Source organism: Strix aluco, chromosome 11 (assembly GCF_031877795.1).
Source record: "Strix aluco isolate bStrAlu1 chromosome 11, bStrAlu1.hap1, whole genome shotgun sequence".
NCBI classification, from domain to species: domain Eukaryota; kingdom Metazoa; phylum Chordata; class Aves; order Strigiformes; family Strigidae; genus Strix; species Strix aluco.
The window spans coordinates 23,780,846-23,850,858 of NC_133941.1; the positions used below are offsets into that span (position 1 = coordinate 23,780,846).

Here is a 70,013-nt window from a genome sequence, read left to right on the forward strand (position 1 = left end):
GGTCCCGCACTGCGCCAAAGGGTGGGAGCGTGGCCCCAGGCACCAGCACTGGGGGAGATGGAGAACTTGCCCCAGGTGTGTGGAGGCGCTGCCTGGTCGGCACAGCAGCAGTGGTGATTTCTGTGCCGCTTGCGCTGCTGCTGTGCTGTGTCTGGATGGGGGAGGGAGGCCATGGCTGTCGGCTGCCACTGCCGCCGCCTCCTCCTGGTGGCCCTGCACGCCGGGGCTGCCCGGGCTGCTCCGTGGCGACCGCGGGGAGCAGGTAAGCCAGCGGCCACTGGCGCAGCCTTTCACGGGCCAGCGGGCTCTTCTCCCCGAGAAGCGTGGATGGTGGCTTTTCCCCTCCAGTGCTTCAGCGAGGGCTTTGTCTCCGTGTGCGAGAGCTCTCCCTGTACGAAAGCCCCCAGGAGCCGTACGTTGGTCCATCTGCTCCTCGAGGGACGTTGCACATGGCCCGGAAGGAGTTTGTGGAGAGCTGCCGGGTGCCAGCCAAGAGCTCACCAGGCCCCTCTGCGGCTTTGACAGCCTCCACCTTTGTCTGCCCCCGACGTGGTTACGCGAGCCCCTTGCCGTGCCTGCAGTTGCCTAAGGCAGAAGTGGATCCCAGCATGCAGGGGCAATGATTCTCATCTCTGCTTGCTTCTAGATGAGGCTGGGGGCAGCGGTTATCCAGCTTCTCGGCTGGATGTTGGTTTGGAGCCCTTGGGGCATCCCAGAGGTAAGTTCTCAATGTCCCTTTCCTTGAAAGAGTAAACGCTGACAAGGTGGCAAGAGCTTATTCAGGTGCAATTTCCCTTCAAATCCTCTTGTTGTCGAAGGTTTCCCGACATCTTCATCTGTTCCTGTCCCGGAGCCTGAGAGCAGTCCCACAGGTAAGTCAGTGGGAGGAGGGAGCATCTACCTTTTCGTCGTCTTTCCGTGTGCAGTGCAAGTTGCTCCTTCTGTGGCCGATGCGCGCAGACGTGCAGAAGAGCGGAGGAGGAGAGGGCTGGGCTCAGTGATGTGCCGCAGGGCTATGCTGTCACTACTACAGCTTGCTAACTGTCTAGAGATGAAATCTATTGAGACCCGAGCAATTCATAGAATTCTGAACTTGAGGCATCATCTGCTTTTAAGTAACATTTTTGGATGACTGTGGAGAGTACGGGGAATGCTCTGCCAGCCCCATGCCTGGCTCCTGCCTGGTGACGCCACGGACGGACACCGTGGGCATCCACGGCTGCGCCCGGGCCTGGAGCTCAGCCGGTGCTGGCGCCTCGGGGGGTTTGCCGTTGGTACCACCGCGACACTTGTGCGACGGCTCTGTCCCTCTTTATCTGAGGACAAAGGGCTGAACCCCGAAGCTGTTGGTGGCGGGATTCTGTCACCAAACCACCGACCCCTGCCCTGGCGGGGCCACCTTCAGTCCCTGTCAGAGGGCCAGATCAGCGGGGGTGGGGGCCGGGGGCTGCTGGGTGGGGTGCTGAAGCGCTAAGGCTTGGACAACCGGCCCAAGCCAGAGTTGACCTATAGGTGGGTACTAAGTTATAACCACCTACCTATTCTGATGTAAAGAGTGGAAGTATTGAAGCCTGAACAACAGGCCCTGAGCCAAATGGATAAAGTAACAGGGCCTTGGGCACCATTGTCTGGCACTGTGGCCTGATGTGAGACCTTGCGCTTCATCCAGTTAGATAAGCAGAGAGGCTCCCTTAGCTTCTCCCTTGAGCCCTGGCCAGGCTCTGGGGGAATCTAATGTGAGATTGAAACCAGATATTTCTGCTTAAAACAAAGGTGCCAGTTATTCTGGCTTGCTGATTTTTGGGTATATAAGGCTGGACCCGCTCACAGCGACTTTGGGTGCCTCAGCTACGGGTGGACGCACCGCGTAGGATTTCCCACTTGCCGGGAAAGGCTCAACAAATCCTCGATGCAACCGGGGCTGCCCAGCGCCTGCGGGTCTGGATGATGGGAACGTACGCAAGTGGTGATGGATCTTTCTTAATCACTATTCTCTCAGGTAGTAATGATTTGATGCATCACCCTGTATGTTCCTATTTGTTTGAGTGCACTGTTCTGTCTTTTCTTACTGTATGTTTTCCGTATTATTCTGTTATATTATTGAGTTATGTCTAGTAAAATACGCCTGCTCTTTTCACTCTGGTGTGAAAACTACTTTAATTAGTATCCCTAATCGCCAAAACAGGTGCGCAGTGTCACAGCAGCTCGGGAATGGTGGACGGGGCACGGGAATGGCGGGGACAGTGGGGTGCTGGGTGGGTTGTGCAGTGTCATGGCAGCCGGGGACAGGTTGGGGGTGCAGTGGGGACAGTGGGGAGGGTGGGCGCGCTGGGCTTCCCGGCATCTGCATTGGGTGTTGGTCCCAGCTCAGGGGTACCAGGGCGGCTGGTCCGGCTGTGGCAGGTGCAAGGGGGGGCCGCCGGTTTCGAGCCACTGTCCGGAGTCTGCCGCGGTGCGCCTGTGGAGAGAGGAGGCGGCTGAGGCCCTCGGCTGGAGGAGGCACAGGGGAACTCTCTTCCCCAGCGCGGCCCACAAGCAGCTATCCAAGAAGCAGCGGGGTGAGGGGTGAAAATCAACTCACCCTTCTCTCCTCCACCACTGCCGCACCTGGGTACAGCACAGCACCAGTGCAAATGTCACAGAACCCGCTAGTGCACTGAGGATGCAGACCGTCTGCACACCCAAGCGAAGGAAAAAACCTGTGATGCTCTGGAGAAGGGAATCCGTTCTCTCCCCGACCACACCTGGAGGAGCAATTCAGGACGTTAGTCCCTCCGGTGCACCACCAGTAAGCTTGCGGCACCCTCCCGCCCTTTGGGACAGGTTGTCCCTCTAAACAAAACTCCGGCAGCCAGGAGGAGAGCACGGGCGGGGGAGCGCAGCTGCCTGGCCAGTCACTGCTTCAAGGGACACGGACAAAAACCATCCCTGCAGCGGGTAGAGCCACCCACCCCCGACTCTCCCTGCCCTGGGGCCAGCTCCAACCCCCCGAGGGGACAGAGTCGGGCCTTTTCAAGAGACACTCGAGCCTTGCTCTCCCCTTTGATCTCTGCCCCAGCACGGGCACCGCCCGCAGCCACTGTCAGGTTTCAGGACACGTCTCCCACTTGGGGACCCCAGCGGGAATCTCAGTACCTGAGTCTGCTCTTCTTGTCTTTTCTCGTCTGGGCTTTGAGATCACTGCCAAAAAGAAGAGATGAGAGGTAAAGCCTGGCTGAGGCACAGAGGAGCAACTTGCATTGCACACGGAAAGACGACGAAAAGGTACATGCTCCCTCCTCCCACTGACTTACCTGTGGGACTGCTCTCAGGCTCCGGGACAGGAAGAGTTGAAGATGTCGGGAAACCGTCGACCTTGAGAGGATCTGATGGGAAATTGCACCTGAATAAGCTCTTGCCACCTTGTCAGTGTTTACTCTTTCAAGGAAAGGGACATTGAGAACTTACCTCTGGGATGCCCCAAGGGCTCCAAACCAACATCCAGCCGAGAAGCTGGATAACCGCTGCCCCCAGCCTCATCTAGAAGCAAGCAGAGATGAGAATCATTGCCCCTGCATGCTGGGATCCACTTCTGCCTTAGGCAAATGCAGGCACGGCAAGGGGCTCGCGTAACCACGTGGGGGGCAGACAAAGGTGGAGGCTGTCAAAGCCGCAGAGGGGCCTGGTGAGCTCTTGGCTGGCACCCGGCAGCTCTCCACAAACTCCTTCCGGGCCATGTGCAACGTCCCTCGAGGAGCAGATGGACCAATGTACGGCTCCTGGGGGCTTTTGTACAGGGAGAGCTCTCGCACACAGAGACAAAGCCCTCGCTGAAGCACTGGAGGGAAAAAGCCACCATCCACGCTTCTCGGGGAGAAGAGCCCGCTGGCCCGTGAAAGGCTGCGCCAGTGGCCGCTGGCTTACCTGCTCCCCGCGGTCGCCACGGAGCAGCCCGGGCAGCCCTGGCGTGCAGGGCCACCAGGAGGAGGAGGATGAGGAGGAGGTGGCGGGTGAGGGCCATGGCTCCCTGCACTCGTACCATACTGCTGCTGCTGTCGCTGCAGTGGGGGCAGGGACTGAGCGGTCAGTATTTATAGCCAGCGTGCCCCCACGGGGCTCTGTGACCTCACAGCCCTGCTCTGATGTCACGGCCCCACTGTGACCTCACGGCCGGGCGAGGCTGCGTGGGGATGGCTCTCGGGGTGCTCGAGGAGAGCCGCCGGAGCGATGCCGGGGGAGCTGCCCCCCAGGGAGGGGAGCTCGTCCCCTCGGGCAGCTCTGTCCTGTTTTCCGGGCACTGTCACGGGGCGGCGAGGAGCTCACAGCCCCCCAGAGCAGCAGGACAGCACAGCCAAGGGCTGCCTGACCTCCTCGGGTGCCCCATCTGCAGAGCGGGCGGGCAGGGGGGGCAAGTGCCGGGCGTCAAACGGCCTCGGGGGGGTCCCAGGGCGAGGAGGGCCTAGTCCCGGGAGGGGTGGGGGGTGTCCCAGTCCCGGGGGAAGGGCCCCGGCCGGGGAATCCCGCGCCCGCCCCTGGCCCGGGCGACGCGGGCGCCAGACCCTGGCGGGGCGTGTCCTGGGTGACCGGGCGGGGCCCGCAGCGGCCGCTCCTGCGGTTGGACGGGGCGTCCGGGGGCGGTGGCGTGGCCTGCCCGTAGCCGGGGCCCCGGCGGGGTCGAGGTCTCGCAGAGGAGCGGCGCCGGGCCTCGTCGGGGGCGGGGCCAGCGCTGGCCGCTCCTGCGCTCTTCTGCCCCGCCCCGGCCCCGTTTTCCCGCGCCGGGGCAAAGAGGGGCTGGGAGACCCCGGCGGGGCGCGGGGCGTGACACCAGGTAGTAACGAAGCGGCTTTATTGCCGCGGGGCGGTGAGCACAGTGCCTGCCGGGGGGGGGACGACACCCACGCATTTGGGGGGCCCCCGGAGCTGGGCAGGGGGACTGTGCCTCCCCTGAGGTGACACGGGGGGGATTGCGGGGAGCGGCGGGACACGGCGAGAAGACTGGGGGAGACCGGGAGAAACCTGGGGGGCCCCGAGGGGATGAAGCTGGAGCGGGGGACCCCCAGCAAGATTTTGGGGACCCCAAGGGGACCCAGCAGCACTGGAGGAAGATGGGGGCACCCCAGCAGGGACTCAGGGGGACCTCCAGGGACTTTGGGGACCCCAGGGGGACTCCAAGGGACAGTAGGGAGCCCGAAGGGGAACACGTGGGATCAGGGGGACGCTGGGTCCCAGCGGGGCAGCACATGGGGGACCCCAGGGGGGCCCCGCGACACATTGGGGACCCCGGGGTGACTGGTGGGGACCCCGAGAGGAATGGGCAGGACCAGGGAGACCACAGGGCACAGCAGGGTGACCCGGGGGAAGCCAGCAGGACACTCTGGGGGTGACCCAGGGGGATACTGGGAACCCCGGAGGTGCCAGAGAGCATTTGGGGGACCCTGGGCTGACCCGAGAGGACATGTGGGGGGATCCAGGGCTGACGCAGGGGGACACTGGGGATCACGGGGGCACAGGGGACAACGGGACAGGTTGGGGGGGCTTTGTTAGCCCTAACGAGGCCGGGGGAGGGGCTTGAGGGGCATCCCTGTCACCGCTGCCACCCCCATCTCCCCCGCACGCACTGCATGGTGGCCCGCTTGGATGCCGTCCCCTGCCGCCTGGCTGCCGACCCTGTGAAGAATATGGTGGTGATTCGTGTTAAAATACGATGACTTTGTTAAGAGTTTACCATGTACATAAGTTAAAGGAGATTGGTCCTAGTTTTATGGTTAAAAGGGGTTTGGAGGTTTTTTTCCTCAGTGACAGATGCTAAGCAGGTGGAAAATTGCTGGCGGGACCCCTGTCAGAAGACCCCAGCAACACCGGATTGCGCAGGTGAAATATGATTGGAGGAATCCCTGCCAGGAGCCCCGGCAACACCAGAAAGCCCGGGAAAGTTTGAGGGACCCCGCTGCGCATGTGAAGATGGGACTATGAAAGAGAGTGACGCAGCACCACCCGGTGCTCGTCGGTGTGGAGCGGGAAGCCCCCCGTGCCCCCCGGCGTGTCAGATTTTTTTTACTTGTTCTTATTGCAAATAAATTTATAAAAGATATTTTCGGCTCTGCCTCGGCATTTATAACACACACAAACCCCCCCCCCCCCCTTCACGTGTTCTCCATCCCCAGGTTCCTCCGCGAGGCTCCCCAAGCTCCCACGTCCCCTCCCCGCCACCGGACAGGCTGCACCCACTTCCATCGTATCCCGCCGGACGCCTGAGTCCCTTGGGGGGGGCAGGTGGTCCCCGAGTCCCCTCGCAGGCACCTGCTATTGGCTGTGCGTGCTGGCTCAGGCCTCGAGGCCCAAGAAGAATTGAGGGGGGGCCCGGACACACCCTCCCCCCCCAACAATAAAAGGCTCCGATGAATTTCCACTTGAGCCAGCAGAACACGATGATCCCGTTCACGTGTTTCTTCTTGCGGGGTTGTCTCTGTCTCCCCGTGCCCGCTGTCCCCGCGGTGTCCCCCCCATCCCACGGCCACCCTGGGGGTCACGGGGCTGCCATTGGCCGCTGCCCCCTGCGGTGCCACTGCTGGGACCTGCAAGGACACTCGTGTCCCCTGGGGGGGGTGGGTGCGTGTGGCATTGGGAGGGGGTAACGCTGGGGGGGGGGTGACGGTCCCCACCCGCGGGCTGACAGAGGCGTCTGCAAAGCGGGCTGGGGGGGGCGCAGACACACTGTCTGGCACCCGCGGGGCGGCGTGGCCTGCGCGTAGCACTGCCCTTCCTACACCAGCACTCGGGGAGAAAGCGACAGCACCAATAGCTCAGAGACACAAAAACCCGTCCTCGTCCTCCCTTCCACGGGCCGGCAGAGCCAGTGCCACAGACGGGGCTCAGTCACCGCTTTTTAGACCCATCTGTCTTTGAAAACGGCATCTCCTCTTTGAATTCTCCCACCGGCTCCCCATTTCACTGCGTCCCCCTCGAGCCCCTCATTCACACGCTCCCCAATGTTTTTTTTACAAAGCCCCATCTGCCTTCTGGTCTGCTCTTCAGTCTCACAATGCCATTTCAGTAACTCCTCCTGATACCGTAAAAGTCGGTCAGAGAAGAACTCTCTAAAACTCCGAAGTCAGAGTGTTAGAAAGCAGGCATTCTTTATTTCAGTGCTGGGTGCATGGGGGATCTCTCCACCAAACATGCACACCTTAAGCCAGTGAAACCCCGACTTAAATGCAGGTATCTCATACATATCCACGGGGTCTTACAATACAAACATACATATTCATAATGATGTGTAAATAGTCCTAGAATTTTCTGTATTAACAGTCTCTTCCGTCTTGTCTGAGACGTGATGTGTATCCTTGAGATTGATGTCATCCGCTTACCAACATTGTCATGCTTTCCTCCATCTTATCGAAACGTGATCTGATGCGCATCCTTGAGCGGTGCCATCTTCCTTGGTTCTCGGTTTGATGTGTGATGCATATCCTTGAATGGGGAGTCATCCTTTGGGTTGCGAATCACAGGTGCCCCTCGTCTGCAGGGGGGGCTGCAGATGTCCTCCATCTCCGGGTATGCAGATGTCCTCCATCTCCAGGTGTCAGAGGCCCCAGTCCTTTGTCCTTGTTTTACAATTCAGAAATGCCTTGCTTTTACAGCTCAGAGATGCCTTGCTTTTACAGCTTAAAGGAATTTTAGTTTAAAGTACAATTTAAGTTTACTATAGCTAACTATTTTACAGTTATGCTTCACTTTCTTAATATACCTATATCACTCCCGTTCCACCAGCAAAGCCATCGCCCACTGCGTCCCACACAGACGCGGGTCTTCAGCATTCGGGCGCGAAAACCACTTCCTGAGCAAAGGCACAAATCAGAGTTCCCTCCCTCCCTCCCATAGAACATCTCCTCGGTGAGTGGCCCAACTCTGAGCTGTTAATAAAGCCCGCCTAGAGATACCCACAGGCTGGTGAAGTTCTTTAACACCACCATGCTGCAAAAGTAGCAGCAGCTTACAAGGCAAGAAAAAACCCAACATTTCTAAACAAATTCCACCTAGTTCATAAGAAATCTGAAGCAGCCAGGAAGGTACAAGCGACTCCTTTGGGATGATCCTAACAGACTAACACCATCCCTGGACGTTTGACAGAAGACCAGAGAGCTGCATCTTGATTCCCATAGTAGGCTGTGAATTTGCAGATCGTCAGGAGAGGCTTAGGATACACGAGATAAAACGGCTTAGCAGGAAGAGAGCAAGACCATGTTTTGATCCTTACTGCGAGTCTAACATAGCCCTGGCCTAACTGGCTCTTTGTCTTTTGTTCACCTAGGTACAACACGAGTTTTGAGTGCCAAAGCTTTTCCCACGTCTTCCACGTCTGTTAACGTTCACGAAGTAGATGCAGAAACGTGCTACGATCTATTACGGGCTGTGGGCTTGCAAATTCGAACCGCTGTTCTCTGCAAAGAACACGCGGTACAGGCACTCTGCCATCCCCAGTACTCCCAGTAACACACGTGCAGAGCACAAACATTCCCGTAGAAGACCTTGCGCCCAGCGTCCTCGCTAGGTAAGTGGCCTTGCTGGGAGGCCCGTAAGAGCTGGTGGAAAAAGCTGCCACCTCACTACTCTTTCATCTTCACCCAAAGGGATCTTGTGTTGGAACAGTTCCCCGCTCTCCAAGTAGGTGCCTTATTCTTGGAGGGAAAGACACGCAGACATCACCTGGAGACGCTCGTGTCCCGCTCAGCGCCGTCAAGCCTCTACTCTGCTCCCGCCCGGCTGATCCGCAGGGGATCCCACTTCCCACAAGTGCTGCCGTCTCTCACGTGACTCCACTGATGCGCTGACCCTGGCAAAGCCGCAGCCCAGCTTTATTCCCAGCTCCCCCGGTGAAAGGCCTCGCGACATACCGGAGGCTCTTCCATTCTCCGTGCGTGAGGAGCAAGTAGGCTACATGTCGCCCGAAAAAAACACGCAGAGCCCAACACTTTACAGCGTTTCTTTCTCGTGCTTGCCCAGATCCCCCTGGATGGCGTCCCGTCCCTCAGGCGTGTCAACGACACCACTCGGCTTGGTGTCATCTTAAATCGCTTAGCGCAGGTGACTACGCTGGAAAGACCGCAGCAAGTTTGAAGTCGCGCTGTAGATAACGCCTTGGGTAAGTTCAGGCTGTTTAACGCCCGAGCGTTGCTGTGAACGGAACGTGTCACACGTGACAACAGGAGCCACGCCGGTAAGTAACTGCTCTGGTGAACCCCCCCGGCAGCTGGGGATGCTGATACCTGCTCGGAGAACCAAGGAAGAGGAAGCGCTGTTCCCTAAATACTGTTTAATTAAGCTAAAGAAACAGTATTGTTTTTGAAGGTTCATCTTAATTTGCTTGAAAATTCGATCACGGATAAAAATGGACCGATTTCTCTGATGAAGCACCATATGTTTTTGTCGGAAGCCATTTCGAAGGGAGTTTGTGAGGGAGGGCGGTCACCCGTCTGTCATCCGCCGCGTCTCACGCCCATTGGGTGTGGGGCCGCACGGCACCGCCCCCCCGCGGGACTCTCTCTCCTCAGCGGGAAAATGGTGTCCGCCCCCTCGGGCATTTCTGCCGAGGCGCCGTCGGGCGCAGCCCCAAAATGGCGGCACGGGCGGGCGGCCCCAGTGCTGCCGGACACAGATCGGTCCCGCACTGCGCCAAAGGGTGGGAGCGTGGCCCCAGGCACCAGCACTGGGGGAGATGGAGAACTTGCCCCAGGTGTGTGGAGGCGCTGCCTGGTCGGCACAGCAGCAGTGGTGATTTCTGTGCCGCTTGCGCTGCTGCTGTGCTGTGTCTGGATGGGGGAGGGAGGCCATGGCTGTCGGCTGCCACTGCCGCCGCCTCCTCCTGGTGGCCCTGCACGCCGGGGCTGCCCGGGCTGCTCCGTGGCGACCGCGGGGAGCAGGTAAGCCAGCGGCCACTGGCGCAGCCTTTCACGGGCCAGCGGGCTCTTCTCCCCGAGAAGCGTGGATGGTGGCTTTTCCCCTCCAGTGCTTCAGCGAGGGCTTTGTCTCCGTGTGCGAGAGCTCTCCCTGTACGAAAGCCCCCAGGAGCCGTACGTTGGTCCATCTGCTCCTCGAGGGACGTTGCACATGGCCCGGAAGGAGTTTGTGGAGAGCTGCCGGGTGCCAGCCAAGAGCTCACCAGGCCCCTCTGCGGCTTTGACAGCCTCCACCTTTGTCTGCCCCCGACGTGGTTACGCGAGCCCCTTGCCGTGCCTGCAGTTGCCTAAGGCAGAAGTGGATCCCAGCATGCAGGGGCAATGATTCTCATCTCTGCTTGCTTCTAGATGAGGCTGGGGGCAGCGGTTATCCAGCTTCTCGGCTGGATGTTGGTTTGGAGCCCTTGGGGCATCCCAGAGGTAAGTTCTCAATGTCCCTTTCCTTGAAAGAGTAAACGCTGACAAGGTGGCAAGAGCTTATTCAGGTGCAATTTCCCTTCAAATCCTCTTGTTGTCGAAGGTTTCCCGACATCTTCATCTGTTCCTGTCCCGGAGCCTGAGAGCAGTCCCACAGGTAAGTCAGTGGGAGGAGGGAGCATCTACCTTTTCGTCGTCTTTCCGTGTGCAGTGCAAGTTGCTCCTTCTGTGGCCGATGCGCGCAGACGTGCAGAAGAGCGGAGGAGGAGAGGGCTGGGCTCAGTGATGTGCCGCAGGGCTATGCTGTCACTACTACAGCTTGCTAACTGTCTAGAGATGAAATCTATTGAGACTCGAGCAATTTGTAAAATTCTGAACTTGAGGCATCATCTGCTTTTAAGTAACATTTTTGGATGACTGTGGAGAGTACGGGGAATGCTCTGCCAGCCCCATGCCTGGCTCCTGCCTGGTGACGCCACGGACGGACACCGTGGGCATCCACGGCTGCGCCCGGGCCTGGAGCTCAGCCGGTGCTGGCGCCTCGGGGGGTTTGCCGTTGGTACCACCGCGACACTTGTGCGACGGCTCTGTCCCTCTTTATCTGAGGACAAAGGGCTGAACCCCGAAGCTGTTGGTGGCGGGATTCTGTCACCAAACCACCGACCCCTGCCCTGGCGGGGCCACCTTCAGTCCCTGTCAGAGGGCCAGATCAGCGGGGGTGGGGGCCGGGGGCTGCTGGGTGGGGTGCTGAAGCGCTAAGGCTTGGACAACCGGCCCAAGCCAGAGTTGACCTATAGGTGGGTACTAAGTTATAACCACCTACCTATTCTGATGTAAAGAGTGGAAGTATTGAAGCCTGAACAACAGGCCCTGAGCCAAATGGATAAAGTAACAGGGCCTTGGGCACCATTGTCTGGCACTGTGGCCTGATGTGAGACCTTGCGCTTCATCCAGTTAGATAAGCAGAGAGGCTCCCTTAGCTTCTCCCTTGAGCCCTGGCCAGGCTCTGGGGGAATCTAATGTGAGATTGAAACCAGATATTTCTGCTTAAAACAAAGGTGCCAGTTATTCTGGCTTGCTGATTTTTGGGTATATAAGGCTGGACCCGCTCACAGCGACTTTGGGTGCCTCAGCTACGGGTGGACGCACCGCGTAGGATTTCCCACTTGCCGGGAAAGGCTCAACAAATCCTCGATGCAACCGGGGCTGCCCAGCGCCTGCGGGTCTGGATGATGGGAACGTACGCAAGTGGTGATGGATCTTTCTTAATCACTATTCTCTCAGGTAGTAATGATTTGATGCATCACCCTGTATGTTCCTATTTGTTTGAGTGCACTGTTCTGTCTTTTCTTACTGTATGTTTTCCGTATTATTCTGTTATATTATTGAGTTATGTCTAGTAAAATACGCCTGCTCTTTTCACTCTGGTGTGAAAACTACTTTAATTAGTATCCCTAATCGCCAAAACAGGTGCGCAGTGTCACAGCAGCTCGGGAATGGTGGACGGGGCACGGGAATGGCGGGGACAGTGGGGTGCTGGGTGGGTTGTGCAGTGTCATGGCAGCCGGGGACAGGTTGGGGGTGCAGTGGGGACAGTGGGGAGGGTGGGCGCGCTGGGCTTCCCGGCATCTGCATTGGGTGTTGGTCCCAGCTCAGGGGTACCAGGGCGGCTGGTCCGGCTGTGGCAGGTGCAAGGGGGGGCCGCCGGTTTCGAGCCACTGTCCGGAGTCTGCCGCGGTGCGCCTGTGGAGAGAGGAGGCGGCTGAGGCCCTCGGCTGGAGGAGGCACAGGGGAACTCTCTTCCCCAGCGCGGCCCACAAGCAGCTATCCAAGAAGCAGCGGGGTGAGGGGTGAAAATCAACTCACCCTTTTCTCCTCCACCACTGCCGCACCTGGGTACAGCACAGCACCAGTGCAAATGTCACAGAACCCGCTAGTGCACTGAGGATGCAGACCGTCTGCACACCCAAGCGAAGGAAAAAACCTGTGATGCTCTGGAGAAGGGAATCCGTTCTCTCCCCGACCACACCTGGAGGAGCAATTCAGGACGTTAGTCCCTCCGGTGCACCACCAGTAAGCTTGCGGCACCCTCCCGCCCTTTGGGACAGGTTGTCCCTCTAAACAAAACTCCGGCAGCCAGGAGGAGAGCACGGGCGGGGGAGCGCAGCTGCCTGGCCAGTCACTGCTTCAAGGGACACGGACAAAAACCATCCCTGCAGCGGGTAGAGCCACCCACCCCCGACTCTCCCTGCCCTGGGGCCAGCTCCAACCCCCCGAGGGGACAGAGTCGGGCCTTTTCAAGAGACACTCGAGCCTTGCTCTCCCCTTTGATCTCTGCCCCAGCACGGGCACCGCCCGCAGCCACTGTCAGGTTTCAGGACACGTCTCCCACTTGGGGACCCCAGCGGGAATCTCAGTACCTGAGTCTGCTCTTCTTGTCTTTTCTCGTCTGGGCTTTGAGATCACTGCCAAAAAGAAGAGATGAGAGGTAAAGCCTGGCTGAGGCACAGAGGAGCAACTTGCATTGCACACGGAAAGACGACGAAAAGGTACATGCTCCCTCCTCCCACTGACTTACCTGTGGGACTGCTCTCAGGCTCCGGGACAGGAAGAGTTGAAGATGTCGGGAAACCGTCGACCTTGAGAGGATCTGATGGGAAATTGCACCTGAATAAGCTCTTGCCACCTTGTCAGTGTTTACTCTTTCAAGGAAAGGGACATTGAGAACTTACCTCTGGGATGCCCCAAGGGCTCCAAACCAACATCCAGCCGAGAAGCTGGATAACCGCTGCCCCCAGCCTCATCTAGAAGCAAGCAGAGATGAGAATCATTGCCCCTGCATGCTGGGATCCACTTCTGCCTTAGGCAAATGCAGGCACGGCAAGGGGCTCGCGTAACCACGTGGGGGGCAGACAAAGGTGGAGGCTGTCAAAGCCGCAGAGGGGCCTGGTGAGCTCTTGGCTGGCACCCGGCAGCTCTCCACAAACTCCTTCCGGGCCATGTGCAACGTCCCTCGAGGAGCAGATGGACCAATGTACGGCTCCTGGGGGCTTTTGTACAGGGAGAGCTCTCGCACACAGAGACAAAGCCCTCGCTGAAGCACTGGAGGGAAAAAGCCACCATCCACGCTTCTCGGGGAGAAGAGCCCGCTGGCCCGTGAAAGGCTGCGCCAGTGGCCGCTGGCTTACCTGCTCCCCGCGGTCGCCACGGAGCAGCCCGGGCAGCCCTGGCGTGCAGGGCCACCAGGAGGAGGAGGATGAGGAGGAGGTGGCGGGTGAGGGCCATGGCTCCCTGCACTCGTACCATACTGCTGCTGCTGTCGCTGCAGTGGGGGCAGGGACTGAGCGGTCAGTATTTATAGCCAGCGTGCCCCCACGGGGCTCTGTGACCTCACAGCCCTGCTCTGATGTCACGGCCCCACTGTGACCTCACGGCCGGGCGAGGCTGCGTGGGGATGGCTCTCGGGGTGCTCGAGGAGAGCCGCCGGAGCGATGCCGGGGGAGCTGCCCCCCAGGGAGGGGAGCTCGTCCCCTCGGGCAGCTCTGTCCTGTTTTCCGGGCACTGTCACGGGGCGGCGAGGAGCTCACAGCCCCCCAGAGCAGCAGGACAGCACAGCCAAGGGCTGCCTGACCTCCTCGGGTGCCCCATCTGCAGAGCGGGCGGGCAGGGGGGGCAAGTGCCGGGCGTCAAACGGCCTCGGGGGGGTCCCAGGGCGAGGAGGGCCTAGTCCCGGGAGGGGTGGGGGGTGTCCCAGTCCCGGGGGAAGGGCCCCGGCCGGGGAATCCCGCGCCCGCCCCTGGCCCGGGCGACGCGGGCGCCAGACCCTGGCGGGGCGTGTCCTGGGTGACCGGGCGGGGCCCGCAGCGGCCGCTCCTGCGGTTGGACGGGGCGTCCGGGGGCGGTGGCGTGGCCTGCCCGTAGCCGGGGCCCCGGCGGGGTCGAGGTCTCGCAGAGGAGCGGCGCCGGGCCTCGTCGGGGGCGGGGCCAGCGCTGGCCGCTCCTGCGCTCTTCTGCCCCGCCCCGGCCCCGTTTTCCCGCGCCGGGGCAAAGAGGGGCTGGGAGACCCCGGCGGGGCGCGGGGCGTGACACCAGGTAGTAACGAAGCGGCTTTATTGCCGCGGGGCGGTGAGCACAGTGCCTGCCGGGGGGGGGACGACACCCACGCATTTGGGGGGCCCCCGGAGCTGGGCAGGGGGACTGTGCCTCCCCTGAGGTGACACGGGGGGGATTGCGGGGAGCGGCGGGACACGGCGAGAAGACTGGGGGAGACCGGGAGAAACCTGGGGGGCCCCGAGGGGATGAAGCTGGAGCGGGGGACCCCCAGCAAGATTTTGGGGACCCCAAGGGGACCCAGCAGCACCGGAGGAAGATGGGGGCACCCCAGCAGGGACTCAGGGGGACCTCCAGGGACTTTGGGGACCCCAGGGGGACTCCAAGGGACAGTAGGGAGCCCGAAGGGGAACACGTGGGATCAGGGGGACGCTGGGTCCCAGCGGGGCAGCACATGGGGGACCCCAGGGGGGCCCCGCGACACATTGGGGACCCCGGGGTGACTGGTGGGGACCCCGAGAGGAATGGGCAGGACCAGGGAGACCACAGGGCACAGCAGGGTGACCCGGGGGAAGCCAGCAGGACACTCTGGGGGTGACCCAGGGGGATACTGGGAACCCCGGAGGTGCCAGAGAGCATTTGGGGGACCCTGGGCTGACCCGAGAGGACATGTGGGGGGATCCAGGGCTGACGCAGGGGGACACTGGGGATCACGGGGGCACAGGGGACAACGGGACAGGTTGGGGGGGCTTTGTTAGCCCTAACGAGGCCGGGGGAGGGGCTTGAGGGGCATCCCTGTCACCGCTGCCACCCCCATCTCCCCCGCACGCACTGCATGGTGGCCCGCTTGGATGCCGTCCCCTGCCGCCTGGCTGCCGACCCTGTGAAGAATATGGTGGTGATTCGTGTTAAAATACGATGACTTTGTTAAGAGTTTACCATGTACATAAGTTAAAGGAGATTGGTCCTAGTTTTATGGTTAAAAGGGGTTTGGAGGTTTTTTTCCTCAGTGACAGATGCTAAGCAGGTGGAAAATTGCTGGCGGGACCCCTGTCAGAAGACCCCAGCAACACCGGATTGCGCAGGTGAAATATGATTGGAGGAATCCCTGCCAGGAGCCCCGGCAACACCAGAAAGCCCGGGAAAGTTTGAGGGACCCCGCTGCGCATGTGAAGATGGGACTATGAAAGAGAGTGACGCAGCACCACCCGGTGCTCGTCGGTGCGGAGCGGGAAGCCCCCCGTGCCCCCCGGCGTGTCAGATTTTTTTTACTTGTTCTTATTGCAAATAAATTTATAAAAGATATTTTCGGCTCTGCCTCGGCATTTATAACACACACAAACCCCCCCCCCCCCCTTCACGTGTTCTCCATCCCCAGGTTCCTCCGCGAGGCTCCCCAAGCTCCCACGTCCCCTCCCCGCCACCGGACAGGCTGCACCCACTTCCATCGTATCCCGCCGGACGCCTGAGTCCCTTGGGGGGGGCAGGTGGTCCCCGAGTCCCCTCGCAGGCACCTGCTATTGGCTGTGCGTGCTGGCTCAGGCCTCGAGGCCCAAGAAGAATTGAGGGGGGGCCCGGACACACCCTCCCCCCCCAACAATAAAAGGCTCCGATGAATTTCCACTTGAGCCAGCAGAACACGATGATCCCGTTCACGTGTTTCTTCTTGCGGGGTTGTCTCTGTCTCCCCGTGCCCGCTGTCCCCGCGGTGTCCCCCCCATCCCACGGCCACCCTGGGGGTCACGGGGCTGCCATTGGCCGCTGCCCCCTGCGGTGCCACTGCTGGGACCTGCAAGGACACTCGTGTCCCCTGGGGGGGGTGGGTGCGTGTGGCATTGGGAGGGGGTAACGCTGGGGGGGGGGTGACGGTCCCCACCCGCGGGCTGACAGAGGCGTCTGCAAAGCGGGCTGGGGGGGGCGCAGACACACTGTCTGGCACCCGCGGGGCGGCGTGGCCTGCGCGTAGCACTGCCCTTCCTACACCAGCACTCGGGGAGAAAGCGACAGCACCAATAGCTCAGAGACACAAAAACCCGTCCTCGTCCTCCCTTCCACGGGCCGGCAGAGCCAGTGCCACAGACGGGGCTCAGTCACCGCTTTTTAGACCCATCTGTCTTTGAAAACGGCATCTCCTCTTTGAATTCTCCCACCGGCTCCCCATTTCACTGCGTCCCCCTCGAGCCCCTCATTCACACGCTCCCCAATGTTTTTTTTACAAAGCCCCATCTGCCTTCTGGTCTGCTCTTCAGTCTCACAATGCCATTTCAGTAACTCCTCCTGATACCGTAAAAGTCGGTCAGAGAAGAACTCTCTAAAACTCCGAAGTCAGAGTGTTAGAAAGCAGGCATTCTTTATTTCAGTGCTGGGTGCATGGGGGATCTCTCCACCAAACATGCACACCTTAAGCCAGTGAAACCCCGACTTAAATGCAGGTATCTCATACATATCCACGGGGTCTTACAATACAAACATACATATTCATAATGATGTGTAAATAGTCCTAGAATTTTCTGTATTAACAGTCTCTTCCGTCTTGTCTGAGACGTGATGTGTATCCTTGAGATTGATGTCATCCGCTTACCAACATTGTCATGCTTTCCTCCATCTTATCGAAACGTGATCTGATGCGCATCCTTGAGCGGTGCCATCTTCCTTGGTTCTCGGTTTGATGTGTGATGCATATCCTTGAATGGGGAGTCATCCTTTGGGTTGCGAATCACAGGTGCCCCTCGTCTGCAGGGGGGGCTGCAGATGTCCTCCATCTCCGGGTATGCAGATGTCCTCCATCTCCAGGTGTCAGAGGCCCCAGTCCTTTGTCCTTGTTTTACAATTCAGAAATGCCTTGCTTTTACAGCTCAGAGATGCCTTGCTTTTACAGCTTAAAGGAATTTTAGTTTAAAGTACAATTTAAGTTTACTATAGCTAACTATTTTACAGTTATGCTTCACTTTCTTAATATACCTATATCACTCCCGTTCCACCAGCAAAGCCATCGCCCACTGCGTCCCACACAGACGCGGGTCTTCAGCATTCGGGCGCGAAAACCACTTCCTGAGCAAAGGCACAAATCAGAGTTCCCTCCCTCCCTCCCATAGAACATCTCCTCGGTGAGTGCCCCAACTCTGAGCTGTTAATAAAGCCCGCCTAGAGATACCCACAGGCTGGTGAAGTTCTTTAACACCACCATGCTGCAAAAGTAGCAGCAGCTTACAAGGCAAGAAAAAACCCAACATTTCTAAACAAATTCCACCTAGTTCATAAGAAATCTGAAGCAGCCAGGAAGGTACAAGCGACTCCTTTGGGATGATCCTAACAGACTAACACCATCCCTGGACGTTTGACAGAAGACCAGAGAGCTGCATCTTGATTCCCATAGTAGGCTGTGAATTTGCAGATCGTCAGGAGAGGCTTAGGATACACGAGATAAAACGGCTTAGCAGGAAGAGAGCAAGACCATGTTTTGATCCTTACTGCGAGTCTAACATAGCCCTGGCCTAACTGGCTCTTTGTCTTTTGTTCACCTAGGTACAACACGAGTTTTGAGTGCCAAAGCTTTTCCCACGTCTTCCACGTCTGTTAACGTTCACGAAGTAGATGCAGAAACGTGCTACGATCTATTACGGGCTGTGGGCTTGCAAATTCGAACCGCTGTTCTCTGCAAAGAACACGCGGTACAGGCACTCTGCCATCCCCAGTACTCCCAGTAACACACGTGCAGAGCACAAACATTCCCGTAGAAGACCTTGCGCCCAGCGTCCTCGCTAGGTAAGTGGCCTTGCTGGGAGGCCCGTAAGAGCTGGTGGAAAAAGCTGCCACCTCACTACTCTTTCATCTTCACCCAAAGGGATCTTGTGTTGGAACAGTTCCCCGCTCTCCAAGTAGGTGCCTTATTCTTGGAGGGAAAGACACGCAGACATCACCTGGAGACGCTCGTGTCCCGCTCAGCGCCGTCAAGCCTCTACTCTGCTCCCGCCCGGCTGATCCGCAGGGGATCCCACTTCCCACAAGTGCTGCCGTCTCTCACGTGACTCCACTGATGCGCTGACCCTGGCAAAGCCGCAGCCCAGCTTTATTCCCAGCTCCCCCGGTGAAAGGCCTCGCGACATACCGGAGGCTCTTCCATTCTCCGTGCGTGAGGAGCAAGTAGGCTACATGTCGCCCGAAAAAAACACGCAGAGCCCAACACTTTACAGCGTTTCTTTCTCGTGCTTGCCCAGATCCCCCTGGATGGCGTCCCGTCCCTCAGGCGTGTCAACGACACCACTCGGCTTGGTGTCATCTTAAATCGCTTAGCGCAGGTGACTACGCTGGAAAGACCGCAGCAAGTTTGAAGTCGCGCTGTAGATAACGCCTTGGGTAAGTTCAGGCTGTTTAACGCCCGAGCGTTGCTGTGAACGGAACGTGTCACACGTGACAACAGGAGCCACGCCGGTAAGTAACTGCTCTGGTGAACCCCCCCGGCAGCTGGGGATGCTGATACCTGCTCGGAGAACCAAGGAAGAGGAAGCGCTGTTCCCTAAATACTGTTTAATTAAGCTAAAGAAACAGTATTGTTTTTGAAGGTTCATCTTAATTTGCTTGAAAATTCGATCACGGATAAAAATGGACCGATTTCTCTGATGAAGCACCATATGTTTTTGTCGGAAGCCATTTCGAAGGGAGTTTGTGAGGGAGGGCGGTCACCCGTCTGTCATCCGCCGCGTCTCACGCCCATTGGGTGTGGGGCCGCACGGCACCGCCCCCCCGCGGGACTCTCTCTCCTCAGCGGGAAAATGGTGTCCGCCCCCTCGGGCATTTCTGCCGAGGCGCCGTCGGGCGCAGCCCCAAAATGGCGGCACGGGCGGGCGGCCCCAGTGCTGCCGGACACAGATCGGTCCCGCACTGCGCCAAAGGGTGGGAGCGTGGCCCCAGGCACCAGCACTGGGGGAGATGGAGAACTTGCCCCAGGTGTGTGGAGGCGCTGCCTGGTCGGCACAGCAGCAGTGGTGATTTCTGTGCCGCTTGCGCTGCTGCTGTGCTGTGTCTGGATGGGGGAGGGAGGCCATGGCTGTCGGCTGCCACTGCCGCCGCCTCCTCCTGGTGGCCCTGCACGCCGGGGCTGCCCGGGCTGCTCCGTGGCGACCGCGGGGAGCAGGTAAGCCAGCGGCCACTGGCGCAGCCTTTCACAGGCCAGCGGGCTCTTCTCCCCGAGAAGCGTGGATGGTGGCTTTTCCCCTCCAGTGCTTCAGCGAGGGCTTTGTCTCCGTGTGCGAGAGCTCTCCCTGTACGAAAGCCCCCAGGAGCCGTACGTTGGTCCATCTGCTCCTCGAGGGACGTTGCACATGGCCCGGAAGGAGTTTGTGGAGAGCTGCCGGGTGCCAGCCAAGAGCTCACCAGGCCCCTCTGCGGCTTTGACAGCCTCCACCTTTGTCTGCCCCCGACGTGGTTACGCGAGCCCCTTGCCGTGCCTGCAGTTGCCTAAGGCAGAAGTGGATCCCAGCATGCAGGGGCAATGATTCTCATCTCTGCTTGCTTCTAGATGAGGCTGGGGGCAGCGGTTATCCAGCTTCTCGGCTGGATGTTGGTTTGGAGCCCTTGGGGCATCCCAGAGGTAAGTTCTCAATGTCCCTTTCCTTGAAAGAGTAAACGCTGACAAGGTGGCAAGAGCTTATTCAGGTGCAATTTCCCTTCAAATCCTCTTGTTGTCGAAGGTTTCCCGACATCTTCATCTGTTCCTGTCCCGGAGCCTGAGAGCAGTCCCACAGGTAAGTCAGTGGGAGGAGGGAGCATCTACCTTTTCGTCGTCTTTCCGTGTGCAGTGCAAGTTGCTCCTTCTGTGGCCGATGCGCGCAGACGTGCAGAAGAGCGGAGGAGGAGAGGGCTGGGCTCAGTGATGTGCCGCAGGGCTATGCTGTCACTACTACAGCTTGCTAACTGTCTAGAGATGAAATCTATTGAGACCCGAGCAATTCATAGAATTCTGAACTTGAGGCATCATCTGCTTTTAAGTAACATTTTTGGATGACTGTGGAGAGTACGGGGAATGCTCTGCCAGCCCCATGCCTGGCTCCTGCCTGGTGACGCCACGGACGGACACCGTGGGCATCCACGGCTGCGCCCGGGCCTGGAGCTCAGCCGGTGCTGGCGCCTCGGGGGGTTTGCCGTTGGTACCACCGCGACACTTGTGCGACGGCTCTGTCCCTCTTTATCTGAGGACAAAGGGCTGAACCCCGAAGCTGTTGGTGGCGGGATTCTGTCACCAAACCACCGACCCCTGCCCTGGCGGGGCCACCTTCAGTCCCTGTCAGAGGGCCAGATCAGCGGGGGTGGGGGCCGGGGGCTGCTGGGTGGGGTGCTGAAGCGCTAAGGCTTGGACAACCGGCCCAAGCCAGAGTTGACCTATAGGTGGGTACTAAGTTATAACCACCTACCTATTCTGATGTAAAGAGTGGAAGTATTGAAGCCTGAACAACAGGCCCTGAGCCAAATGGATAAAGTAACAGGGCCTTGGGCACCATTGTCTGGCACTGTGGCCTGATGTGAGACCTTGCGCTTCATCCAGTTAGATAAGCAGAGAGGCTCCCTTAGCTTCTCCCTTGAGCCCTGGCCAGGCTCTGGGGGAATCTAATGTGAGATTGAAACCAGATATTTCTGCTTAAAACAAAGGTGCCAGTTATTCTGGCTTGCTGATTTTTGGGTATATAAGGCTGGACCCGCTCACAGCGACTTTGGGTGCCTCAGCTACGGGTGGACGCACCGCGTAGGATTTCCCACTTGCCGGGAAAGGCTCAACAAATCCTCGATGCAACCGGGGCTGCCCAGCGCCTGCGGGTCTGGATGATGGGAACGTACGCAAGTGGTGATGGATCTTTCTTAATCACTATTCTCTCAGGTAGTAATGATTTGATGCATCACCCTGTATGTTCCTATTTGTTTGAGTGCACTGTTCTGTCTTTTCTTACTGTATGTTTTCCGTATTATTCTGTTATATTATTGAGTTATGTCTAGTAAAATACGCCTGCTCTTTTCACTCTGGTGTGAAAACTACTTTAATTAGTATCCCTAATCGCCAAAACAGGTGCGCAGTGTCACAGCAGCTCGGGAATGGTGGACGGGGCACGGGAATGGCGGGGACAGTGGGGTGCTGGGTGGGTTGTGCAGTGTCATGGCAGCCGGGGACAGGTTGGGGGTGCAGTGGGGACAGTGGGGAGGGTGGGCGCGCTGGGCTTCCCGGCATCTGCATTGGGTGTTGGTCCCAGCTCAGGGGTACCAGGGCGGCTGGTCCGGCTGTGGCAGGTGCAAGGGGGGGCCGCCGGTTTCGAGCCACTGTCCGGAGTCTGCCGCGGTGCGCCTGTGGAGAGAGGAGGCGGCTGAGGCCCTCGGCTGGAGGAGGCACAGGGGAACTCTCTTCCCCAGCGCGGCCCACAAGCAGCTATCCAAGAAGCAGCGGGGTGAGGGGTGAAAATCAACTCACCCTTTTCTCCTCCACCACTGCCGCACCTGGGTACAGCACAGCACCAGTGCAAATGTCACAGAACCCGCTAGTGCACTGAGGATGCAGACCGTCTGCACACCCAAGCGAAGGAAAAAACCTGTGATGCTCTGGAGAAGGGAATCCGTTCTCTCCCCGACCACACCTGGAGGAGCAATTCAGGACGTTAGTCCCTCCGGTGCACCACCAGTAAGCTTGCGGCACCCTCCCGCCCTTTGGGACAGGTTGTCCCTCTAAACAAAACTCCGGCAGCCAGGAGGAGAGCACGGGCGGGGGAGCGCAGCTGCCTGGCCAGTCACTGCTTCAAGGGACACGGACAAAAACCATCCCTGCAGCGGGTAGAGCCACCCACCCCCGACTCTCCCTGCCCTGGGGCCAGCTCCAACCCCCCGAGGGGACAGAGTCGGGCCTTTTCAAGAGACACTCGAGCCTTGCTCTCCCCTTTGATCTCTGCCCCAGCACGGGCACCGCCCGCAGCCACTGTCAGGTTTTAGGACACGTCTCCCACTTGGGGACCCCAGCGGGAATCTCAGTACCTGAGTCTGCTCTTCTTGTCTTTTCTCGTCTGGGCTTTGAGATCACTGCCAAAAAGAAGAGATGAGAGGTAAAGCCTGGCTGAGGCACAGAGGAGCAACTTGCATTGCACACGGAAAGACGACGAAAAGGTACATGCTCCCTCCTCCCACTGACTTACCTGTGGGACTGCTCTCAGGCTCCGGGACAGGAAGAGTTGAAGATGTCGGGAAACCGTCGACCTTGAGAGGATCTGATGGGAAATTGCACCTGAATAAGCTCTTGCCACCTTGTCAGTGTTTACTCTTTCAAGGAAAGGGACATTGAGAACTTACCTCTGGGATGCCCCAAGGGCTCCAAACCAACATCCAGCCGAGAAGCTGGATAACCGCTGCCCCCAGCCTCATCTAGAAGCAAGCAGAGATGAGAATCATTGCCCCTGCATGCTGGGATCCACTTCTGCCTTAGGCAAATGCAGGCACGGCAAGGGGCTCGCGTAACCACGTGGGGGGCAGACAAAGGTGGAGGCTGTCAAAGCCGCAGAGGGGCCTGGTGAGCTCTTGGCTGGCACCCGGCAGCTCTCCACAAACTCCTTCCGGGCCATGTGCAACGTCCCTCGAGGAGCAGATGGACCAATGTACGGCTCCTGGGGGCTTTTGTACAGGGAGAGCTCTCGCACACAGAGACAAAGCCCTCGCTGAAGCACTGGAGGGAAAAAGCCACCATCCACGCTTCTCGGGGAGAAGAGCCCGCTGGCCCGTGAAAGGCTGCGCCAGTGGCCGCTGGCTTACCTGCTCCCCGCGGTCGCCACGGAGCAGCCCGGGCAGCCCTGGCGTGCAGGGCCACCAGGAGGAGGAGGATGAGGAGGAGGTGGCGGGTGAGGGCCATGGCTCCCTGCACTCGTACCATACTGCTGCTGCTGTCGCTGCAGTGGGGGCAGGGACTGAGCGGTCAGTATTTATAGCCAGCGTGCCCCCACGGGGCTCTGTGACCTCACAGCCCTGCTCTGATGTCACGGCCCCACTGTGACCTCACGGCCGGGCGAGGCTGCGTGGGGATGGCTCTCGGGGTGCTCGAGGAGAGCCGCCGGAGCGATGCCGGGGGAGCTGCCCCCCAGGGAGGGGAGCTCGTCCCCTCGGGCAGCTCTGTCCTGTTTTCCGGGCACTGTCACGGGGCGGCGAGGAGCTCACAGCCCCCCAGAGCAGCAGGACAGCACAGCCAAGGGCTGCCTGACCTCCTCGGGTGCCCCATCTGCAGAGCGGGCGGGCAGGGGGGGCAAGTGCCGGGCGTCAAACGGCCTCGGGGGGGTCCCAGGGCGAGGAGGGCCTAGTCCCGGGAGGGGTGGGGGGTGTCCCAGTCCCGGGGGAAGGGCCCCGGCCGGGGAATCCCGCGCCCGCCCCTGGCCCGGGCGACGCGGGCGCCAGACCCTGGCGGGGCGTGTCCTGGGTGACCGGGCGGGGCCCGCAGCGGCCGCTCCTGCGGTTGGACGGGGCGTCCGGGGGCGGTGGCGTGGCCTGCCCGTAGCCGGGGCCCCGGCGGGGTCGAGGTCTCGCAGAGGAGCGGCGCCGGGCCTCGTCGGGGGCGGGGCCAGCGCTGGCCGCTCCTGCGCTCTTCTGCCCCGCCCCGGCCCCGTTTTCCCGCGCCGGGGCAAAGAGGGGCTGGGAGACCCCGGCGGGGCGCGGGGCGTGACACCAGGTAGTAACGAAGCGGCTTTATTGCCGCGGGGCGGTGAGCACAGTGCCTGCCGGGGGGGGGACGACACCCACGCATTTGGGGGGCCCCCGGAGCTGGGCAGGGGGACTGTGCCTCCCCTGAGGTGACACGGGGGGGATTGCGGGGAGCGGCGGGACACGGCGAGAAGACTGGGGGAGACCGGGAGAAACCTGGGGGGCCCCGAGGGGATGAAGCTGGAGCGGGGGACCCCCAGCAAGATTTTGGGGACCCCAAGGGGACCCAGCAGCACCGGAGGAAGATGGGGGCACCCCAGCAGGGACTCAGGGGGACCTCCAGGGACTTTGGGGACCCCAGGGGGACTCCAAGGGACAGTAGGGAGCCCGAAGGGGAACACGTGGGATCAGGGGGACGCTGGGTCCCAGCGGGGCAGCACATGGGGGACCCCAGGGGGGCCCCGCGACACATTGGGGACCCCGGGGTGACTGGTGGGGACCCCGAGAGGAATGGGCAGGACCAGGGAGACCACAGGGCACAGCAGGGTGACCCGGGGGAAGCCAGCAGGACACTCTGGGGGTGACCCAGGGGGATACTGGGAACCCCGGAGGTGCCAGAGAGCATTTGGGGGACCCTGGGCTGACCCGAGAGGACATGTGGGGGGATCCAGGGCTGACGCAGGGGGACACTGGGGATCACGGGGGCACAGGGGACAACGGGACAGGTTGGGGGGGCTTTGTTAGCCCTAACGAGGCCGGGGGAGGGGCTTGAGGGGCATCCCTGTCACCGCTGCCACCCCCATCTCCCCCGCACGCACTGCATGGTGGCCCGCTTGGATGCCGTCCCCTGCCGCCTGGCTGCCGACCCTGTGAAGAATATGGTGGTGATTCGTGTTAAAATACGATGACTTTGTTAAGAGTTTACCATGTACATAAGTTAAAGGAGATTGGTCCTAGTTTTATGGTTAAAAGGGGTTTGGAGGTTTTTTTCCTCAGTGACAGATGCTAAGCAGGTGGAAAATTGCTGGCGGGACCCCTGTCAGAAGACCCCAGCAACACCGGATTGCGCAGGTGAAATATGATTGGAGGAATCCCTGCCAGGAGCCCCGGCAACACCAGAAAGCCCGGGAAAGTTTGAGGGACCCCGCTGCGCATGTGAAGATGGGACTATGAAAGAGAGTGACGCAGCACCACCCGGTGCTCGTCGGTGTGGAGCGGGAAGCCCCCCGTGCCCCCCGGCGTGTCAGATTTTTTTTACTTGTTCTTATTGCAAATAAATTTATAAAAGATATTTTCGGCTCTGCCTCGGCATTTATAACACACACAAACCCCCCCCCCCCCCTTCACGTGTTCTCCATCCCCAGGTTCCTCCGCGAGGCTCCCCAAGCTCCCACGTCCCCTCCCCGCCACCGGACAGGCTGCACCCACTTCCATCGTATCCCGCCGGACGCCTGAGTCCCTTGGGGGGGGCAGGTGGTCCCCGAGTCCCCTCGCAGGCACCTGCTATTGGCTGTGCGTGCTGGCTCAGGCCTCGAGGCCCAAGAAGAATTGAGGGGGGGCCCGGACACACCCTCCCCCCCCAACAATAAAAGGCTCCGATGAATTTCCACTTGAGCCAGCAGAACACGATGATCCCGTTCACGTGTTTCTTCTTGCGGGGTTGTCTCTGTCTCCCCGTGCCCGCTGTCCCCGCGGTGTCCCCCCCATCCCACGGCCACCCTGGGGGTCACGGGGCTGCCATTGGCCGCTGCCCCCTGCGGTGCCACTGCTGGGACCTGCAAGGACACTCGTGTCCCCTGGGGGGGGTGGGTGCGTGTGGCATTGGGAGGGGGTAACGCTGGGGGGGGGGTGACGGTCCCCACCCGCGGGCTGACAGAGGCGTCTGCAAAGCGGGCTGGGGGGGGCGCAGACACACTGTCTGGCACCCGCGGGGCGGCGTGGCCTGCGCGTAGCACTGCCCTTCCTACACCAGCACTCGGGGAGAAAGCGACAGCACCAATAGCTCAGAGACACAAAAACCCGTCCTCGTCCTCCCTTCCACGGGCCGGCAGAGCCAGTGCCACAGACGGGGCTCAGTCACCGCTTTTTAGACCCATCTGTCTTTGAAAACGGCATCTCCTCTTTGAATTCTCCCACCGGCTCCCCATTTCACTGCGTCCCCCTCGAGCCCCTCATTCACACGCTCCCCAATGTTTTTTTTACAAAGCCCCATCTGCCTTCTGGTCTGCTCTTCAGTCTCACAATGCCATTTCAGTAACTCCTCCTGATACCGTAAAAGTCGGTCAGAGAAGAACTCTCTAAAACTCCGAAGTCAGAGTGTTAGAAAGCAGGCATTCTTTATTTCAGTGCTGGGTGCATGGGGGATCTCTCCACCAAACATGCACACCTTAAGCCAGTGAAACCCCGACTTAAATGCAGGTATCTCATACATATCCACGGGGTCTTACAATACAAACATACATATTCATAATGATGTGTAAATAGTCCTAGAATTTTCTGTATTAACAGTCTCTTCCGTCTTGTCTGAGACGTGATGTGTATCCTTGAGATTGATGTCATCCGCTTACCAACATTGTCATGCTTTCCTCCATCTTATCGAAACGTGATCTGATGCGCATCCTTGAGCGGTGCCATCTTCCTTGGTTCTCGGTTTGATGTGTGATGCATATCCTTGAATGGGGAGTCATCCTTTGGGTTGCGAATCACAGGTGCCCCTCGTCTGCAGGGGGGGCTGCAGATGTCCTCCATCTCCGGGTATGCAGATGTCCTCCATCTCCAGGTGTCAGAGGCCCCAGTCCTTTGTCCTTGTTTTACAATTCAGAAATGCCTTGCTTTTACAGCTCAGAGATGCCTTGCTTTTACAGCTTAAAGGAATTTTAGTTTAAAGTACAATTTAAGTTTACTATAGCTAACTATTTTACAGTTATGCTTCACTTTCTTAATATACCTATATCACTCCCGTTCCACCAGCAAAGCCATCGCCCACTGCGTCCCACACAGACGCGGGCCTTCAGCATTCGGGCGCGAAAACCACTTGCTGAGCTAAGGCACAAATCAGAGTTCCCTCCCTCCCTCCCATAGAACATCTCCTCGGTGAGTGCCCCAACTCTGAGCTGTTAATAAAGCCCGCCTAGAGATACCCACAGGCTGGTGAAGGTCTTTAACACCACCATGCTGCAAAAGTAGCAGCAGCTTACAGTGCAAGAAAAAAACCCCCACAACATTTCTAAACAAATTCCACCTAGTTCATAAGAAATCTGAAGCAGCCGGGAAGGTACAAGCGACTCCTTTGGGACGATCCTAACAGACTAACACCATCCCTGGACGTTTGACAGAAGACCAGAGAGCTGCATGTTGATTCCCATAGTAGGCTGTGAATTTGCAGATTTTCAGGAGAGGCTTAGGATACACGAGATAAAACGGCTTAGCAGGAAGAGAGTAAGGGCATATTTTGATCCTTACTGCGAGTGTAACATAGCCCTGGCCTAACTGGCTCTTTGTCTTTTGTTCACCTAGGTACAACACGAGTTTTGAGTGCCAAAGCTTTTCCCACGTCTTCCACGTCTGTTAACGTTCACGAAGTAGATGCAGAAACGTGCTACAATCTATCATGGGCTGTGGGCTTGCAAATTTGAACCGCTGTTCTCTGCAAAGAACACGCGGTACAGGCACTCTGCCATCCCCAGTACTCCCAGTAACACACGCGCAGAGCACAAACATTCCCGTAGAAGACCTTGCGCCCAGCGTCCTCGCTAGGTAAGTGGCCTTGCTGGGAGGCCCGTAAGAGCTGGTGGAAAAAGCTGCCACCTCACTACTCTTTCATCTTCACCCAAAGGGATCTTGTGTTGGAACAGTTCCCCGCTCTCCAAGTAGGTGCCTTATTCTTGGAGGGAAAGACACGCAGACATCACCTGGAGACGCTCGTGTCCCGCTCAGCGCCGTCAAGCCTCTACTCTGCTCCCGCCCGGCTGATCCGCAGGGGATCCCACTTCCCACAAGTGCTGCCGTCTCTCACGTGACTCCACTGATGCGCTGACCCTGGCAAAGCCGCAGCCCAGCTTTATTCCCAGCTCCCCCGGTGAAAGGCCTCGCGACATACCGGTAGCCCTTCCATTCTCCGTGCGTGAGGAGCAAGTAGGCTACATCTCGCCCGAACAAACCACGCAGAGCCCAACACTTTACAGCGTCCCGGCGCCGCTCCTCTGCGAGACCCCGACCCCGCCGGGGCCCCGGCTACGGGCAGGCCACGCCACCGCCCCCGGACGCCCCGTCCAACCGCAGGAGCGGCCGCTGCGGGCCCCGCCCGGTCACCCAGGACACGCCCCGCCAGGGTCTGGCACCCGCGTTGCCCGGGCCAGGGGCGGGCGCGGGATTCCCCAGCCGGGGCCCTTCCCCCGGGACTGGGACACCCCCCACCCCTCCCGGGACTAGGCCCCCCTCGCCCTGGGACACCCCCGAGGCCGTTTGACGCCTGGCACTTCCCCCCCCGCCCGCCCCCTCTGCAGATGCGCTGGCAGACGAAATAAACTTTCGAGAGACTTCAGGGAGAAGGATGGGGGGGCCGTGGCAAAGGCCTTGCTGAGCTCCACACGGATGGCAGCCACAGCTCTTCCTTGGCCGCGGAGCTAGCCACGCTCCATCACAGAAGGCCACTAGGCTGCTCAGGCCGCACACGCCCAGCCTGCGCTCTCTTCCGGGTCCCTTGTGCATCACAAATAATTTAAGAAAATACTTTTTTTCTGGTTTATTGATTGACTTTGCTCTGTCACAGACGCCCGCGGTGACACGCTGCCTATAAATACTGACCGCTCAGCCCCCGGCCCCCACTGCAGCAGCAGCAGCATAACAGGAGGGCAGGGGGCCATGGCCCTCGCCCGCCACCTCCTCCTCATCCTCCTCCTCCTGGTGGCCCTGCACGCCAGGGCTGCCCGGGCTGCTCCATGGCGACCGCGGGGAGCAGGTAAGCCAGCGGCCACTGGCGCAGCCTTTCACGGGCCAGCGGGCTCTTCTCCCCGAGAAGCGTGGATGGTGGCTTTTTCCCTCCAGTGCTTCAGCGAGGGCTTTGTCTCTGCGTGCCAGAGGGAAGGGGCTGGGCTCAGCGATGTGCCCCGGTGCACCTTCCCTTTCAAAGCTCTCTTTGCTGGCCGCTCTCACCCTGTGCTGCTCCTGGCGCTGGCTGCCGTGCCGGCGGGCTTGTTGGGGCCGAGTTCAGAGCCGGTGTGAGCTCCAGGGAGCCCTTTCTTCCGGCAGCTTGGTGCGGCGCTTCGGTTCCTCCCAGCGTGGTGCCGCTGCAGGTCAGCCGGCGTCGCCCGTCGGGATCGCTGTGTGTCTGCCAGAGCAGCGCAGAGCGGGAGCCCTCCCGTGAGCCGAGGCCCAGAGCGATGCCCTGACTGCCAGACTGGGCAGGGGCTTCGAGGGCACCTCCCCGTCCCCCTGCATCCTCCGTGCCTCAGCCACGGGCAGGTTTTACCTGTCGTCTCTTCTTTTTGGCAGTGATCTCAAAGCCCAGACCAGACAACCCAAGCAAAGCAGACTCAGGTACTGAGCATTCCCGCTGGGGTCCCCAAGTGGGAGACGCATCCCGAAACCTGGCAGCGGCTGCAGGCAAAGGCCGAAGGGGAGAGCAAGGCTCGAGTGTCTCTTGAGAAGGCCCGACTCCGTCCCCTGGGGGAGTGGGAGCTGGCCTGGGGGCAGGGAGAGTCGGGGGTGGGTGGCTCTACCCACTGCAGGGATGGTTTTTGTCCATGTTCCTCGAAGCAGCGACTGGCCAGGCAGCTGCGCTCCCCCCGCCCGTGCTCTCCTTCTGGCTGCCAGAGTTTTGTTTGGAGGGACAACCTGTCCCAAAGGGCGGGAGGGTGCCCCCAGGCACCAGCACTGGGGGAGACAGAACTTCCTGGGTGTATGGAATGTGCTGTGAGCTTACCGGTGGTGCACAGGATGGGCTAATGTCCCGAATTGCTCCTCCAGATACGGTCAGGGAGGAAGCCCAAAGGATTCCAGTCCCCAGAGCAGTGCGAGCGTTTCCTGTCGCCAGGATGTGCGGTGGCACTGCATGATTGCCACGTTAGCGATGGTGATATCTGTGCCACTTGTACTGTTGCTCTGCTGTTTCTTCATCTGGCGGTACAGGAAGATAAAAGTGTGAGTTGATGATTTCTTCCCCCCCACCCCACTTCCTTGGATGGCCGCTCGTGGGCTGTCTGTGGCGCAGAGTCCCTGTGTCTCACCTGCAGCCGAGCGTCTCAGCTGTCTTTTGTCTCCACAGGAAGGTCTCTGCAGCATCAGGAAACCCCAGGTCTGCTCTTGGGCTTCTGTTGAAGTTTGCATTATAAACAGACAATAATTAAAATAAAATTTATTTTAATAAAATCAGCTGGCAGTTCAGCAATTATTCATAAATGGTAGATCCATATGTCTGTGAGACCAAATGCTGTTGCTACACAGACTCCTGGGATTCAATGACAATCCAAAACACTTGGTCACTCACTCACTTCAAAAGTGTGAGGCTCTGAACCTTGAGGACTTAGTTTGGGCAGTGTCCTGACCCAGGGGGGGAACCTCAAGGAGTTTCCTTGGGTTGGGTCCCGACCCAGGGGGAGACTCCTTGACTGCAGCGTGCTGCTCCAGAGTGGACTAGCTCAAAAAGGCTCCCCCAGGGGACTCCATTTATACCTGAGCCAAACCTCATCTGTGGTCACTATCAGCCCTTACTGAGGGCCCCAATTACTGTAAGGCCCTCAGAACAAGGGCACGAAAAGAAAGAAATCAATGGCCACTATGTTTCAGCAGCCAGGAAGCCCCATTTCCATCGAGCGAGTGCACCTGCCACACAACCCACCCCATGACTACAGTCATGGTTCGGCTGGTTTCCTTGCAGTGGTGGCACAGTTGCCTCTTGCCTCCAAGATTAAAAGGGAGTGCAGTCCCACCGAGTTTCAGTGCTCATTGGTAGATCATCATTCCCAGATAACCACACAAATCTCAAAAGACATACTCTGCTATTAACACAGACTTCACTACTTATACACAAATATAACCTATTATAATACAAACCATAACAAACATAACCACCATCATTATCAAAACTGAAGGAAATGAATTAACCATTCTGACAAGGAAAATTCAAACATATCCAACCCACCAGTTAATACCACAACAATTGCCTTTGAGTCTCTTGCCACTTTCTTCATTTGTGAAGAAAGAAGATTCATGAAGTAGCATGAACACATTCGGGACACAGAAACACCTTCCTCCCTTAACAGCACAAAGTTCAATCACATTCTTCTAAAAGATGCCAAGTTCACAAAAATTCATTCACCACCACATCGTCATCCAAGTCCTGATTGTTCGTAGCGCTCACTACCACCATTGCCAATAGGGGTGCCGAAGCCATCTGTTTTTCCAAGATCCTGGAAGAAATCAGAACTATACCTCGGATTAAAACCCGGGCATCAAGTTAAAAGTCAGGAATTATCCATCGGGCACTAATACAGTGAGTTCTTCCGCCTTTACCTAGGGCCTCCCAGGCACGTCACCCTCTAGGTTTTACTAATGTTGTAGGCACAACGCCAACTGAAGGTAACTTTACCATGACAGGTTGGCCTACCTATATTTTCGATGGCAACTGGCCCTTGTGAGCACCAGGCGATAACCCCATGGCGCAAAATGCTTGTATCTTTGGGTTCACATAATTTCCCCAGCAGTTATTAACAATAAAAACCACTTGTGATAACCATATGTCCCAGTTGTGTCTTGAGACAACCGAAACCATTAATTCACTCGACAATGCCATTAGCCTGAGGATGAGATGGTGTATGAAACACCAACTTAGCACCTTCTCCTGGTGCCCAGTCTTGCACCACTGTGGCTGTGGAATGTGGTATGTTGTCACTTTGAATACATTCAAGGATGGGCAAGATACTAAACCATCATCACAGAACTTGGACTGTAGGACATCTTTTGAACTGAAGACAGGCAATTTTCCCAGAAAGCAGGTATGGCCTACAGAGGACAATAAGCCAGCAACTGGGATCAGGGATTGATACTCAGGACTGCTGATCCCACTGCTCAGGCTCCCAGTTCTGAGCTGATGGCGGCAATTAGTGATTGCTACTTTACAACGTTCCCCATTGACACAGGAGCCCAAATATCAGGGGTAGATAAGGACACTTACAAAGGACAGCCTCCACTTGGCAAGCAGTTCCTCTTCTAGGTGGCAATGGTAAATCACTACCCACCCACTGGTCAGGGCTAAATTCATTCTATCTAATGGACCGACAGTCAGGCCTTACTTTTAGGTCCCTGTAAGAGGTTAGGCACGGATGAGTTGAAGGGTCAGTTGTGGGTGGACTCGCGGGGGGTGGGGGGGTGGGGAAGCGGGAAATAGGGGCACCATGTGCTCTACCCCACAGTTTACCTTGCATCAATGCATCCCTGACTGTGAACCTGTTGCAAATGGGTCATGAGCATGAGGTCCAGGTCCTGTCCATTTATCCTACAAGTCACCATCTGGGCTGTTCCTGAACTGATGAAAGAGCTCGAAGAACGGGGAAGTGTGGTCAAGTCTCATTCCTGCTACAATTCTCCCGCATGGCCAGTAGAGAAACTCATGGCAAGTGATGACTCGCCGCAGGTTACAGAGCCACTGAACTGCTCCACTGAACTGCTCACTGTGGCTGTTCCCGGTCTGATTGATACACTCCATTGTCTCAATGAACAAGCCTTGCCATGAATGGCAACAGTAGAGTAGAGCAGTAGCTCCGCTTGATCCCCTGCTGCTGCGCAGGCTACAGCATGTCCAGACGTGCACCCAAAACCTCTGGTTGCTGTGTCTCATGGCTAAGGCAGAGTGAAATAATAGAATGGTTTGGGTTGGAAGGGACCTTTAAAGGTCTTCTAGTCCAACTCCCCTGCAAGGAGCATCTTCAACTTGATCAAGTTGCTCAGAGCCTCTAGGGATGGGGCATCTACCACCCCTCTGTTTCCAGTGTTTCTCCACCCTCATTGTTAAAAAAAATGTCTTCCTTATATCTAGTCTGAATCTACCCTCTTTCAGTTTAAACCCATTACACCTTCTCCTACCACAACAGGCCCTATTAAAAACTCTGTCCCCATCTTTCTTATAAGCTTCTTTTAAGTATTGAAAAGCTCCAGTCAAGTCTCCCCAAACCTTCTCTTCTCCAGGCTGCACAAGTGCATCTCTCAGCCTTTCTCCACAGGAGACATGTTCCATCCTCTGACTGTTTTTGTGGCCTCCTCTGGACCTGCTCCAACGGGTCCACTCAAGTCCCCTTTGTGCACCACAATGCTTTGCATTACTCAGTCTCATTATGCACAGTCCTTCTCCCCATGTCCCTGTACTTGGCAGCTCCATACACCAATTCTGTTGGCCTCCATGTATCTGCCACTAGCACCTGGCCATGATCAAACGTTACAAAGTCAGCATTTTCAAGGCCATTCTCTACACTCTCTTCACTGGTGTGTGTAGACAGCAGAGTGTGTTTGTACTCGCAGTCACAGCACAGCCAGGAGAGGCTGCTGCTATGGAGCTTATCCAGGTTCTTTCAATCCTTTCTTCCAGACTTCAGATCCCTGCATCCTTTACCTCTCCTCCCTCAGTCCCAGACTGCTGCGAGACACCAATCTGTGCAGGACCTGTGCAGCATCACTTTTCAGCCATGCCTCACAAGGCATTCTTGGCATTTGGAGAGCCAAAATCCCAGAGAAGGGGAAGAGGAGGTACCTGTTTCCTTGCAGAGAGCCCTGGGGTGAAAGCTGGAACAACAAAGGGTTCAGGGAACCCACACGAAGCTGCCTTTCCTTGGCCGTGCTTAAGGAGACTGTATTGTAGTCACTGACTGGATCTAAAAAGCTCCTTCCCCCGTCTCTGCTCGCCCAATGGAAATTCTTAGTGCCTTTGGATCATGTGGAAACCTACCTTAGAACTCATCTAGGCCTGGTTTGGGGGCAAAATCCATCTTTTCTAACGCAAGTTGCTGAGGGTAAGTTTGCTCTTTGGGCAGATTCTGAAGTATATGAACCCCTTGCAGCATCAGTCCAATCCTGCACACCAGCTGGAGGTGCCTAGCAGCCTTCCCCCAGCACACCGGTGTGTGAGGTGGCTGAGCGGGAGAGCAGGCATCGCAGAAGGAGGCCATAAACGCCCTAACTTGCATGTTTTTATACTCAAGATTCTTCTAGCGATGTTTTGGTAGTTACCATGTCTTACTACAAGTTGGGAGTGAGCTGGCTGGTGGACTTGAGGCAAGAGGCTCCAGAAAGGGGAGTCCTAATGTTGCGGAGATGGACAGCACTGCAGCAGCAGAGGGGTTTCTCCTGTACGGCATGGCTGGGGCTTCGAGGATTCTGCACCTCTGACATGACTTTGTGCTAAGGCTCAGTAGAGATTGTGTGTTTTCTGTGGTTTACCGCAGTAGCTGTTGCAGGGGGAGCTTCACAGCTGCTGGTGGTACTGAGGGGAGCTTCTAATGGGAGAGGAATTTCCTGGAAGAACAGAGAAGGCAGTAGATGCTAGAGGGGGTCCTCCTGTCCCATCCTGCCACTAGCTCGTGGCCATTTTGCTGCAGCAGGAGTAGGTGATGGAGTGTCAGCATGACAAGGCAGCGCTCCCGATGAGCGTCAAAGGAAACCTGCCCACGCTTCACCCGCAGCTCCAAGGCTGTCACACAAAGCTGTGAGTCGGGTTTAGTGCATGAGGCAGTGATAAGGAAAAGAAGTATTTACTATGTAAGAATTTACATCACCCAGGTCACAAATTAATGAATAGGCTGCTGCTAAAGTTTGTAGGTTTGATTATTCAATTAGATGGGCTATTTTTGTTTTTTCCCAGGGTGGGTTCAATCATATGTGGTGGCCAGTTTGACCATGATCACATCCACATTTGTCAGTGAACCAAAAAATTTACTAAACAAAAAAGCACCCAGTTCTACAATATCCATTTACATGGGCTGTGTGTAGGTAATTTTTCAAATGCCAACACCTTACATTAACTTCAGAAAGTTTATTCTAGCTGGGTCTAATGATATGTGAAAGTCCTTTTGAATTATACTGGTTTAAACAATACTGAGCTGGTTTCTACACCCCAAGTGTAGAATACCAGGAACTGGTGCTAGCTATTCGGAGCTGTTAACTGTAGTAAACTGAAATAATTTCTTGGGAAACTAAGAAACCTGCAAATGCACCTTAGTATTCCCAATCTGACTGCTAAGGTATGCTGGCTAACGTGTGACTGCCTGTAATGCTGCCTTGCCTCTTTACAAAGCTGCTTTTGTGTATGTGATTCATATGCAACATTTTGCTTTCAAGTGTGCTTACTTTAGGATGATTCTGTCAAAGTACTTGTTTGGATCTGAATTTGATATATGATCATCTAACAGTTGAAGCATGTCTAATTTATATGTATTTTAAACTGGACTTTTTAACCCTAAATATCAGACATTTACAGTACTGTATAAAAATATTTTGGAAAAGGACATACTCTTGTTTAACTACTTAAATATGTCAAACTGGCTAAACTGTTAATTCTGCAAACTGGCATTCCAGTCTGAATCCTAAGGCTGTGATGAAAAACTGCAGTTATGATGATATCCCAGTTGTTTCTGTCTTCTTAGATAAAAATGCCTCTACAAAGTGTATTGCAGATAATAAGATCTCAATGATTATTTTTTAGTATTGTTATGTTACACTTATTTATGCAAGTCTTTGCTGAACATAAGTACAGACAGAATTATATCCTTATTCAGGTTTGATAATTAAGAGTTTTCTCACTTAAAAAAAGATCTATAAAAGTTTAGCTAATAAGGTAAAATTTTACTCTTATTCAAAGCACTTAAAATGCCACAATTTTCTGTTAAAAACACTTTAAAGCTTTCTTAACCAAAAAGTCTAAATTAAATATATTAAGTTTTTGCAACACCTTTCAGAAACACTAATAACTGGTGACAATTTAAGAGAGCTAAAGGAAAAATTATCTGCTGTCAATAGCAGACCTCAGGATCTGTTCATTATTACTCTTAGTCTTATTTTTAAATTTCTAAAAGGAAAGGAGTTTAGTAAGTTCAGTCAATATTTATTTTCTGCAAAGTAAAATCAAGTAACATTAATGTAAACATATATAATACACAAATACTAACTCAGTCCATTAAACCTTTGTGTACCATGGCACTGAACTTATGGCAATCATGTAACTTGAAAATAATGTTGCTTGTCAATGACAGAGGCTTCTAAATCAATAAATACATTTGAAAACAAGAGTCCAGTTCACGACATGAAAGCAAATGCTACAGTACACGGGAGCTGTTCTTTAGAACTGTGTAGACAGAACAATTGTCACTAAAACTCTCTCTAAAAAAATAAAATACTTTGTTAAAAGCTACTATTACCTAAAGTTAGGTAAATCATGCCAGATAGCAGAAAATACAGTAACTGGAAAATGCAAAATAATTTGGTAGGCTCATCTAGTTCTTCGGCATAGCTGTGCAGAAATCAAGAGGGATTCTCTGTTCCTTCCTTAAGCCTTTTTCTTTTTTCTTCCAGTGTTTGTTTAAACACTTTTTTCAAGGTGTTGTAAACATATGGTCCATTTTCAGAATCGAAGCTTGTCTAATAACAAGGAGAAAGTTTAGTTGTTAAATAGATGTCATACAGCAAAATGCAAAGTAGATGACCAACATTTAAAAATTAGTTTTCAGATTTATCAAAGAAAGCATGTGTTTTCTATTGGAGTACTTTTTGCTACGTATTTTCAATTTTATGCTGACTAAACATTAAACCAAACTGGTAGAAGGAGAAATGCCATGATTTGTTTTCAACAGGTGACATGTCTGTAGATTTACAAGAGATTAGGAAGCAGTATGATGAACGTTCTGTTCAAATTTCACCTGCTGAATCTGAGAAGCAAGCAGCTCTGAGCGGAGCGATAGCAAGCTTAACCTTCACTGGTATTAAAGGATTCCAAAAGCAGAAGTTATTTATACCCGGACTATATTAAGGGCCTGAAACATAACTGAATTGCAATGCAATTTCAGAAAGTTATTTAATCTGATGGAAAGACTCCAAGTAGTACAGAATCTACCAAAGCCTTTGGTAAGCTACTCCCAGTGACTAATTATTCTCACCACGTAAAAATGATCTTTTCCCTAATTTGAAGAAGTCCAGGAATTGGCAATGATCCAGAAATAGAAAGATGATACTAAAGGATTAAGTCTGTAGTGCCAGAATTTAATTTTGTTGAGAATATTTCCTATCCTTTATGTAGGCTGATTATTATAAAATGGAATCTCTGAAATAGGTAAGAATGAGTAGGTGAAGTGTGAAGGAACTACTGTAACTTTGCTCACAGAGGCCTGCTCTGTTGATTCACCCTTCATGATTTAAAACAAGTAAGTACAATGTCATGGAAAATGGTTACTTGCCTTAGTGAAAGCTCTAATAGCACGAGCAAGTAAGGCCTCCTCCACATCAGCTGGTAGCATTTGCAAGTTCACCACACAGTGTAAAATACAAAGGATAGTCTGACACTGTTCCTGGTGGGTAAAAGGAACAGCAGCTCATTAGAAGCAATATTTTCATGAAGAACATTTAACTTTCAGTTTTAGTTAATTGCTATTCAAATATCAAACTGTGCCTTCCTGTATTGAAACCTTCAGGTGTAGGAGTTGGGGAGGGAATTTTCACAAGGCTAAAGAGGCTCTACATAATTATTTCAGTCATGATGGGAGAAGCTCTTCTCTCGTAGTGTACCACAAACTGCTCTGGAAATTTCTAGGAGGTCAGGCGTGCATCTGGAGAGTTATTTTTCAAGGTCCCCTACATGAACAGTAGCATTCATGTGAATTGGCACAGAAAAAGTGAGATTTGATCTTTTCAGCCCAAAATGCTATGCATATTTAGGGCTCTTTTCCCAACTAACAAAAGATGATCTGCATCTCTCTGTCCTACCATTGGTGTTGCAGACAGACACCTGGGCAGCACTAGCAAGGAGGCATAGAAGGAGTGACAGTATCTTTGTGGCTGACAGTTCCCATCCCTTTTCCAAGACAGACAGATCTCCACACTAGAATGTCATTTAACAGTGAAAATGAAATTAAAACTTGACGGATTTCAGGGAAGAGCAGCACCAGTACATATAGGGGGCTGACTGCCTGGAGAGCAGATTAGCAGGGAAGAACCTGGGTGTTCCAGTGCATACAAAGTTGAACATGAGCCAGCAACAGGCCCTTGGGGCAGCTTAAGAGCATCCTGGGCTGCATCAGACAGAGAGTTGCCAGCAGGTCAATGGAGGTGACACATCTGGAGAGCTGGGTCCAGCTCTGGGCTCCTTGCTACAAGGACATCAACATACTAGAACAAGTCCAGTGAGCGGCCACAAAGATGATTAAGGGACTGGAGCATCTGTCATACAAGCAACCTGCTCTAGTCGACTCTTGTTTTGAGCAGGGTGGTTGGACTAGAAGATATCCAGAGGTCCCTGCCAACTTAACTAGTCTCTGTGACTCTGAAATAATATAAAGTAAGACAAAATTAATATTTTTAAATTAATAAAACTATTATTTCTTTCCCATTTATTTATAACAGGTGTCAAGCAGTTATTTTTTATTTAATACAAACAGAAAGTTAAAACTCTGATAGAGGGGATTCTTCAGGAAGAAACATGATGTTTTTAGATGAACTCAGGAATTCGGTACGTCATGTTATGAAGATGGCGACTGCACATAAACTTCTGACCACCTACTGATGAGAAGCTGGATATCTGGGGGTGTTAAAAGGGGCCCTATTTTCTTCATAAATACTTTGAAAACAAAGATTTTCCAAAGAACTAGGAAATTAATTTGTGTAATTAAGAGATCAGGAATAGAGGCTTATTTTTTTTTAAATTTACCTCGCATCTAGAACTTTGGGGAAACACAATTCAGCAGTTTGGATCAGAAATACCTGTTATTCACAGGCATTTTAGAATACGGATGGCCACAGTTATGACTTACGTAGAAGAATCTGGCCTGGCTTCTGACTCCTTCAACTGGCAAATTCCTCCTATTCCTTGTGCTAGCTCTTCCAAAGCTGATGGATTAAGATGTTTGCGCAGCAAATATGACAACCATTAAGCACAGCTGCCAGGTGTGACATTAACGAAAGCCATACATCGAGTCACAGAGAAAAGGTTTCTCACCTTTGCCTCTGGATCTCAAAACTGCAGAATTTGCAGGGAAATATGCTGAAGTTGAGCTTCTACTGAATGGTGTTCAAATATAGTATCTGGTATTTTTCTTACAATGTTCATTGTCATAGCATTGATTACAACTCATACAATTCAATACCAAAATAATCCTCATTCTGATTTTTAAAGAGACTGAAGTTGCCTTTTAAAAGTGCAATTCCCTTGCCTCAAGGCCATAAATGAATAGTTTAACACACGTTAACAAAATGTACTCGGCAGTTAAAGAATGAATTGACATATACAGTGTCTACCTTTCTCAGTAAGTAAAGTGCATCCTGCGATTCTGTGCAATTTTTTGCCAGCATGTCAATATCATCTTTGGATATAATAGGTTCTTTCAGCTGCTCTATCCAGGACCACATCAAGCTACAGAGGATAAAAGGATCTCTCTCCGTACGGATTTTATCCCAAGCTCCATCTCGAGAATTCAGTTCTTTCTTAAAAAAAAACCCACAAAACAAAACAAAACTGAAAATGCATCATCTATTTACTTTTGCCAACATTCTCTTTGATTGTAGCAGTACTTGGCTGCTTACATTCCAATAAAAAAAGAAGACTTAAGAGTTAAAAAAAATAATTTCTAGTTTTTTTCCAAAGCATCAGCACTAATACAAACGATTCTTTAAAACCGAAGGATGACACAAAAAGTGCAGGTCGGAACCTCCCAGTTATCTACTAGAATACATAAAAACCAGCTTTGGATTCCAACTTCAACGCAAATGTTGCAGGGAGGATTTGGTTTTGAGAATAAGCAGTCAAGTTTCTACTAAATTTTTCTTTTACACAGAATCCTCTAAAAAACCAAAATCTGTAGTACTTTTATGCTACCAGCAGCCAAGTTACAACCACAGATAATTGCATCAATTTTCATTAGTTAGTAAAATGAATGAACACAACCAGAAACAATGTTTGGTCCTACTAGAGACCACAATTTGTAGGTGCATTTTGCTTGCTTTTGAAAGAACTGACCCATAATTGACAAATACAATCATTTACTGGACCACAGTAAACTGGTGTCCCAATGTGCATTTCAAAGCACATGGTGGCATTTTTGCCATTCTAGGAATTAACCTAGGTGAAATATGCAGAGCCCGTAATATTGAATCAAGTTAAAAATTACCTGCCACATTTCTACCTTCTGCTTCACTTCATCATCTCCCAGAAATTCATTAATATCTGCCAGTGCTTTTGCTGCCAAAATTCTTCGGGCTTCCAAACTTAATTCTGACTGCAGAACAATGTGTGGGATTGCCTCTGACACATCTTTGCTACCTTGGCTTTCACATCCAATGGTAAAGTTCACTTTAGAAGAAGAAGAAGAAGAAGAATCAGAGTCCTTGGAGACACAGACTCTTCTGCTATACATATGAGTCTTGTGGTCTTTTCTATGATCAGTCTCATTGGTAAAATTATGCCTTGGTGTTCCAGGTTCCCTGGTATTGTGGATAGATGCTAGCCCTGAAGAAAAGGTTCTGCTGCGGTGTACTTCTTTGCGAGCGTTCCTTCTGTGATACAGTGAGGATCCATCTTTTTGTCCATCCAAATTAAATTTACCTTGACCCCAGAACATGCATGTATTATGTACTAATGCTTTGTTTAAATCCAACTGTGGCTTTTGTTCGCCCGTGGCAGAACACTCCTCACCACTGTTCTGCTTAAGTTTGTTGCACAGTAACATCTGAGCAGGTACTGTCCATGCAGTTTCTCCTTGTTCTAAAAGAAACTCAGTTCTCCTTAAATCTGACTCACTGTAGCTTAGATGCCTTTTCAGATGAGTAAGAGGCTGAAGGCATTCAACATTCCTTCTTTTCCAAAGAGGATCACATTCATGTCCCAGGGAGAAAAGAGAATTCCGGGTCTCAAAAGCGGACGAGTGGGTGTGGGAGGACTCCAACGTATCACTGTCCTGCCTTGAGAGTTCTCTATCTAGCTGTGTGGACACCAACTGAGAAATAGTCTTTTCAATTTCAGCTGAGAGATCTGGTATATCTAACAATTCCGCCTCTATCACTTGTCTGTTTTCAGCCACGTCTAGCAACAATTTGCAAACTAGATGAATAAGTTTTGGCACGTGTTTGAGATGCCTACTCTCATAACCATGGAGCAGATGTCTCTGGCGGGTCAGGTACTGGGACAGTGTCACTGTGTGTGCCTTGGGCTCACAGCATGCAAATACATTTCTCAGAGGCACCAAAAACTGAGTGAATTCTCTGATACATAATAACTGCCCTCTAGTCTGAATAGAATTAGGCCTTTTTGCTCTGACAAAAAGAATTGCTTGATCGGCACTCATTCTTGTGGCAAAAACTAAGTAGCAAGCTATTAGAACACCTGGAAAATATGAAGACAAGCATTAGTTGAGGAACTATTAGACTAAAACAAATACTCAGTGCAACTACAGGATAAAAACTAATATAGGTAAAGATACAGGCTTTATGCCCTCTATTACATGATGCTGTTACCTAAGTATAGTTGCATTTGTTGGTGCACAGATAGTAAACCCATTCTCACTACACTTGCAGCGAGAGGTAGTTTCTCACCACAGCGTCTCTAGGAGTTCCATCATTTGTGAACAATGGTGGCTTCCACAGGAAGGACATGGGCAAAAAGGTCTTGAAAGAAGTAAATGGCATTTTAGCTGCTCCACCAAATCTACCTGATCTAACCATGAATGGCAGGTTTGCAAACATGTAATAAATACTGGACAATGAAAGTGTACTAGGTGAATTTTTCCCATCAAAAAGAAGCTGTCCCATTTGAAGGTAACAGGGAATTATTATACAGATTAAAAAATTTTCTAACCTTACAGGTTTCTGTTTTTAATATTAAAACTGATCTCCTCTAGCCGTTCAAATCACGTTCACAAATCTGTTTAGCATTTTTAATCATTTTATAGATTGCAATGATATAGAATCTAAACAAATTATTAATAATTTATAACCAGAAACTGGTTTGCATTCTTAGAAAAACAATTCTGTTGATCTTGCAGTAGAGTGCATACCTGTCCGACCAAGTCCTGCGTGACAGTGAACAGCTACCCTCCCCTCCTGCAAGGCGAAAGCCATTACTTTTACCATATCGAGTATAGTAGTGAGAGATGCCACTCCATAATCCTTCCATCCAAAATTATAAAAATAAACTAAAATAAAAAGAGAGAGAGTTATTTTCTGTTGTACCGAATGTGAAATTTTCAGTACTATATGCAGAGGAGAGATGACTAATAATAAATGATAGTACTAAAATTGCATAATGGATCACAGAATCTGACTACATATTGTTTGCAAGAGATCATTTTCCCATTTCAGTGTACACTTGCTATTGAAATTTGATAAATACATGAAGCTAGCAAAGATTTGTCAAACTAAAGTTCAGCTAGAATGTAAAAGGTGTAACAAAACCTAGTGATTCACACAAAAATTATCGAGCTATATATAGATAGAAGGTAATTTTTTCTTTTTTAGAAATAAAAGCACTTCTTCCGTCAAAAGCTGTTTCTCACAGAGGCACTTTTTCTCATCTCACCATAACATGAAAATACAATACTGTCAATACAAATGTCCTCAAATGAAATTACCTTTTATTGTCTAGATAAGAAAACATGCATTGTACCAGAATTTGAAGCAGCATTAATGTTTTATATACCTGTGAACTCAGAAGAAAACTCTAACTAGCTGTTGTCCTTTCTTTAAACACCTGAACATAAACCCTCCATCTCACTCTACATATACATGATCTTCAACAATGTGTTATTCACTTGATTGTATTTGCCAAGTTTCATGTTTATATCCCATTTTGTGCAACATTTCTTACACAGCTACTTTTAACACACAAAAATTCAAGTAAAAATATCTTTAAGTGCCAAAATCAATAATTAATGAGGAACAGCAGCAGGAGTGAACTTACTTCCAGCCTCCATAAAAGCTTCAGGAAGGTAGGTGAAGCCACTTTCTTGTTCCAGTGGATTCCCACAGCTCGCGTGCTCCCCAGGACGCTGAAGGTTAATTATGGTTTTTATGCCACATCTTAAGGAAGGAATAGATGAGTCAAAGTATTACATGCAGCCAAAATCTCCTTATACCTTATTTTCTGAAACAAATTTTTTCTTAGTGGAGAATAAATCTTTACCTGTATATCATTAAAATGAAAGGATCTTTATCAACAATCCAAATCTATGTTGAAAGAGAAAATGGATCAGGAATTACACTAGCAATACTTACAATAAATAATGACTAAATTTGTTACCTTTCAAACTGTTCAATAATGTTGTACTTTTCAATTAATTCTGTTGAGGGTCGAGCTGTAGCCAGTATGTTATTTGTTACCCTGAGAAATTAGAAGATAATAATGTTATTAATAATTTCCTGGGTAGGAATTTACCCAAATAAGAATACTATGCTATATTCAAGAAAGACAGAAATAGCTGCTGATTAACTAGAAATGATTTTTCAAAAAATTCTTCTATCATATCGTGTTAGTGATAAATCTTGTTAAGCTGATATAGATACGACATAACAAAAGACCATTACTGGAACTGTTTAAATGCCAGGCCAAGGAACATATTAAAAAATTCCTCTGAATAAAAATCTGGACTCAGATATCTGTTTGGCCCTTGAAGGTTTGTATGCTTCTGAATAGCATTTGCTGTTTCAAAAAAATCAGTAAGAATGTAAAGATACATTTCATGTCAATATTACTGCATATTAATTTGCTTTTGAACACATACCTTACATTATTTCATCTTCAGTAAATGTTTTTATTTTTAAATTCTATTATGAACACATTTTAATTAATTTGCATTTTAAACCTTAGCAAGAACTGTCTATAACCCAGAATAGTTTTTTTATAAGTATTATAAAAAATATTAACCTATTATAATAGGTATTTACTCTTTTGGATCTGAACTAAACTTATTGTAAGTCAACAGAAATCTTTTATCATCTTTACTGGGCTATGTACAATGGCCATTATGGTTTATTGTTAAGTTGTAATTCTGAATCAAGCTATTATTATGTTTTATACTTATCAGTAGCTGATTTAAAAAAAAAACCTTATTATTTTCCTTTGAATTTTCTCTTTTAATAAATACGATCGATGCAGTTACATTTAGTAGGAGGAAATGCTGCTTATTACCAAGAAGAGTAGAGCCCTTTAATGGCTTGCTCCTGGTCACTCCATCGAGCTGGGTTTTCATACTTGCAAGCACGTCCACCACATGCCATTGAGCACTGCATGTGACCAGGAATGACATGGCGAAGGTGCTCCCCTACTTTAGTATACTTTGCTGTCGGACGCCTTGAACTCCCTAGAACACAGACAAAACCAGATTTAGTAAGGAAGCTTACAAATTCATCTCCACCTTAAAAGTATTGGTTCAACTTTAAATTGATGAAGTTACAAACAGCATAAATATATGGAATATATGTTTAAGGCTTATTTTTCAACACAGGAAAGTAAGGATTCTGAGGGAAAAAAGTTGCATGCATTTCTGCAGAAGCTGTTTTTTCTCACAGTAACTTTGTTTTTTCTGATGAAGTTAGAGGTGAGACCCTTTGCAGCAGGAAAAAATGTCACAGTCTTCTTCCACCTGAAATAGAAAATACTTATGCATATACTTGGTGTATGTGTGAACGTGTGCTTCTATTTTATCTGTTCTTTATAACTGCGCTGTTAAGAGTGAAAAGCATATATTAATCCTTGAATAAGGAATCAGTGAACAAAATACAGGAAAAGAAATTAAAACCCAGTATTTTATGCATATATATAAAAATATAGTTAACAGAACAAAAGTACATTAATTCAATACCAAGAAAATACCCAGAAAACTGCCAACAGTCTTAATGAAAAGTACTTTACTTTTTTTTTCAGGAAAAGTTGCATCCAGCTCCTCAGGGCTCAGAGCCGATACCGCCACCATAACCCGGTGAGTCGATGATGAGAGCACCTCTACAGCTGAGCTCCGGCGCCTCTGCATTATGCGAAGAAGGGGATCGGAGGAAGAATGCCTCCGACCCTGGAAAAAGTTGCTAAAAATACTCACTGCCGAACGCCTTCGGGGTGAACCCTGCATGACTGAGCAGCCCCAGCTACCGCCTAAGAAGGCTGCTGAGGACGCACTGGTAGGAAATCCAAGTCGCTCAGCGCTGAAGTTGCGGAGCGCTGTGCATCCTTCGGTCCGCTCCAGCAGCTAGTCAGCATGGGCTGAGCTGTCTCCATAGTAACGAACAATGAAGGCGCTGCTGCCAGCTATCCCTGGGGCTGCTCCATTCCATAGGAAAGGAGTCTGTTTGGGACAAACTGTTCTGCTGCTTGATGAAAATAGTTGCATTTCAAGTAGATAATTTTGAGAACGGACTGGGAACAACCAAAACATTTTCCATAAACAATGTGAGTATTTAGTTAGTTGTAAATAACATGCATTCAGAACTCACTAAGACACAAAATACTAGATTCAAAAGCACAATCAAAATGTAGCTGGAGGCTCTGCTTCCTGAGAAATCTGTAAGTAAGTACATTATACTCCCCCACCTTTTGGTTTAACATTCCACAACCACCTCTCCTCCTCCACTTAGTTGCTCCAAAATGCATCATTAGCTCTGTAATGATTGGGATTAGTGTGTTCCTACTGAAATGGTTCAGTACATGATGAATTGTAGACTGTTTGCTCTGGACCATTCATATCTTCTAACAAAACACAATTTGTTATTCAAAACAAAAGGCTTATTTTTTTTCAGGGCACAGCTTTTTTATTAAGCAAAGCCGTTAGCCCTACAGACTGAGATAAAGCAGATTATGGGGTGGAGATGTATCAGATGAGTGCTTTAGGCTTTTGAAGGTAGATATTAGGCAGCAAATTGCCTCCCACTTTGCTTCCAGTGTGCTAAGGAGAATGAGCTGGGCAGAAAGACTGCAACACTCCCAAAAGCACAAAATTCTCATGCAACAATGTGGAGAACAGACTACAGCAATGCTAAAACCCACTTCTGTCATCCCACTGTCTGTGCATTAGACTGCACATTAAAGAGAAAGACTGAGAAAATCAAGAAAACCCACCTTAACTTTGTTCAATAAGCAAATTAATTCCATTGCATTTTCCTAAAGATATACACTATCTTCAGTCTGTTTCTTTTTGTACTACAAACCCAGTATCTCCTACAGAGGAATCTGTGCAAGAGAAAGCGCTCTTCTGATAAAAATTCATCCAGCAAAAATCTCTTTCTTCTAGGTACTGAACAGGAATTGAGTAACTGAATTTTAAATGCTGCACCCCAGCTCTTAAGGAGATGTGGTAAGGTTTGCTGTAGATACCAGGCCTGAAACATCAGCAATGATTGTCATATGAGAAAAGGAAAATGTTAAAGCTGTGTTAGCTGTTGTCTTGAAACTCTGACTGTGCTAGTTGAACAATAAAGAGGTGAGTGGTATCAAGAGGTGAGGAAATATTTAAACATGCTTTCCCTTTGGGGGTTGGATGGAAAAGAAAGGAGATTAAAAAGGCTATTTCAAGTACTACCTATGAAAAATGTTTTCTATTTAATTATATTTCATGCTTTTCTTCTTTCTCTTCCCAGAATCTTTTTTTCAGTATATAACAAATGATAGTGGAGCCAGAAATTAGCAAAATAAAATGCTGCACATCATTATTTTCCTACTGAATCTAGGAGGATTTGCAAGTACTCACCTACAATCGTAAGAAATAATTACATCCTGTAAGAGTTTAAATACTGTACTAGAAAGCGGAGTTTTGTTGAAGACGTGTTTGTATTTCCAGAGAGCTGGGAATTTTCCGAATGCAAAAATCACAGTTTCTTCAATTAAGAGATCTGACAATATTAAAGTTACAGAAAAGCTCAACATATTAACACATCGTGTTGATGATAAAGTAATGCAGTTTGGTTTTGTTATAGACATTTTATGTTTATAATTGGGCATAATACTTCTGGTGGGTTTAATTTTCTATGGAAAGTATTTTTCTTCCAGAATTTCTTTAAGCATTTTTTGTGAATGGCATATCAGAGAAAAATCATTACCTGAACTCATATTTGCAAGATATAGACTGCTCTCTAGCAGCGAAGAATACGGTAGTTCATTTTGCAGCAAAACTCCTGCAACCATTGCAGTACCTGTTGAAACAGTAATATGTTCACTGAAAATTTACAATAGAAGCTCAAAAATGCAAAATAAAGCTGAGTACCTGGCACCTGGTTATAGAGTTGTCCAAGGCTTAAGATCTGGGCAGACATGGACTGCACTTTCTTTTTGGTGTGCAGTCATCTTAAAATTCAAGAGCTTCACTGTCCGTCCTAGCAATTAAAAGTTTAGTCAATTGTGTGTTTCAAGCTCTAGAGTTTGGCTGATTATGTACTTTAAAACTGTGTGTTTTATACGGACAGGAATCACTCAACCAAAAGCATCTAATGTAATGCCATCTTCATTTTACCAAATTCTTTAAAGTAAACATACAACCAGAGATCTCAAACTGAAATCTTGCAAGAGGCAGTTTCAGCAAAGCTGATATCATAATGGCAGCACGATTTCTAGATCACACCATTTATCATTTTAGTTGGTATTTGCCAAACAGACTGTCCACAAGCTACATGCCTTCTCTGCTCTCTTTCCTCCACTCCTTGTTTTTAGTCTGTTGGCAAGTCTGAAGTCACAATATGGTGATTCTCCTCTAACAAGAAAACTGAACACAAGAGTCTGTCTTAAGCAGAAACCAGTTTTTTCTCATGCTTTAATATAATTTCTAATACAAGGTGAGCTCTGTTCTGAAGACCTTCTATCTGACAAAAAGAAAGCTAAAGGAAAGGTGTAAACGTGAACATATTAATCAGTCACTGTGATGTTTAAATAAACCATTTACATGGATCGAGTGTAAATTCTTACCCACTGTAAGATTACCATTGTTTCTCTTACCTCTATAGGAAAACAGTTGCAAGTGTAACAGAAAAAGCATTTTTTTATACCAAACTAAGTACGTCTCTGCTGTATGTGTAACTATAAAAACTTTACTGAATAGACAAACCTTAGGTCCCAAGTTCTGCAAAACCAGTATTAGGATTCAGCAGCATAAATAGTGTTTTAAAAGACAGATTTGCTAAAAAATAGTATTGTGGGGATTAGGTAGTATAACAGTCTTGTGCTGTGCTGAAGTGTGGTGTTAACTGCTTGCTGTTCATTGTCCACCTTTTATCTGTAATTCTGCATAACTGTTTTAAAAGTAATTATTTAAATAGATTCAAATAGAATCCCATTCATTTAGTTATTACATTATCTACCACATACTTGAATAAATTATTCTTTCAGCAATGCTAGTGGACTTTATTCCCCAAAGTCACCTAGTGTGGCTCTGTCCTTTTCAAGATGTTTAAAGGTGGGAACAGAATACACATACACATGAATGACCCTCTAATACTGCTCTAACAGTTGCCTCAAAAACGTGAGAATTACATTTGTCTGTGAAAGCCAAAAGGCCTTTTGAAACTTCAGTGATGCTCAGAAGTGCATTTCCAATGTAAACATATTAATAAGAGTATGAATTAAGGTTAATCTTAATAAAGATTAAAGACTATCTGAAGCATTTTCTACTCAGCTACTTGACCATGTGACTCCGCACTTTTAAGGAACCAGGCTGTTCCAACCGACTTAAGATATTTTGTCTGTGTGCCTTTCAGTTTGCTAGATTGACTTCCTGACAGGTGTTTTCAATTGCACAGCCTGATCAATGTGAGCAATTCCTTTATATTTATTTCTGAAAAAAAGTAAGATTGTGACAAATGACTTTACAGAGTTACACTGCACTCCCTCGAACAGATGGTAAATACTGTAATCTGGGACAGGAAGTACTATTTCAGTGTTGATGTTACTAGAGAGGGGTATTACATTCCTGCACAGATAAAGACTGTTAAAGTAAAAAAAGTGCTGGGGTAAAAGAAACAACTCCCTCCTGATTCTTCTATGGACCAGATCCTCCTCTTTTCAAAAGGGCCTCTTCAGTAATTTGTTCATCACATGAACACTTGATAGATGCTGGAGATAAAAACAAGCCTGGAGCGTTGTTCCAGGTCATGGTCCTCATTAGCTGTCTGAGGGAACTGAGTCACATGCCTTGTGGCAATCATGACACCACATTAATCAGATTTGCTCAGTTATCTCTGACATGCATTTCTATTCCTATGACAGCAAAGAAGCTGGTCTTTTAATCCCTGTTTCCCAGTTCAAGAAATGGAACAGTGTGTCAGGTGGTGTTCCATCTCTTTATGTTTTATCACAGAAAGCAACGTCATTAAGCATGCATAAACACGGCTAATGAAACCAAAACACAGTAAAAATGATGTCTGTGTTGTTTGCTGACTGAAGTAAATAGCAGTACCACATTGCCCAAGGAAACAAGGGTTTCTTGAAATCATGATACACCGTCAGATGTCAAGCACTAGGGGGGATATTTCGGGGGGTCCTCTCCAGGTGTGGATTTTATACTTGTTTTGATGTCTGTATGTATTTTTGAGTTGTTTTTTTTTTTTTTTTTTTTTTTTTTTCCCCACTTCTGAGCAGACCAATTCCTAATAGAAAGCATACAAAATTTTTTTTCCTGTTGGTTGCACCGTTGATTCACTTGTTGCATTTGGTAACATGACAGCTGTCAAGTTCTACTCACTGTTTCATACCTGCAGAGAGGTGATTTTCTTGCAGAGGAAACAGTATAGGCACACTGCACTATCATAGGTCTGTGCTTCCACTTTCTTTTAAGGAGTGAAGCAGTTTTTTGTCAACATCCCTCTCCTGTGGAATAAAAGCACTCCTCTTTGTAAAATTACAGGTTGAGTAGTAAAGTGCCATGCAGCCAGTGGGACAGCTGGGAGATCAGGGATCCACAACAAAGCAGGTTCTGCAACTAACTGGTGGGCAGACTTAGAAAGGAAGAGCATAAAGGAGACATACCTCACTGGTGCACACGAGCAGGCTGAACTCAACAAACTAGCAACGGGGTTAGCAAATTAGCAACTGGCTTAGGTGTCACTCTGCCTTGAAACAAGGAAGATTGCTTTTTAGAATTTCAGGATCTGGAAATCAGTGGCTTCCAGTCACTGGGCTGAATTTTTGCTCCAGAATGAAATGAGAGAAAGGAGCAATATCTAATGTTTTAGCAGCCAGAAAACAATTATATAGCCAAGAAGTGATGAGACAAGAAGATGCTGGTCTCACTCTACCTTAGCAATTAAGATGGTTATTTAATAGATATAATTACTATCTTTTACTTCAGAACACGTTTTCAAAACAGAGAGGAGAGCTTGCGTTCCATACTGGAACGATTCCAGTTGGGGCAGTTCAGCTGCTGGCATGAACAGTAATCCCATTGTAAATCTCCCCACTGCATTCTGTGGAGCTACCTACTAATAGTGAGGTCCCATCTCTCCAGATTCGTGTGGATTTGGTAAACAAGAATATGACAGCAGACCTCACCTGTCAAAAGATTACTTTTATGTACTAACATGAAAAAATCTTGGATAAGCTTTCAATTTTAAAATATCAGTGTATAAGAAAAGCTACTTTAAACCGCAAATATATTAATACAATATAGGCAAATGCTGATGCTTATGCCTGTCACATAAAATTCTGAGGTTATTTTTACCATTTTCTTGTAAATTTGTTCTCTCCCTGTTGCAGTCATGTGTAAATAACTACCCAGTGGCCAAATTTTTAAAGGAACATAGTCGACTAGAGATGCAGGTAGAGGCCATGCTAGCTCAGTACCTAAGCACTCAGGTAACACCCCTAAAATTTACTTCATAGCCTGATTCTACAGGTACTTATCTTCCTGCTTTTGTGAGCAGTCCCACAGAAGTCAACAGGGTATTCGTCTAAATATACGATCATATGGGATAAAGTTTCATTGCCAAAATGCAAAGTTCTGTAAACTGCACTAATTAAGATGTTTTAGCTAGATAACTAAAGATAACTTAGATAACTAAGACTAAGCAAAAATACAATAGTGTAAGGAAGACTGTTTATAGTTAAGGAAGAGGTTAACAGCTACTAAACTATAACTTGGTCTCTAAATTCAGGCTTTAAATCTGACATTTTAAGATTGGCAGATCATGAGAGTTTTTAACAGAAAAATTTTCTAAATCTGCTGAGACACAGTTAGTCACTCCTACAGGAAGCACTGAGAAATGAAATGGTGTTTTAAATTACAACAGACTATCTAATTTTAACATTGCCAGGAATAACAATACCTTTATTTCTAAAGTTCTGTGAAAATTTTAGATAACTGGTTTTTGTTAAACTTTATTATTATGAATAATGAAGCAAAATGCAAAGCTTGTTGTTCTAACGTGTATATCGGTAAAAATCTTGCTGATAATAGATATTTCACAAATACTTAAGCTACAATTAACAGAAGTCTTGAAGGCAGTTTTAGCACTGAGAGCACATACTTCAGTAGGCACACACCTCAATTCCCTAGGCTTATTTGAAATTTGAAATGTTTAGTACCTATAACACCAAACAAGATGGAAACACAAAACACCAAAAAGATGGAATAATAAACACATAGATACAGGACAGAGAGAAGACAAACTAATAATTTAAATAAATTTACATATAGTTTAGTTATATGTATATTACGCAGCAGAACAATACTGCAGCTGTTGTAAAACTCCAGTGATTTCACTGGGTCCACAACCAGAACTGATTTGTTATTTCTGTATGTGTTTTTCCCACTTTAGGAAAAAATATTCCCCATCTGTTTTAGTAGATGGTGAATGTCATTTAATCATTAAGTTTGATATTTATGAAGGACTGTAACTCTTTCACATACAAAAGAGACAAAAGAACATAATTCATTAGAAGATTATGTAGGTGTTGGTCTGGTGATTCAGTATTTGCTATTCATAGATTTTTTCAACATAAATAGCAAGAAACTGCAAGTTAAACTGATGGACAGGTCTACCAGTTGACTTGATTCATGTTATTTAAGTCACATCAGCTTTCTGTGGTAGTGTTAATCCAATACTTAACAGAAGTTATTTTAAACTACCTTGAACAGGCTGGCAGCCAGTAATTACTATTGAGAATTATAAAGGAGATGGTATAAAATGAATATTAACTGTTCTACAGAGAAAAGGGGTGACTCAGATACTCTTGATCATGAATACCATGTTTACTAAGAGACTGTAAGACTTGTAAGACTGACTACATACAGAAGAATGAAATATTGTCAGTAATGCATTTTAACAGTGTTCAGAAGTGGAAAAGTTTAAAAATGAACTCTGCAAGTTAGAGGAATTATTTTTCAATCTCATACATCAAAACCATAGTAAATTTACATGAGTTTTAACAGAGTTTCAGTAATTGCAATTTAAGACCTTACCTGTTACCCTGCAAAAAGAATGAGTGATTGTTGATCCCTTCATTGTTGCAGTATCAACCACAAGAAATATGTTGTAGGGAATTGACATTTTACAGAAGAGAAGCTGAATGATGTTGCCACAGTATTTCCTGTAGTTAATTGGATTCGTGATGGTAATCTGGGAGAAGCCAGTAACTATCTTTTCTTAAGACTGCATGAGGAGTGCCTGTGCAGATAATCATCCCATAAACTGCTTTCTGTGTCTGCCTAGATTTTAAAGCGATTGAGGCAAACAGGCCACACCAACCTGATGTTTTAATAACTGAATCTTCCATCTCGTTTTTTCTGTTCACCTCATTTTCCTATTATCAACCACAAGTAAATATATAAATATGTGTGTGTCTACATGCATCAGATAACTAAGCACATAGATAATTTTGTGAAGTTGCATTAATCACAGTTAAACTGATACAGCAATTTTGAAATGCCAGGAAAAGAAAATCAGAGATGTTTCATTGTTATGTGTGGATACACCCTGAACAAAACATTTTTTTTCTTGCCCAATAAAGCATAGAATATAATTGAAATATTTACATGGAGTATAAATTAACTGCATTAAAAGTAGTATCTCAAAACCATAACAAAAATAAGTTCATCTGAATGAAAAGGATGTAACCTACCAAAAAAAGCAAAGACTTTGTTGATTTAACTAAATACTAGATAAATAAAATAGGATACAATATCTTATTCTACCGTACTAAATCAATTTGAACCACTAAATACTAGCTGGCAAAAAAAGGCCTTCATCTATTTCCCTCACTTTCCTGCGTGTCTTATTAAAAAATCCCTAGCATTAATTAAGTGCTACTCCCTGCTCATCATTAAAAATGCCTCACAATTATTTAGAAACAAAATATTTGTACAAGCTTCTGTTGATAGGATATGTGTATTATTTAAACAAGCAAGGAGAGCAAGCTACAGGAGACAACACCAGTCTGATGCCAACAACCTTATTAATTCAGAAAACATCATCTCAGCTAAACATCTGCCTTAATTTTGGCCAACAGAAAGATGGAGCATGTAACAGGACTAAATAATTTTGTAGATTTTCAGAAATAATTTTGTAGTCAGGTTTGTGCTGTATACTGCTAATAAAAATCGGAAGGAAGAAGATGCCAACTATTTTTCTACAGAAAAAATAATTTACTGAGAACAGAGACAAATTTTAAAAGTAGTCCTTAAAATTACACATCTAGTTTCTTACTAATCTTGCAGGGACAAAAAAAAAATCACGTGCATGAACTAACTGCATCCAGTCAATTTAGTAAACAGAAAGCATCATTTTTACATGCATGTATGGACATTTGTGCAAAAAAGTCCCTTAAATAAAAATGGGTCTTCAAAAGATTTGTACACAATCTTGGAAAACACGCTTTAAAACCCGAACAGATTGTGGAGCCTAAAATCCTACGCTGAACATCTTTCTTTAGACGTTTCAGTTCCAAAGGTGCCAGGCTCCTGCAGTTTGCCCAGCCTGCAGGTTGAACTGGAGGGAGGGCTCAACACCTCGGAACCACTGATCCTGGCGGGTCCCTGTGGGACCAGAACTGGTGAACAGCTCCACTGCCTCCAGCAGCCCTGCTCAACGCCAGGCTCTAAGCACAAAATTAGATGTTCACTTAGGTGTTTGTGAGAGTGGACCCCAAGCAGTAACCAAAGCATGTCACTGCTTTAGAGGTCCAGCAAAACGCAGCGTCAACTTCCTGGGAATTAAAAACCTTCAGTAGGAACCTGTACTAGCATCATGGAAAAGGCAGGGCAGAAAGAATTCGAAGGCAGCTAGTCCAACATCCTGCTCAAGGCAGGGCTGACTCCCAAGTTAGATCAAGCACTGACAGATGCCCTGTCTGAAGATCCCTGCACAAGTAACACTCCCCAATAGCAGCATCGCTTCTTGCTTTCATCACACATTGTTTGTAGTCATTATAGAAGTGGCTCTAGAAATCAGCATTTAACAATTATGAGTAAAGGGACACACACATTTTTCAAGCGTCAGCACACAAAAATGTGTTAAACAAATGGAGCATCTGGTAAAACCTTTTGAGGGAGGAAATGGAGGAAGTTAGCATTCTTTTTAGTTGACTAAAGAACAAAGAGCAGCTCTGGATAATTAAGAAATATTAATTAAATTCCTAATGTAAGCATAATGTTTTGGAGAAAGTTCCAAACGCTCACATTTGAGAAGCTGTCACTGACATACTGAGTGTTTATTTTCATATGGATAAAACAGTAACACTATTTACCTATTTGATTCCAGAGGGAGGTTAATTCTTGGATGGTCTGGACTCTCAGTGCAACAACCTGCTGCTTTGCTGTATCAATTTGTAGGTGTTAGAGGTTTGCTGGGTTGCCCTTTGTATCTGTTCCTACATTTGTACTCTTCAGTATTAAATGGCAGTTTATTCAGCTGAAGAACAAATCTAGTGATTTGGAAAGTTTAGCTAGTTCCAGGGATGGGTGCCAAACATGTTTGTTCAAACAGGCTATGTCATCATATTTTTGTCAAGACAAGGCTTTGTGTAACTGAGGATGACTTTTTGGGGGAGTTAACCATTAGGTTGAAATAATTTGCCATTTCCAAGGAAAGAATACACAGAGTAGGTGGGATGCTAGTGACTAAATGAATAATCTTTATCTCTCTAGGCTTGGCATTTTCCTATTTAAACAAAATGCAGAATCCCAGATCCTCTGGAAAATTGAACTATGATTACCATTTAAAGATATTAACAAGCTTTTTAGGTAAGTAGAACAGGATCATTATGCTTCTGGCAGCTTATTTCTCTTGCACTGCATTGGCTGCCTCATGGCTACCGTACAGCTGAGTTAGCAAATCCACCTGTTCCGTGACCTTAAATACTAATGTATCAGATTAGGCAGGTAGAGAACTGTCTAAATTGTCTCATACGGAGCTGGATGCAATTAAAATGTTTGACCATTGCTTAGACTGCACTGTTTTCATTGGTACATAGACAGAATCCAAACACCAAATTATCCTAAAACTTAAAGTTTACTAAAACCTAATTTACTTTAAGGTTAATTTTAATTTAGTACAAAATATGTATTTAGATTTCTCTGGCTTTGGACTTTTCCAGCTTCACCTTTTTCTTTTTGCTCTTCTCATAGTTTGGATAATAAAAATCAAGTAATGCTTTATTTTCAGCTTGTATTGAAACACTGCAGGGAATGCTTTAGTTTTGTGTAACTTTAAAACTGTATGAAATGTTATGAAAGTCTTTTTGTAAGGTTTGCTTTTAGATTTTTTAAAATATATATATTTCCGTCCCTTAAGCATAATGCAGTACCACTGCAAATCAATCATAAAAGCAGGGTCAAAGCCTATCTGTGGTAGACCTCGACTACACTGGCAGTGTGACAGTTGTGAGATAAATATACATGTTTAGCTGCTTAATGAGATCCTAGAGCAGCAGCTCACCTGGGATCCCTGTCCTCTTTCATCATCTGTACTTCCAACAATCTCTCTTTTCCTGTTTGTTTCACTGTTAGCTAAAACTGCCAGTAAATGATAAAATGGCAATGTAGTGAAATGTTAAGTAAAGGCAGCATAGTAATATGAAGATTTCAATTCAAAAGACGGTTCTAAAACTGAAGAATTGTATCAAGTATTACTTACAGGTCATTCAATGGACTTGCAATGCAAAAGCTGACTACAAGCTTAGGAAAAGAGTTTAGAACCTCTTTAAACAGGCTTTAAAATAAAAGAAAAATCGCAACTTAAACTAGATATATAAAAAGGAAAGGAGAGTGATAGCAACCCTGTCTAGCTCTGCTTTGTGACATAGCTCATTTTCTCCATATATGACAGCAGTATCCATGTATCTGCAAAGCCCTCATCTAGGAACAGTCTACTCTGGGCTGGTAACTCCGTCTTTGAATTAACTGGCAAATGTCAGGTTGTCAGAAAACAGAAATTAGGAAGAAATCCTTCTTCCATAAATTTTAGAACTTCTGAAGAGCTACCATATAATACCTTTGAAAAAGCACTGTTTAATGTGTGCATAATTTCTAAGAAACATTGGACCTGCTGTGGGTATGCAGAACAGTTGTCGAGTTTATGCACAATAGAACTGTTCAAAAATGGCAGCCTACGTAAAGGAAATGAGGAAATGTTAAGAAAACTAAGTAGCTTTAAGGTACCCAATCCTTTTAGGCATTTTATACAACCACAAAAACAAATACAAGGTTAGAAGTAATTTGGGGTTTGTTGTGTATTTGCCTAAGCAATTCTGGAGTCTGAACCTTGTTTCACAAAAACAGAAAATCTATACGTAGGAAATGTGTCTGACAAAGGAGTAGGGAGTCACTGTGTCACAGCAGGGGGTGGAGGATGATGGGCCCATGGTGCCTCATGCCGCTGGCTGCAGCTCAGAGGTGCTCGCGATTCCCCCAGATGTTTGCCGTGGGCAGAACCCTTCCTCGGATGGAGGGAAAGGACCTTCAATGAACCGCTTCAAACTCGGCAGGTGGCCTTTAGCCATACATGGCAGTAACAGGAAAGGACTTAAATAATTTTGAAATGTTTTTAAGGAGTTACAGGTATAATTACCCTGTACAGGTGAACTGTACAGGTGAACTAAACAGTTTGAGGCAGGCAGTCAGCAACAGCCACCCAGCTCTGGGTAGCCATGAGCTGAGCAGCCTCTGCAGCATGGCAGAAAAATACCCAACCAGGGTCTCTTTTTGCCTGAAGTAAATGAGAAACTCACCTTGCTTAGTTGAACGAAGCCTCTTTAAACAAGTATGTCTTTAATTCTGAATTATATATTAGCAGGAAAAAAATAAAAGTAAGCCAGCAAACAATACTCTCCATTCAAAAAAGTGGGAATATATTGAATATATTACCAGAAACTGGGAATATATTTACCATCCAGGACTAAAGGATACAAGAAATCTTGTACCTTATCTGAGCCTTTGCAATTTTTTTTTTAATATTATTTGTAGCACATTCCTTCCCAGCAACTAGCTTTATCCATGTCAGATTTCACAACTTCTACTCATAACTCCTCCCATTTGTAATTTTACTACTATTATTAAAAAATACTCATAATGGTATAATTGGATTTACGATGAAGTAAAATACTTACTCAAACATGTGGAAGAAACACTATTCAGGTCAGTTTATGCTGCCACTCAAGCAATCATATTATGAGAGAGGATTACATTGCTAATTATATCTCTGAGGTGATATTCTTACAGCATCTGGCCCTGAAGATTGTCTCCCCTTATTTCATCTTTCTTGTCTTACACATATAGCTCCATGTATGTAAACTACTGAGGAAAAAAAAAAAGATGGAGAAATGCTTTCAAGCAATACATAATTGCAAATACTTAAATTTATTTTGTACATATTCTTCTGGCATTAATTACTCCAGAGATGTTGTGCTCAGTTTTACTAATTGAGGTGCAGCCTCCTGAAAACATGGCTCCTTCTAAGAACAGAAAAGTAAGGGAGCTGTGCAGAGAGAAAACACTCAAATCTAGGTTACTAATACATCAGGTGATCTTTTCTCAGTTTGTTACTCTACTGAACAGTATAGTTGCAGCCTACTGGCAAGAGCAGTAATAGCTACATCTAAAATTACTAGCCTGTGTTTGGATTTAAGAATATGCCATATGCACGTCTGTCTTTTCAACTCCCAAGGGGACTGACTGAGATGCGCTTTTTGAGGGTGATTGAGTAAGCGAAGCTTAGAGGTAGGGTGTAACTGCTACAAAACACGGAAACACGGCGGCGAAGGGGGAAGTCTCTTTCCATCGCTGTTACCACCGAGAGAAGCTGTAAGCTGTGTTCCCCTGTTCTCCTTCACCTGTCTCTCATCCCCTGGCAGACATTACACGCCTTGGCGAAGGTTAAATCCCGCAATATTATTTAGCAAGCGGGAATTATTTAGCTGGCAGGAAGGGCTGGATTACCTTATAGTCCTACCCCCAGGAGTTACAGGTCGTTGCTCTGAAAACTGTTGGTGCCGGGCAAGTCCCCAGGAGGGAGCAGGGCAGCCCCCACCCCTCGGAAGCCCAGAGAGCCTGCGGGGCAGAGAGGGGGTGTCCGTGGGCGTTAAATTCTTGAGGGAGGGCCTCTACTCTGGATGTCACCGAGGCAACGAACGTGGAACTGCTGGAGAACTTAAAGGCACTAGCTAAGGATGCGTGTGTTAAGGGTGTTTTTTTGTCCGTGCTGGGCACACCGTAGTCGCTTACCTCAGGTGGGGGGCGGGCAGGGCGGGAAGCGGCAGCCCTCCGCGGCCGGGGCCGCCGCTCGCCGCCACCCGCGCGGGCGAGGTCTGTGGCCGAACGAGCAGCCGGGTCTCTCCCGGGCACCGGGGCAGGAGCGCTCGGGGCGCCGGGGGGTGAAATGGCCGCTTCCTCGCGGAGGGGCCGCGCAGCCCCAGGCCGCCACCGGGCGTGCCGCGCTGCCATGGCGACGGGGGCGGGCCCCGGCGGAACGGCGGGAGCGGGGCGACCCTGGCGGGCTGGGGGCGATGGGGGTGAGCGGGACGCGGGGCGGCGCTGCGGGCAGGAACGCGGAGAAGGCGCCGGACCCACCTGGCTCCCGCCGCCTCAGGCCGCCGCTCCGCCGCCCGGCATGGGGAAAGGCGGGGCCGGGCGGGGCGCATGCGCCGCTGGGGGGAGCGGGCTGAGGGGTGGACGGTGGCTCGGCAGGGCCTTTCCCGCCGGGCCGGGTCCCGCCGTCCCGCCGCGCCTTGCGCTTCCCGGCGCAGCCGCGGTGGCAGCGCAGCGTCAGGGTCGCTGTGGGGGGCGGCGGCGGAGCCCAAAGCCGGGCGGGGCGAGCGCACGTCTGCCCTAGCGGAGAAGAAATGCCTGAGGGGGAAGTTGCAGCCTCGTGAAAACTGCGGTGTGGTGCCCGCGTTATCAAAGATTACGGGCTTTTTCCAAATCAGAGATGCGTAAGGGGTCGGTGTCTGCCTCAGCCACCTCTACCCTGCCCTGCCCGGGCAGGAGCCAGGCCTTGAGCCTCCTGTAGCTGCCTCACACCGAGACGTACACAAAACAGTAGTGCGTAAATTCACTGACACCGTTTAATGTTTTTAGCATCATCAGTCGATTCTTCTTTGTGGCTGAAGTTCGGGAATTTAATTGAAAATTTTCAGAAGATCGTGTCTTTTAGGTAATTTGGGTCTTGGACACGGAGTAGAATAGGTTTGTAATAGTTTAGTTTGATACTGGAGTTGAATACACAATTCCTGATTAAAGGAGTAATAGCAGTAAACCTGCTGAAACATCTGTCTGCCAGGTAATAAGGATGTTTTTGGAGTGAGTGTCCTTGTAGCACACTGGTGGTTTTAAAAATACTTGTAGATTTTTGACAGTATTATGTGTCTGTCTCATTAGCCACATTAGTACATTAGCTTATGGAATTAGTGTCTCTAGTACAGATAAATTTAACTTATGTTTTTTAAAGATAAAAACGAATTCGGGAACTTAGTGGAAGTACTGAAGAGATCTCTCAGCTAAAGGAGCTGTCAGTGCAGGAGACACAGGGCTTGCTTCTTAAAACGTGTCCTATTAGTACTGAAGTGACTTAAACATGTATTGTTTTTTGACAGCATTAGCATACTGCATATCCTGCAATAACTGTGATCTCTAAACAAGCAAAAAAATGTCTGCGTGACTCTTACCTCTGTCTCCCTCTAAAAGACTGGAATGTGGTTTCCCTTGCCGTGTATACCTGACAGAAACTGTGGCTGAAGTTTACAAGTTTCATTTTTTAAATTAACTAGAGGAGACACATTTAGTGTTCAGTCCTGCTGAGTGTGATTTGTGTCTTTGCCACCAATTATAATTCTCACGTGTTCAGGGCTAGAACGCTGAGCACAGCTGCGAGCACGCCTTGTGATATCTGTTCCCAAAATTGGTGCTTATCATTACATAATTACATGAATAAACAAACTTCCTGCGTGCTTCAGAAAGAATTTATGAAGTTCATAAAATTCATAGAACAAAGCATAAAGTTTTCTTTGTTTTGTTGTAAAGATACAACCACAGAGGTGTACCGCACTTTTTGAAAATAAACGCTGGCTTTGCTCCTTTCTGTCTGAAATAAGGAAAAAGATTCGGTTTTCACCACACCCTGCCCTTGATCTGGTTCGTGGTGCAGCTGCACAAACACTTGTGCCCATACAGTGGTGCAGAGGGGAATGCACAGTGGAGGGGGCAAGTCTGCCTCTGTCACCACTCATCTCAGCAGGCTGAACTGTGAAGGGCCCCCTCAGGACAGTGGTACGGAGAAACACATGTGGCAGGAATGCTCAGAAATGTCGTATTTTGAAAGTTACGTTTTTTCGTTCAGAGAATGAACCAAAACCAGGAGAAAACTCAGTGAGAGTGAGCATGAGATAAAGGCTCCCAGATACAGCCAGGAGAAAGTTATTTTTGCTTAGTCAGAGCAATTATATAGAATTATAAGGGGTGAAAAGGGGAAAAGGAAACTTCTTTTCCAGTAAATGTAAATTCAAGTTTGATGATAATCCTAGGTACATAATGAGATTCTGTAATACTGTAGGGCTGAGTTTGAACCTGACACGAATGGAATAACTCCAGGGAAGCTAAACCTGCCAGATCTGAGTTTTGCTGTTCAGATCTTACAAATCTTACCTGACCGGAATTTATTTTAGATCAGCACATGCCACCTTGTGGCAAATTAACATGATGCATCTGTTCTTTTTCCAGCTCCGTAGAACACTTTTTTTCCCATTAAGATTCTGCCCTCTTTTTATTCCTTGGGTTGTTCTGGGGACAAGATGTGTTGCATCTGTGAAGGTCCTGCCCTTCATCTCGGTAGTTCCTGTGTGGCTTGGAAATCCCACCTATTCAATGTGGCGGTATTTTGCACCATGACGTTAGGCCAACATAAAGCGTGGTTTTCAGCAAGGTGTTCTGAGCACTTTCCAATGAGAGCTAGCAGCTAGCTGAAGAGTAATTGTACGGGAATAATCTGTAAACTAAGGTATTGTAAAGAGTATGGAACATTTACCTTTAACCATTTACCTTCATTTCTGCATCCAAATTGTTTGTGGTACTTACCTCACTTGCACAAGCACTGGATTTAAATTCTTTATTCCTCTTTTTGTTTTCTGACATCCCACTTGGTCACTGGGGGTAGCAGTGTTCTTTTCCAATGTAAAAAAGGCTTTATAAAGATGATTTTGGTTTTCACTACAAGCCTTTCATTTGCACTGTTTATGCAGGCACATCACACATTGTACAATATCTGTCTTGTTTGTGATGAACATCAGTGTGATGGGAAGGGAACAAAACACTACAAGGGATAATCAGCAGATGTAGTGAAACAATGTCAATAGCAAATAGCTGGAGAGGCTGCTTCTGGGATTAGAAAAGTCAGTGGAATGTGGTAATGTCATTGTTGTGATTTTGGAGAGTGGATCCTAAGTACAAGCAAGAGTGTATGCACATTCACTGAAGCTGGTGGATCTTCTAGATACTGTCTGAGTATTTTGCTGGAACTCGTTCACCTTTTTAATGTTCCACCTTTTCTTGGAACAGATGAGTGATGCCTACTGCCACAGGTTTTCCAAGACATTTTTGCCTGGACACTCTGTCAGTGACACCTCTCACTTATCCCTCCTGTCCTCTGGCACACAGCACCGTGAGGATGGAAACCACTCACTGCGAGTTGGGTTTAGTTTCAGAGCAGGACAAGTGCAGCAGATACAATTCTGCTTCCTGTTGTGCCCGTTTCATGCCCTTTCATTTGGTTTTGTGTGGATTTGGTTCATATTTCTTCTAAACATATGTGAATGTTTCTCTGCCATGTTACCAGTCTTCTCCCTACTTTCTGGAGGTTTCTTATTCTCACTGCCCCCCTTTTTTTTTTTTTTCCTCAATTGGCTTTTTTTATGGGACTTTGTATTGAATTTCCTTCTACTTGTCTTTTCATTTTTCATGTGCTTTACATTTGTTAGCTCCAAGACCTTAAAACTGTGCTTTGGCCTTTATAGTTGTGGTAGCCTGGTAAGTGAAGTGAAAAGTTGTTCAGAGTAAGTTTGCTGGCACAAAAGGGTAGATATTTGTGTAGTTTAACTTACCCACACTTCTCATTAAAGGAGTTTTTTTAATAATAACTATACCTCAGCAGAGGTATAGTAATAATCACCTGCCGTTTTACAACAGGACAGGTAAACTAATGGGGAAAGGCCTGAGTGTCTTGGGCTTTGAGTGGCTATACTTTAAAATAATCATTAAGACATTTGATAGCCAAAGTCTACAGCTTTGACTATGGTGAATTCTCTCCCAGATCAGGGTAGGGAATACGGGGACTTTGAGACCCTCGTCTCCCCTCTCATGTGGTGTGTGTTCTCCTTCCAGAAAGATGTTAAAGAAATAACTTTGCAATAGGTGAAGGTGTGACCTGCTGCATTTATTTCAGTAATCTGCTTTCATCATTCATCTGTGTGTAATCATTTTTCTTTTTAAAACAAATGCTTACATATTTTTCATTTTATAAAGCCTGTAATGGTTGAAGTTACGTGCAGCTCTATAGCTGCAAATTAATATGAGCCACAATGGAGGAAAATAAATTTTAATAGGATAACATAGCAGCTGTAAGTTTGCAGGGAGCTAATTTAAACCATACACTCTTACCAGTCTGCCTTGAGCATTAGTAAGAAATATCCTAAGTGAGATGTAGTTCATTCTGGTCATAATTCTGTGGCAATTTTTTTATAGTTAAAGCTCATCAGTCTACAGCTTTTTTTTTTTTTTTTTGCATTGTAAATCTTCAGTTGAAGGGGATTTTCAGTGAGTTCTGCATTAGGCTGGATTGGTGTTTCTGACCAATTCTGTAATAAATGCCAGATTCCCTGTAATTCTCAGTGAAAATTCAGAATCATATCTGTGCAAAATTTGATCGGTTTCTTAAACTCATTGGCTGCTAAGGGCCACTGTGTGCATTAAAGCAACAAATTTTCTGCCAGAATGGGTGTTAGCTATATCTCAGATTAGAAACAATTATTAACTAAATAATAGTTCTGTTTCCATCAAATGAGAACATGTTGGCACAATGGAATGTCTGCTTCCTGAGGGACATGTTGAAAGAGGAGGGATTGAAGCAGCGAGTTTGATTTTTTTTTTTTTTTGGTTGGGAAAGAGAGAACAAAGACCAAGAAGTATTAATTACTTTTTAACAAAACATCTGGAGCAGAGTCAGGCAGCGTGAATCTTTTGGTTGCCAAAACAGAACAACCTGCCACAAGATTGCTGTAGGAAGAAGGCAAAAAGTGTAGATCAGGAAGACTGAGCTGCAGAAGTAGAGTCTTGTGTTTTCTGACCATTAAGACACTGAACAAAACCCGGAGAGACCTCAGGATGAGTTAGACTTTGACCAAGAGATTTGCAGGTGTTCACAGGAATTTATTGGTGTGCCTGCAGCTGGGTATGCAGAGGGAAGAGGGCAGCTCTCGGTAGGTATGGAAGTATTGCTAGAGAGCTGTATTGCAAATTGTCTAAGAAGCAGGGTTGTTCCTGCTACAGCTGCCTGGTAATTTGCATGATATGTTTAGTTAGGATTTTTGTTAAGTCCTATCCAAGTCCCTGAATAAACCCATCCCTAGAAGAGGAAATTGAATGTTTGTGGAGGGAGTAGTGAGCCACAGTCTTCATCCCTCTTACGCTGTTCACTGTGCAGGAACAGGAGTAAAATATGACATGGTCTAGCTCAGTGCCATCAGCACTGTCATCGTGTCTTAAAGCTTGTCTTGTGTTCAGCTATGCTGGTTTCCAGATGGCTGTTCTACAAATAACAGCCAAATGCACATACTGTAATTCTGGCTTTCTTGACATCATAGTGGGGCATCATGGAGGGATTTTATGAGCTCTGTTCCACTCAAAGAAACATCGGAAACCTTTGTTTAGGTAAGGGGTCAGTTTGCTTCAAGCTCAGAGTCTGCAGGGTGCTGCAAGAGTTTTTATGGACTGTCAGAGAACAAAGACTTGGAGCATATGTTGTTCAATAACCTTATTAACAGAGCATCACGTCATGCATGAATACAGGTGTATTTGAAATACATCTTCACCGTTTTAAGGGAAAATAAGTTACTTTGGTGCATTTATCAGAAATCAGTATGTATTGCAAAAGTGGACTATTCAGATTTTAAAACAAATTTGTTTTGGCTGTGGTCTTGTCTACCATCCATGAACATTTGTGCCAGTAAAAAAAGATTTGGAAGCTGTCTGTCCACAGTTTAAACTGACAAACATGTGCATTCATGTTGGAACAGCATGGACACTTGGTTCTTTGGGAATGTAAGCAACACAATGTGATGGACCTGCCTTGTCACAACTGTCTTGCAAGTGGCTTTTCTGATTCCACGGAGTTGAGTTATTTTGGTTTTAGTAAAAAATAGGGTGCTTTAAAATTGTAATTGAACTCAAGGAAACCGCATTTGATTCAGGGATATTATGGAAGCAATAAAAAGAGGTTTGAAAAAATCAGCAGTTTTCTGGCGATTATTTGCTCAGCTCTACTATTCATATTGTTTTGTTTGCCAGACTATGATCAAAACCATTTGGCAGGCAAGACTTGGTCAGGAAAGTGAGCCAGTAAAGTTGAGCTGTCATCTAAGTACATACAGAAAAACTGTTCTCTTGGCATGGAAAACAGACTGTTTACAGAAATAATAAACATGCCCTCTAAAATTATGTTCCTTCTCTCTAAAATCATGGAAGGTCACAAGACTTTGACCCTACAGAAGGAGCATAACACTTTATGAGACTTCTGTCAAAGCACATGATAAAAAATAAATACACTGTAATAAAGAAGTGTCAGTCTGATGGCTCAAATGTGCCTTCCTAATGTATTCTGTCTCCTTTCTTTAAGATGTGGTATGCACACTGCCACGCAAAGGAAGCCCATCTGGAGGGGATATCAAATCAATCCATTTTCTTGATGTATCAGTTGATGTAATTAACTTTTGTTTCATCTCCCCAGTAAACCTTGTAAACAATAAAACGTGTCAAATTAAAATAGAATTTATTGAAAAGTGTGATTTGCAGAAGTCCTTATGGTGATTCAGCTGCTGGATAGAGCCCCAGATGCTGAGTATCCATGAGAAATAAGAGATTCATCTGGCCAAGACTTGTTTTTTTCTGAGCCCTGACGAGAGATGAGTGAGCTATAAGCAAGGGAGAAGGTAGTGGCTGGCTACCTCAGCAGCTGCCTACAGCTGGAGGAGGAGTGTGTTCACCACCATTTCCGACATACCTGGAGGGTGGTAGTGTCACCTTCTGTTAGCTCTTCAGGATTTCCAGGTTTACTCTTTATTTGGGTTCATCCTTGCTCCCCGTAAAGCTGTTTGTTTAAATGCTGCTGTGTAAACTCCAGGCATGGGAGTGAGAAATATCACTTGTTCTTGAGAGCCCAAATAAAACAGCACAGCTTTACCGTATCATTAGAACATCTACAGTGGGGACCCTCAGCCAGCTCTTCCTGGTGCTCTTTGTTGCAAAGCGGTGACTGTCAGCAAGGTTCTGCCTATAGACTAAAATAGTTGCAGGTGTTTGCCTGCAAAACTTTGTCTGGGCAGTCTAGCATCAGGTAGTATTTACATATGAGAACTGAGATGAGGGAACCACAAGACCTTTTTACTCGATAAATACTAATTTTCAGCTGCCTGCAATAAAAGTCTGTTTCTAAACCTAATTGTATAATCTCTGATGAGGACCTGCTTATCACAAAAGGCTGTAGCTGCTAAGGGAGAGAGATAGCCCAGCATTCCCAAAAGACAGTATGTGAGTTATGGGAGGATAGTATATCTGAGTTACAGGTTGCACATGAGAATCTCCATTGACATAGGAGCCAAGGAAAACCAGCATTTAATCTTTGTTAATAAATCCCTTCTTCCCTCCCCTAATGACTTGCACAGTGATTTCCTTATATTCTTCCCAGCGGCCTCTGTCACTGTTCGCTCACACGCTGCCTGCTACGTACACAGACACAGCAAAGGGGCTTTGAACTCACAGCTCAGGTACAGTGGCAGTACCTGTACTTACCTGCACCAGTGTGGAGCTCAGTGTGGACTGTAAATCTGGGAGAGGAGCGGGGTAAACATTACACCTCAGCCTGCTCTGAGCTCCATGCTGTCACAAGTGTATTGGTGTCTAATTGAGCTAGGTAATAAAAAAAGGTCAAGAAGCTGCAACTCCATTTTTGAGGGCAGTGCAGACTTGTAGTCAACACTGCTGGGCTACCTGTGGATTTTATGGACTGACATAACTCAGTGTCATACAACCATTAGCCCTTCCTCTGGCATCCCTGTAGTTCTGAGGAAGCAGAAGTGTTTCCCCACTGCCTTCCTCAGTTGCCGAGGTCTTCCTCTCACCTACAGCACAAAACCACCCAGATGATCCCTGTCTTGGAACTCCACCAGTATAGCTTATGCATGTGCAGAACTTAAAAGATATTTAAATTTGTAAAGCTTGAGCTCTCAGCTTGCTGAGGGTGAGTGTGCAAGTATTTGGCTTTGGGTCTGTCTTCCCCTCCCAACAGCATTTGCTGGTAGTTTAGATTATGTTTAGTTATAACTCACAACCCCAAAATGTAAGAATTAAGTTTAATAGTTCATAAATTATACAAGACATAGCACATACTGTTGTAATCTGTACTGCACATAATCTGTATGAAGTATTAACACCAATGTCTAAACAAAATACAAAGTCACTATAGGCAATCTTAAATCTCAGCTGTGCATTTTTTCTGAACTGTTTTTACTATAGACGTGATTTTTCACCCCTCTACCCTCATATGGTATTAATTCAATTGTTTTATATGTTATACATGCATAATAACTAGAAGGGATTTCCTTAAACAACAAACATTGGGGATAAAAAGGTTGGTGTTTATAAAAATGTCAAACTGAAAGGCTCTTCCATAACTTGTTAGAGGATTGCTGTCATTTAAGACTCAAAGCCAGTCATTCAGTAAGTTCTCCAGAGAGAAAAGCTAATCCTGAGTTTTCAATCTGAGGTTTCTAATCTGACATCCATGCAAACCTCGTGAAATTCAACAAGGCCAAGTGCAAGGTCCTGCACATGGGTCAGGGCAATCCCAAGCACAAATCCAGGCTGGGCAAGGAGTGGATTGAGAGCAGCCCTGTGGAGAAGGACTTGGGAGTAGTAATGGATGGAAAACTGACTATGAACCAGCAATGTGCGCTGGCAGCCCAGAAGGACAACCGTGTCCTGGGCTGCACCAAGAGCAGTGTGGCCAGCAGGGCGAGGGAGGGGATTCTCCCCCTCTGTTCTGCTCTCGTGAGACCCCCCCTGCAGTGCTGGGTCCAGCTCTGGGGGCACCAACATCAGAAGGACACGGACCTGCTTGAGCGGGTCCAGAGGAGGCCACGAAGATGCTCAGGGGGCTGGAGCACCCCCCTGTGAGGACAGGCTGAGAGAGTTGGGGGTGTTCAGCTGGAGAAGGGATGGCTCTGGGGAGACCTTAGAGCGGCCTCCCAGGACTTAAAAGGGCTACAGGAAAGATAGGGAGGGACTCTTGATCAGGGGGTGTAGGGGTAGGATGAGGGGTAATGGCTTTAAACTGAGAGAGGGCAGATTTAGATCAGATCTAAGGAAGAAATTCTTCCCTGTGAGGGTGGTCAGGCCCTGGCACAGGTTGCTCAGAGAAGCTGTGGCTCCCCCCTCCCTGGAAGGGTTCAAGGCTGGGTTGGACGGGGCTTTGGGCAACCTGGGCTGGTGGAAGGTGTCCCTGCCCATGGCAGGGGGTTGGAACTAGGTCATCTTTAAGGTCCCTTCCAACCCAAACCGTTCTATGATTCCACTTGGGAGTTACTAGTCTGATCCCTCAGCAGAGCATCAGCAGCAAGCATGCTGAAAAAAGTCCAGAGAAATTTGGACACAGTTTAAAAGATCCAAAAAGGACTGTAGGATGATTCAGTTCTACAGCACGCAGCTCTTGATCACTCTTGAGTTTGGTTTGTGCTTAGAACCTCAATATGAAGCAGCTCTGAGTATGATGCAGTTGACGTTAGTGCAGTGGTTGCTGCAAGGTGTTTAAAAGTGAACTTCTCTGTTGCAGCTGAGCTGTTGCTCTTCCACAGGCAGGGTGGCAAGTGAGAAATCATTAACAGACAGGGTTGTTGTATGTCTCTGCTGTTTAGGTGCAGCTCTAAGTATGTGCTCAGTCACAGGATGAGGTGGGAGAGTTTTCAGTCACTGGGCACAATCCCAGTGGTGACTGACCAGCTTCCTCCCTTGTAATCAAGTTAAGTATCAGCAATATATAAATATATTTAGGAGAAAGGAGATTCGTGTAGGAGCTTAAAAATAACAAAAGACTTTGAAAACTGCTATCTCAGGTAAGAATGTGATCTCCCTGGGGAGATCCAGCAGCCTGTTGTACAGAGATCTCAGAGCCTTCTAAGGTAGAAGATTTCGGTAGGTGGTAGGAGGACCAAAATTACTTGTCATGGTTGATGGGGGGCGGGAATTGGAAAGGGAGTGCTGTGCTAATGCTACCTGGAGCTTCACCGAGAAGTACTTGATGAGATGATGTGCAGATTTATGTGAAAAAGAGGGAGTAGAAGCTGGGTCTGGCATGGGTTTGAGGAGGTACTCCTGGGTACTTCCTGTTTTTTGCACAGCTGAAGCATCAGCTCTCAGCCCCAGAGCATGCCGAGGTCTGTGGGGCCAAGCAGAAGGTTCGTCACTGAGCAGGGGTGTGCAGGTACTTACACATTGTTTGCAAAGGCTGGTGATGATCTGCAAGAGCCAACGTCTGAACTGCTGGATGTGCAGATGTATTGGTATTGCCAGCTACACACAAAACCTTCTTGAAAGCACTGATTCTTATTCTTTACTGTCATTGCTAAAATCTCAGCTTTTGCGTGCTCATGTTGCCATTCATTGAAATATGTTAAGTATAACTTTCCCTTTTTGAACCAAAATCTTGTGACATTAACGACTGAATAATAATAATTTTAAAAAAACCCATTTGCTGGAACTTTATTTGGGGTGTGAAGGGAATAAGCATGATCTGCAGCTGATTTTTCTGAGTAAGCCAAGGGTGTAATTCTCTTATTAAGACTAGTGGAAAGATTTGCATTAATAATGTTGTACTGCTGAATCTGTCTTCAATATTGAAGTGTTTGCACTTTTTTCCTGTTGATTTTGGTGCTCAGCACTGTCATGTAAGTACAAGTGTCAGGCAGTTGGGAGGCTTTAGGCTGATCTGGCTCTCAATGAGAAGCGTACCAAATCTGTCAAAACAGCTGTAAAAAGGGAAATAAAAAGGTCGGTCCCCACCTACCGC

At 48.7% G+C, this 70,013-nt stretch overlaps 3 protein-coding genes across 13 annotated transcripts; all 3 read right to left on the reverse strand.

Moving 5' to 3' along the window:
* Positions 1 to 11,771: 11,771 nt before the first annotated feature.
* LOC141928094 (uncharacterized) lies at positions 11,772 to 13,353 on the reverse strand. Its single transcript, XM_074835756.1, has 5 exons — positions 13,251 to 13,353; positions 12,931 to 13,002; positions 12,773 to 12,851; positions 12,219 to 12,381; positions 11,772 to 12,095 (listed from the first exon to the last, which is right to left on the reverse strand). The coding sequence occupies exons 1-5, from the start codon at positions 13,351 to 13,353 to the stop codon at positions 11,772 to 11,774; spliced, it is 741 nt and encodes a 246-aa protein (XP_074691857.1).
* Positions 13,354 to 20,385: 7,032 nt separating this feature from the next.
* LOC141928095 (uncharacterized) lies at positions 20,386 to 22,990 on the reverse strand. The gene is made up of 6 exons (XM_074835757.1): positions 22,888 to 22,990; positions 22,568 to 22,639; positions 22,410 to 22,488; positions 21,856 to 22,018; positions 21,413 to 21,732; positions 20,386 to 20,584 (listed from the first exon to the last, which is right to left on the reverse strand). Exons 1-6 carry the CDS (start codon positions 22,988 to 22,990, stop codon positions 20,386 to 20,388), a joined length of 936 nt encoding a protein of 311 aa, XP_074691858.1.
* Positions 22,991 to 36,120: 13,130 nt separating this feature from the next.
* Positions 36,121 to 59,311, reverse strand: PTPDC1 (protein tyrosine phosphatase domain containing 1). 11 transcript variants are annotated; one of them, XM_074836716.1, is made up of 10 exons: positions 59,261 to 59,311; positions 47,316 to 47,408; positions 44,419 to 44,590; positions 43,531 to 43,611; positions 43,192 to 43,310; positions 42,290 to 42,427; positions 40,409 to 41,619; positions 39,540 to 39,725; positions 37,487 to 37,597; positions 36,121 to 36,674 (listed from the first exon to the last, which is right to left on the reverse strand). In XM_074836716.1, exons 2-10 carry the CDS (start codon positions 47,398 to 47,400, stop codon positions 36,558 to 36,560), a joined length of 2,220 nt encoding a protein of 739 aa, XP_074692817.1. In that variant the 5' UTR covers positions 47,401 to 47,408; positions 59,261 to 59,311; the 3' UTR covers positions 36,121 to 36,557. The 11 variants fall into 11 exon arrangements, with proteins under 11 accessions (XP_074692817.1, XP_074692819.1, XP_074692818.1 ...); XM_074836718.1 differs by lacking the exon at positions 59,261 to 59,311 and adding an exon at positions 58,916 to 59,199; XM_074836717.1 differs by lacking the exon at positions 59,261 to 59,311 and adding an exon at positions 57,802 to 57,987.
* Positions 59,312 to 70,013: the final 10,702 nt, after the last annotated feature.

Excerpts from the sequence above, each read along its gene's own strand:
- LOC141928094 (XM_074835756.1), bottom strand. The coding sequence starts at position 13,353 with ATGGCCCGGAAGGAGTTTGTGGAGAGCTGCCGGGTGCCAGCCAAGAGC. Across the intron at positions 12,382-12,772 it reads GACAAGAAGAGCAGACTCAG|GTGTGGTCGGGGAGAGAACG; the intron begins GTACTGAGATTC and ends TTGCTCCTCCAG. Across the intron at positions 12,096-12,218 it reads CAGTGGTGGAGGAGAAAAGG|GCGCACCGCGGCAGACTCCG; the intron begins GTGAGTTGATTT and ends CTCTCTCCACAG.
- LOC141928095 (XM_074835757.1), bottom strand. The coding sequence starts at position 22,990 with ATGGCCCGGAAGGAGTTTGTGGAGAGCTGCCGGGTGCCAGCCAAGAGC. Across the intron at positions 21,733-21,855 it reads CAGTGGTGGAGGAGAAAAGG|GCGCACCGCGGCAGACTCCG; the intron begins GTGAGTTGATTT and ends CTCTCTCCACAG. Across the intron at positions 20,585-21,412 it reads AAAGTAGTTTTCACACCAGA|AGGGACAGAGCCGTCGCACA; the intron begins GTGAAAAGAGCA and ends CCTCAGATAAAG.
- PTPDC1 (XM_074836715.1), bottom strand. The coding sequence starts at position 45,355 with ATGCAGGGTTCACCCCGAAGGCGTTCGGCAGTGAGTATTTTTAGCAAC. Across the intron at positions 43,311-43,530 it reads ATTATTGAACAGTTTGAAAG|ATGTGGCATAAAAACCATAA; the intron begins GTAACAAATTTA and ends TCCTTCCTTAAG. Across the intron at positions 39,726-40,408 it reads AGAAGGTAGAAATGTGGCAG|AAAGAACTGAATTCTCGAGA; the intron begins GTAATTTTTAAC and ends TTTTTTTTTAAG.